Genomic DNA, 72089 nt, shown 5'->3' with positions numbered 1-72089 from the left:
TAATGCTTTGATTGCAAAAATTAGTGATTATTAACAACTAATAATATATAAACTCCTAAAATATTAGGCAAAGGCTGCCAGGAACAATGGGTGACACAAACCAAAATAATGACAATAAATAAAGATAAACCGGCGCCAAAAAGAAAGAAAATCTGACCAAATATAGTCCAATTAAAAGGGTTGGGATGAGTTCCATGGAAGTGTCCTCAATGCAATCTCAGACAAACACACATATAAGACCACAACATAAAAGAGAAGAAAAAAGAAAAAAGATCATAGTGCAACTAAATACAAAAAACAAATCACTGATAAAGTATACAGATATAGACAGTAATTTAATATATAATTAAAAATACACATAAAAAAACAACAAACAATTGCTTGTTGGGCAGGGAACACACTAATGAAGTGTTGGCATCCAGCGGGGCTAAAACTGAAACCCTACTTACAGCACTGCTGAATTGTATAAGCCTGTATATCAATCACACAGCCCTCCGTGGCCTGGGTAGAGAAGGAGGATACACCACAGCGTCCGTGTGCTGCTGCACCGCAGGGAAGCTCCTCTCCCTCTCCCTCTCCCTCTCCCTCTGCAGACGAGTGAGGCAGCTGGCGGTGTGATACCACGGGAGAGGAGCTTCCCTGCGGTGCAGCAGCACACGGACACTGTGGTGTATCCTCCTTCTCTACCCAGGCCACGGAGGGCTGTGTGATTGATATACAGGCTTATACAATTCAGCAGTGCTGTAAGTAGGGTTTCAGTTTTAGCCCCGCTGGACGCCATCACTTTATTAGTGTGTTCCCTGCCCAACAAGCAATTGTTTGTTGTTTTTTTATGTGTATTTTTAATTATATATTAAATTACTGTCTATATCTGTATACTTTATCAGTGATTTGTTTTTTGTATTTAGTTGCACTATGATCTTTTTTCTTTTTTCTTCTCTTTTATGTTGTGGTCTTATATGTTTGTTTGTCTGAGATTGCATTGAGGACACTTCCATGGAACTCATCCCAACCCTTTGAATTGGACTATATTTGGTCAGATTTTCTTTCTTTTTGGCGCCGGTTTATCTTTATTTATTACCTTGCTGTTTTTGTTACTATGCCTTTAAGAAGTCTGGACGTTCTCCAAGAAGCAATCCTTCCCTGTATGTTACCTTGTGCTCTGGACTCCATGCCCATGTTCTTGGTTTCCGTTTCCAGACTCCCGTGCTGAAGCGTTGGCTTCCCACAACCCCGCGTTGGTGCCTGAGAACGAACGCACTCCCGCTCTGCTGTCAGAGCATGCGCGCTCATGCAGCTGGATCACCCGTGTCTCTGAATAGGCACCGCACCTCCGGACGCGTCGCGCATTCTCATGCGCGGCGCGGTCACGTGACTACGTGCGCCGATCCCCAGCTGTGCGGCAACTTACTCCCTTCATATCCCCTGCGGCCTCCCCACCTCGCTACCGGGTCCTTCCCTTTCTCCCTGTGCTTGTGAGGAGAGCACAAGCGTGACACTGTGACTGGGGGAGGGATCTCTGTGATGGGAGAGGGATCTCTGACTGGGGTTGGTTCTCTGACACAGGGGGAAATCTCTGTGACGGGGGGAATCTTTGTGACTGGAGGGGATATGTGACTGGAGGGATATCTGTGACTGGGGCAGGGGAATCTCTGACTTGGGGAAATATCTGTGACTGGGGGGGATCTCTTTGGGGGAATCTTTGTGACTGGGGGGGGATCTCTGTGATTGGGGGAGGGGGATCTCTTTGACTGGGGAGGGATCTCTGTGACTGGGGGAGGGATCTCTGTGACTGGGGGGTGGTTCTCAGACACGGGGGAAATCTTTGTGACTGGGGGAGGGGATCTCTGTGACTGGGGGGTGTAACAGGGGACTTATCCCTGTTCAGTAATGTGCCTTTAATCTAGCAGTGTGGTAGTTAATTACTAAACACCACCTGCCTGATTAGATTGTTTACAAAAAGCCTGCCTTTGAGACAGGAAGTGACTCCTCCTTAGCTCTGACTGAGAGCTGACCTTTGGAGAGACAGAGCAGAGGTTCTTGAGTCCCAGGAGAGACTGACCAAAAGAAACCCAGATCTCTGGAGCTGACCGGTCTTGAGCTCTGCACAGCAGAGCTGATTTCAGGGAAAACTACTACACCTGAAGCTGAACCAGGACGTGAGAAGATTTTCCCTCCAAGAAACAGATAAGACTTTTATTCTTAAGAGACTGCTTATATCTGCTTATTTTCATGCTATATGTTTTGGGGCTGCGAGACATGCTTAACTAATGGAGATGTGAACTAATTGCATAGGATTTCACTAGAAATACTCCCAAGTGAATGGAAGCTTTGTTCTCCCCCCCCCCCCCCCCCGTGTTTGGATAATTTCCTGATGAAAAGGAACAGGCACAATAAAGCCTATTATAATTTCACATTATAAAGCCTCCTAATTGTGTACCTCTGTGAACGTCCGTCTACAGGGGGAATCTCTGTGAATGGGGGCAGGGAATCTGACGGGGGAATCTCTGACTGGGGGAGGGGATCTCTGTGAATGGGGGGGATTCCCTGACACTGGGGGAAATCTCTGTGACTGGGGAGGGGGAATCTCTGTGACTGGGGGCGATCTCTGTGATGGGGATCTCTGTGATCAGGGGTGGATCTCTGACTGGGGGAGGGATCTCTGACGGAGGATCTCTGTGACTGAGGGAGTGATCTCTGTGACTTGGGGGGATCTCTGTGACTGGGGGGGAATCTCTGACTTGGGGAAATCACTGTGACTTGGGGAGCGGATCTCTGACGGGGGAATCGCTGTGACTGAGGGGGGATCTCTGTGATGGGGAGGGATCTCTGTGATGGGGAGGGATCTCTGTGATGGGGGGGGGGGTTCTCTGTGACTGGTGGGTAATCTCTGACTTAGGGAAATCTCTGATTTAGGGAAATCTCTGTGACTGGGGGGGATCTCTGTGACTGGGGGAGGGGATTTCTGTGACGGGGGGATCTCTGTGACTGGGGGGGGATCTCTGACTTGGGGTTGGTTCTCTGACACAGGGGGAAATCTTTGTGACTGGAGGGGATATATGTGACTGGAGGGGATATATGTGACTGGAGGGGATATATGTGACTGGAGGGGATATATGTGACTGGAGGGGATATATGTGACTGGGGGGGAATCTCTGTGACTGGGGCGGGGGAATCTCTGACTTGGGGAAATATCTGACTGGGGGGGATCTCTGTGACGGGGGGATCTCTGTGACTGGTGGGGGAATCTTTGACTGGGGGGATCTCTGTAATTGGGGAGGGGAACTCTTTGACTGGGTGAGGGATCTCTGTGATGGGGAAGGGATATCTGACTGGGGAGGGATCTCTGTGATAGGGGGAGGGATCTCTGCGACTGGGGGGTGGTTCTCAGACACGGGGGAAATCTTTGTGACTGGGGGAGGGCATCTCTGTGATGGGGGAAATCTCTGTGACTGGGGGGGATTCTCTGACACTGGGGGGAATCTCTGTGACTGGGGGGGGGATTGCAAAGGTATATAGCTAGAACCAAAAGGCATACTAATGATAAAATGCGCGTGCTCGGTACACACACAATTTTTTTGAAAGTGAAACTTATTCGCCTTTGTCACTGTTCTGTCGCAGAAATTGTATATGTGATAGTAATTTTTTTTAATTAAGAGTCAAAACACAATTTCAGTGACAAAACGCAAAGACGTTTGACTTAGAACATGCGTGCTCGGCACACATATATTTAAACCCAGGGACAGAACATGAAACACAGACAGAGCTCAGTGCTACATCCATTAACACAAATACACGGTACAGTGCCTAAATATATATATAGATATAGATATAGACCGTGTTCGACAAACCTATAAATTTGCTCGCCCGGGGCGAGTGGATTTAACATCGTGGCGAGCTCCTATTGGCACAAGCAGCACACGTTTGGTACTAGGTGGCGAGTAGATTTTTTTGTGTGGCGAGTAGATTTTTTGGTGATTTGTCGACCACTGGATATAGATATAGATATATAGATATATCTATATAGATATATCTATATAGATATATCTATATAGATATCTTTTGAATAAAATGGTCTTTTAGTTTAACTCTTTGGCAAAAGTGTCGTACGCCCTTGAGCCCCTCCAAGGCAGACCACATCTCAAGGGTCCTAACACTAATATAAATTCTTAATAACCTGTACATTAGCAGGAAGAATGATTTATAATAAATCTGTCAATATTAGTTGCAAAGTTCTAAGTCTGATTGAAGCCTTTATTAACCTGTACATTACCAGGAAAAGCACTCTGTATTAGATTTGTCACAATCAGACTGCATCGGCACACATCCTGTTTTAGCTATTTCCACTTCTATATTTATATGAACTGGGTGGGGGAACTCTGTGACTGGGGGGGAAACTCTGTGACTGGGTGGGGGGACTCTGTGACTGCGGGGGGGGGACTCTGTGACTGGGGGGGATTCTTTGATACGGGGGAAATCTCTGTGACTGGGGGGGATTCTCTGACATGGGGGGATTTTTGTGACTGGTGAGAAATCTCTTTGACTGGGGTGATCTCTGTGACTGGGGGGGATTTCTGTGACTGGGGGAGGGATCTCTGGACAGGGGGATCTCTGTGACTGGAGGGGTACTCTGACATGGGGGAAATCTCTGTGACTGGAGGGGTACTCTGACATGGGGGAAATCTCTGTGACTGGGGGGAGTGGATCTCTGTGACTGGGGGAGTCTGTGACGGGGGGGGTCTTTGTGACTGGCGGGAATCTCTGTGACTGGGGGGGGTCTCAGTGACTGGGGGATCTCTGTGACTGGGGGAATCTCTGTGACTGGGGGGATCTCAGTGACTGGGGGGAATCTCTGTGAAGGGGGGGAATCTTTGTGACAGAGGGGAATCTCTGCGACTGGGGGGAAGGGATCTCTGTGACTGGGGGAGGGATGTCTGTGACGGGGGGAGGGATGTCTGTGACGTGGGGTATCACACCGCCAGCTGCCTCACTTGTCTGCAGGGGGAGAGGAGCTTCCCTGCGGTGCAGCAGCACACGGACGCTGTGGTGTATCCTCCTTCTCTACCCAGGCCACGGAGGGCTGTGTGATTGACAACAGGCTTTAATATTCAGCAGTGCTGTAAGTAGGGTTTCAGTTTTAGCCCCGCTGGACGCCAACACTTCATTAGTGTGTTCCCTGCCCAACAAGCAATTGTTTGTTGTTTTTTTATGTGTATTTTTAATTATATATTAAATTACTGTCTATATCTGTATACTTTATCAGTGATTTGTTTTTTGTATTTAGTTGCACTATGATCTTTTTTCTTTTTTCTTCTCTTTTATGTTGTGGTCTTATATGTTTGTTTGTCTGAGATTGCATTGAGGACACTTCCATGGAACTCATCCCAACCCTTTGAATTGGACTATATTTGGTCAGATTTTCTTTCTTTTTGGCGCCGGTTTATCTTTATTTATTACCTTGCTGTTTTTGTTACTATGCCTTTAAGAAGTCTGGACGTTCTCCAAGAAGCAATCCTTCCCTGTATGTTACCTTGTGCTCTGGACTCCATGCCATGCCCATGTTCTTGGTTTCCGTTTCCAGACTCCCGTGCTGAAGCGTTGGCTTCCCACAACCCCGCGTTGGTGCCTGAGAATGAACGCACTCCCGCTCTGCTGTCAGAGCATGCGCGCTCATGCAGCTGGATCACCCGTGTCTCTGAATAGGCACCGCACCTCCGGACGCGTCGCGCATTCTCATGCGCGCGGCGCGGTCACGTGACTACGTGCGCCGATCCCCAGCTGTGCGGCAACTTACTCCCTTCATATCCCCTGCGGCCTCCCCACCTCGCTACCGGGTCCTTCCCTTTCTCCCTGCGCTTGTGAGGAGAGCACAAGCGTGACACTGTGACTGGGGGAGGGATCTCTGTGATGGGAGAGGGATCTCTGACTGGGGTTGGTTCTCTGACACAGGGGGAAATCTCTGTGACGGGGGGAATCTTTGTGACTGGGGGGATATCTGTGACTGGGGCGGGGGAATCTCTGACTTGGGGAAATATCTGTGACTGGGGGGGATCTCTTTGGGGGAATCTTTGTGACTGGGGGGGGATCTCTGTGATTGGGGGAGGGGGATCTCTTTGACTGGGGAGGGATCTCTGTGACTGGGGGAGGGATCTCTGTTACTGGGGGGTGGTTCTCAGACACGGGGGAAATCTTTGTGACTGGGGGAGGGGATCTCTGTGACTGGGGGGTGTAACAGGGGACTTATCCCTGTTCAGTAATGTGCCTTTAATCTAGCAGTGTGGTAGTTAATTACTAAACACCACCTGCCTCATTAGATTGTTTACAAAAAGCCTGCCTTTGAGACAGGAAGTGACTCCTCCTTAGCTCTGACTGAGAGCTGACCTTTGGAGAGACAGAGCAGAGGTTCTTGAGTCCCAGGAGAGACTGACCAAAAGAAACCCAGATCTCTGGAGCTGACCGGTCTTGAGCTCTGCACAGCAGAGCTGATTTCAGGGAAAACTACTACACCTGAAGCTGAACCAGGACGTGAGAAGATTTTCCCTCCAAGAAACAGATAAGACTTTTATTCTTAAGAGACTGCTTATATCTGCTTATTTTCATGCTATATGTTTTGGGGCTGCGAGACATGCTTAACTAATGGAGATGTGAACTAATTGCATAGGATTTCACTAGAAATACTCCCAAGTGAATGGAAGCTTTGTTCCCCCCCCACCCCCCCCGTGTTTGGATAATTTCCTGATGAAAAGGAACAGGCACAATAAAGCCTATTATAATTTCACATTATAAAGCCTCCTAATTGTGTACCTCTGTGAACGTCCGTCTACAGGGGGAATCTCTGACTGGGGGAGGGGATCTCTGTGAATGGGGGGGATTCTCTGACACTGGGGGAAATCTCTGTGACTGGGGAGGGGGAATCTCTGTGACTGGGGGCGATCTCTGTGATCAGGGGTGGATCTCTATGACTGGGGGAGGGATCTCTGACGGAGGATCTCTGTGACTGAGGGAGTGATCTCTGTGACTTGGGGGGATCTCTGTGACTGGGGGGGAATCTCTGACTTGGGGAAATCACTGTGACTTGGGGAGCGGATCTCTGATGGGGGAATCGCTGTGACTGAGGGGGGATCTCTGTGACTGGGGGGAAATCTCTGTGATGGGGAGGGATCTCTGTGATGGGGGGGGGGGTTCTCTGACTGGTGGGTAATCTCTGACTTAGGGAAATCTCTGACTTAGGGAAATCTCTGTGACTGGGGGGGATCTCTGTGACTGGGGGAGGGGATTTCTGTGACGGGGGGGATCTCTGTGACTGGGGGGGGATCTCTGACTTGGGGTTGGTTCTCTGACACAGGGGGAAATCTTTGTGACTGGAGGGGATATATGTGACTGGAGGGGATATATGTGACTGGGGGGGATCTCTGTGACTGGTGGGGGAATCTTTGTGACTGGGGGGATCTCTGTAATTGGGGAGGGGAACTCTTTGACTGGGTGAGGGATCTCTATGATCGGGAAGGGATATCTGACTGGGGAGGGATCTCTGCGACTGGGGGGTGGTTCTCAGACACGGGGGAAATCTTTGTGACTGGGGGAGGGCATCTCTGTGATGGGGGAAATCTCTGTGACTGGGGGGGATTCTCTGACACTGGGGGGAATCTCTGTGACTGGGGGGGGGGGATTGCAAAGGTATATAGCTAGAACCAAAAGGCATACTAATGATAAAATGCGCGTGCTCGGTACACACACAATTTTTTTGAAAGTGAAACTTATTCGCCTTTGTCACTGTTCTGTCGCAGAAATTGTATATGTGATAGTAATTTTTTTAATTAAGAGTCAAAACACAATTTCAGTGACAAAACGCAAAGACGTTTGACTTAGAACATGCGTGCTCGGCACACATATATTTAAACCCAGGGACAGAACATGAAACACAGACAGAGCTCAGTGCTACATCCATTAACACAAATACACGGTACAGTGCCTAAATATATATATAGATATAGACAGTGTTCGACAAACCTATACATTTGCTCGCCCCGGGCGAGTGGATTTAACATCGTGGCGAGCTCCTATTGGCCCAAGCAGCACACGTTTGGTACTAGGTGGCGAGTAGATTTTTTTGTGTGGCGAGTAGATTTTTTGGTGATTTGTTGACCACTGGATATAGATATAGATATATCTATATAGATATATCTATATAGATATATCTGTAGAGGGAGAGAGGGGGTGGCCCGGTATTAAAGGGGTTGCACCCCATTTGGCCACCCCTGACCGCACCAGGGAGACAAGAGGTTAACTGGGCTGAGGTCCAGAAATGTGATGTAACCCTTGTTATGACATGTAAATGTATTTTCCCCTGTTCCATTGTAATGTCTGGTTACTCAGTGTTTGCATCACACACACACTAGAATCCATCCGGGAGCACAAGGGTTAATAATTCTTTAATGATTATAGCTCTTTGTGTAAGTTTCCCGCCTTTTCGGGCACCATTTTGCAGGTCCCCATTGGCCGCCATTAGGGCTCAATGCATTTCAATAGGAATTTGTGCTGTTTTCGTCCTGTTTCCTGTAGTGACCAGCAGGTGGCGTCCGAGAGGGAGAGCGGCGGTTTCCCATTGAAAGTCAATTGGCTCATTGACTTCAATGGAGATGCCTCGAGGTAACCTAGTTGGCTGCCGTCCAGACCGCAAACCGCAAAGCGGATACAATGTCCTTCAAAAGAGCTAAAATCACTGGGTCAAGTTCAACGTCAATTAGCGGGGAAATAAACTGTTCTAGGGCACCTAGGGATAAAATTCTTTTTGCCCCTAGTTCCTAAGCGTCCCCCCACTCGACCACCACCTGGTCCCCGAATCCTGGACCCCCGATAAGGGTCGAACCAGATAGAGCGGGTCGCGCCATAGGCTTTGCCGGCGGCGACAGAAACGGCTCAGAAAAATGACTAAGTGAGAAATGCTGAATTTTAGGAATCCATATCTCCGGTTCCGGAGGGTTCAGCGGATCAGGGTTTGGGGTATCTGTAGCCACTGCTCCGGCATCGCTGCAGAACCATCCTTGACCCGCTTGGACCAACCCGACGGAGTATGGACCCCCTTGACGTTCGGGACTTTTCCCATAGACTTCAATGGCAGAAAACCCCCATTGACTTCAATGGCGGCGATTTACCATTGAAAGTCTATGGCGGAGCTACCCGTTGTTTTCAATGGGGATTTAGTGAAAAGCTGAGATTTCTTTTTCAATGGAGATTTTTGTATTAAAATGATTTAATGTGCATTGGTGTAACTCCGGTTTCTTAGGTCGTAGCAAGTCGCTTTTTGGACCATATGGTGTCCCAGTTCTGGCAATGCGAACTGGGAAGTTTGGACCTGCTAAACCTAACGGAACCGGATATTTTAATACGTTTATGTTTTATGCTTAATAGTGTATCTTAAGGTATGGACAAAGACCCAGAAGAGATTCTTTTGGGCCATAAGGTAGCAGATGGCCCTGGGGACGCCGCTATGTCTAGGATTTAAGTGCTGTTCAAAGAGTTTTATCACCCTCACTGTTTATCCGAAGCCCAAACCAGGGCAGGTCTTAAGTGTTCCAGTTAACACCTTTCAACAAAGGTTTTCCTGCCAGAACTCCAAATGGTAGACTGTCTGGCATTCCTGACGTAAATGTGGGGCTTCAGAAATGAGACCCCCAGAGTTCTACTGCGCATGTGCCAACTAGCAGGGGGGCATGGGTCAGAATGCTTTCCCACGTTAGTGAGTGGCTGGAGGTAATTGTAAACCAATCCCCTGTGCTTAAGGTTAAGAATAGAAGGAGAATGGTTTATAAACTGCTGTCCACCCATATATCCTTTGTCTTCGTTTGCTGATATGGTTACCTGATATCACCTGAATGATTTCCTCACTGCTGAAAGAAATGCTACATCATACTTCTCATTCCCCAACCCTTAAGTAAGTGTACTTCTTGTTTGTTACTGTATTATCTGTTGTGTTCACCTTTATTCTAAGGAATAAATACAATTTATTATATCTTAAGCCTCGTTCAGTTCAAACCCAATTATTTTTGTGTAATATTAATAAGCCTGTGGAAGCTATCGTCACAGGCGTATTAATATAACTGGTGGCAGCGGTGGGATTGAACTGGACCTGGATTACAGTATTCTGCGGGGTACTGTGATCCAGTGGGAACTTGATAGTAATTGCAAGTTCCTGGGACTAAAGATATTGAACACACAGTAGTGCAACAAGTAACGCAAGTTGTCACACCACCTCACTGCTGTGACCCAGAACTCAGAGCCATGAGTGAAGCGGAGAACCTCTATTACCTGAGAACTAGAAATCCGCTAAAAGACAAGTGCCGTGCCTATGGACTGGAATATGTGGACCAGGAGGTCGAGGACATGGTTGCTGCAGTCACCGCATATGAAGCTGAGCATCCAGAGGTCCTGGAAGTAGCTCAGCTTGCCCTTTTACAGCCGCCCGCAGATCAGGGACTGAACCCAGTGCCGGGCTGGCAGGATCCCGGGGAGGGACCAAGTGCACCTCCCAGGACAAGTGCAGCAGGAGGGGCACGGGTAGCTGCGGCTACCAGTCCCTTTACCCCTGAAATGCTGGCACTGATAACAGCGTGGGGAGACCGAGGGACACCAGAGGAGCGGCTACAGTTTATCTCTATGGCAGTGAACAGACCCGCTTATTGCCCCCCGGTCCGACCCCCCAAAGATGAACTCCAACTGGACAAGCACAGTCTCACCAAGTATGTGGAGGGCACTGATCAGATTGACATGTTTCTAAGGAACTTTGAAACGCAGTGCCGGCGGTACGGGGTGCTTCCCCAGCATAGGGTTGCACGCCTGGACCCGCTACTCTCCGGCTTGGCTAAACAGACTTTAATGGCGCTTACAGAGGAGTTTGCTGATGACTATGACCACCTGAAAGAACTTTTGCTGTTTCAGCATGGTTTTACCCCTGAAGCTTACCGGGGTAAGTTCCGGCTGGAGGAGAGGCACCCTCAGGAGACCTATGTCACTTATGTGACCCGCATGGCTTTGTATGGGTTACACTGGGTGGAGGGCTCTGAGGCCAAGACTTACCAACGCCTGCTGGACCTCATCTTTCAGGAGCAGCTCATGCAGCAGTGCCCGCCGGCGGTGAGGGCTTTTGTGTATGATAAAAAGCCTAAGACCTACACCGAGGCGGCGAGGATGGCAGATGACTATGTGGTCAGCCGGTCCCAGATGACCGCCAAGGTACCAGCCAAAGTGGTAACCCCACCGGCGCCGGCCAAGAAAGCTGTGAGTACCCCCCAGTGGACCCAAAAGCCGCCTGCGGGCAGCGGGTCACAGAAGGCGGGAGAGCTCCGGCATGAGCGCCGGTGCTACAATTGCAACAGCACTGGTCACATCAGACCAGATTGCCCGGAACCCCTGCGTTCCAACGGACCCTATCGAGGGCAACGCACCCCAGCTGCAAAGCCGGTAGCCCGCGTGCGGGTGGCTTCCACCAAAGAACCAGGACCGGTCATGGAAACAACTCCCAGCGAGACGTCCCATGTCACCCCTACCCCGGTTTCTTCAGTGCCTACAGCCAGGAGCGGAGGACATCACAGCGCAGACCTGCAGCAGACGGACGGCAGGAACAAGCATCTCACCCCGGTCACAGTCGGTGACCGGCAAGCAGTTGGCTTACTTGATTCAGGAGCTGCAGTGACCCTGGTCCGACCTGATATGGTCCGGCCAGAGGAATTGATCCCAGGCCCTGGGATACAGATCACTGTGGCTGACGGAGAGCCACGTTTCCTGCAGGTGGCCCGCATTTTTTTGGATTGGGGGGTGGGCAAGGGTGTGCGGGAGGTGGGGGTTTTACCAGGTTTGGATGCTGAAATTCTTTTGGGCAATGACCTGGGACCGATGACCTGCACCTACGACCGTGCGCCCCAGCCCGCTGCAGTGGCGGCGGTTACCCGGAGCCAGACCGCGGCAATGCCGGCGGTGGCCACCCCAGTCCCCCAGCCTTTGGGACCAACGTTAGCGGAGGGCACAGAGGAGCCCAGGGAGGTTAGCCAGGATCAGTTGCAACCACAGGCTGACTTACTGTTCCCCCTTACCGTGTCCCCTTCCCCTGACAATGACATGACTGGGGGGGGGGCCAGATTTAGGAGCCCAGTTTAGGGAGGCAGTGAAGGTAGACCCTACCCTGGCCGGCGTGAGACTTCGGGCGTCCGAATCTCAGGCAGGGGAGGGCACTGAGCGCTGCCTATGGCATAAGGGACTCCTATACAGAGAAGAAGGGAACCCGGGACTAGAGAAGGGATTGACCCCCCAGGGGTACCGACAGCAATTGTTACGGGTAGCTCACTCTATTCCGTTAGCGGGACATCAGGGGGTCACCAGAACGCGAGCCCGGTTATTGCAGCGTTACTTTTGGCCGGGGGCATCCAGGGATGCGGCTGATTTCTGCCGCTCCTGTGATACCTGCCAGCGAGTAGGTAAGGCGGGCGACCGTGTGAAGGCACCCCTGAGACCCCTACCGATAATAGGGGAACCCTTCCAGAAGGTAGCGATGGACCTGATAGGACCCCTCATGATTCCTAGCAGGTCAGGGAAGCGCTACATCCTCACGGTGGTGGATTTTGCCACCCGGTACCCTGAGGCGGTAGCGCTGGGCACCATAAGTGCCAAGACAGTGGCAGCAGCTTTGCTGAACATTTTTGCTAGGGTAGGTTTCCCTAGTGAGATCCTAACTGATCAGGGGTCGCAGTTCATGAGTGAACTGTTACATTGTCTCTGGGATGCCTGCGGTGTACAGCACCAGCGCACTACCCCTTACCATCCCCAAACAAACGGATTATGTGAGAGGTTTAATGGTACCCTGAAGCAGATGCTTCGGACCTTTATAGAGGCGGAGGGGAAAGACTGGGAGATTCACCTGCAGCACTTGCTGTTTGCATACCGAGAGGTACCGCAAGAATCTACAGGCTTCTCCCCCTTCGAGCTACTATATGGCCGCAGGGTACGTGGACCTCTGGACCTCTTCCATGAGGGATGGGAGGGGGAGACTACTGCTACTGATGCTTCAGTGATCCAGTATGTAGTAGATCTCAGAGACCGGTTAGAGATGCTTATGGGGGTGGCCCAGGACCACCTCAGGGCTGCTCAGACCAAGCAGAAGCAATGGTATGACCAGCAGGCCCGTAGCCGAGAGTTCATCCCAGGACAGCAGGTGCTTGTTCTCAAACCCACTCGGGAGAACAAGTTAATGGCTGCCTGGTCGGGACCGTATTCGGTCATCCGAAAGGTGAATGAGTGCAAATATGTTGTACAGGTAGCGCCTGAGAGGCACAAGACATATCACATTAATATGTTAAAGGAATACCGAGCACCGAGTATGGGAGCAGTAATGGCCATTTGTAGCCCACTGCTGGAGGATCCGGCGAGCAATGCTCTGCCTGATCTCCTAGGGGAGGCAAAGCAAGGAAACACTGTTGAGCAGGTAGAGATCGGGGCACAGTTGAGTGCTAGGCAGAAGGGAGAAGCCAGGGACATGCTAGCTCAGTATAGCGCCCTCTTCACTGACATGCCAGGGACCACACATCTCACCAAACACCCAGTACACACAGGGGACCTGCAGCCTCTGCATAAGCACGCTTATAGAGTGTCAGCAGAGGTCAAGACAAGTATGGAGAGAGAGATTGAGGAGATGCTGACCCTAGGGGTAATTACTCCGTCCCAGAGCCCTTGGGCAAGTCCAGTAGTCCTAGTGCCTAAGAAGGACAAAACCACCCGGTTTTGTGTGGACTACCGGTTGCTCAACGCTGGGACGGTGTCAGATGCTTACCCCATGCCCCGCATGGATGAGTTACTAGATGAACTCGCGGGGGCAAAGTATCTGACCACCATGGATCTGAGCAAAGGCTACTGGCAGATTCCCCTGACCCTGGAGGCTAGGGAGAAGTCAGCATTCATCACTCCAAGTGGCCTCTATGAGTTTTTGGTGATGCCATTTGGGATGAAGAATGCCCCGGCTACCTTCCAACGCCTGGTCAATAGGTTACTGGAAGGGATGCAGAGCTATGCCAGGGCTTACTTAGATGACATTGCTGTCTTTAGTAATTCCTGGGAATCCCACATAGGACATGTAGCTGCGGTGCTGGATAGAATCAGGGAGGCTGGGCTTACCTTAAAACCCACTAAGTGTATGGTAGGTATGGCAGAAGTCCTGTACTTAGGGCACAGGGTGGGTGGAGGGCATCTCAAGCCAGAGCCAGCCAAGGTAGAAGCCATAGTTCAGTGGCCTGTTCCAAAAACCAAGAAACAGGTCATGGCCTTTTTGGGCACCGCAGGGTACTACAGGAAATTTGTCCCACAGTACAGCGCCGTGGCCAAACCCCTGACTGATCTGACTAAGAAGCAACTGCCTGTGCTTATTACCTGGTCTCATGCCTGTGAAACTGCTTTCCAGGCACTGAAAGCTGCGCTTGCTGAGGCCCCCATCCTGGCTGCCCCAGATTATACCAAGCATTTTCTTATTCAGACTGATGCCTCAGACTTTGGTGTGGGGGCTGTGTTGAGCCAGGTGGGGGACGACGGCAAAGAGCACCCTGTGGTGTATCTCAGTCGCAAACTGCTCCCCAGGGAGGTGGCATATGCCACCATTGAAAAGGAGTGCTTGGCCATTGTGTGGGCACTCAAAAAGCTCCAGCCCTATGTCTATGGGAGTGCTTTCACGGTCATTACCGACCACAATCCCCTGAGCTGGCTACAGAGGGTATCAGGGGAAAATGCCAAACTGCTGAGATGGAGCTTGGCTTTTCAAGAATTTGAATTCACCATTCAGCACAAAAAGGGTAGTGAAAACAGCAATGCTGATGGACTTTCACGCCAGGACTATCCCTCTGAGACTGAATTCATTAATGGTGCCAGCAGTGCCCCACTCCCCGTCAGGGCCAGTGGGCCACAGGACACGCATTAAGAAGGGGAGGTGTAGAGGGAGAGAGGGGGTGGCCCAGTATTAAAGGGGTTGCACCCCATTTGGCCACCCCTGACCGCACCAGGGAGACAAGGGGTTAACTGGGCTGAGGTCCAGAAATGTGATGTAACCCTTGTTATGACATGTAAATGTATTTTCCCCTGTTCCATTGTAATGTCTGGTTACTCAGTGTTTGCATCACACACACAATAGAATCCATCCGGGAGCACAAGGGTTAATAATTCTTTAATGATTATAGCTCTTTGTGTAAGTTTCCCGCCTTTTCGGGCACCATTTTGCAGGTCCCCATTGGCCGCCATTAGGGCTCAATGCATTTCAATAGGAATTTGTGCTGTTTTCGTCCTGTTTCCTGTAGTGACCAGCAGGTGGCGTCCGAGAGGGAGAGCGGCGGTTTCCCATTGAAAGTCAATGGGCTCATTGACTTCAATGGAGATGCCTCGAGGTAACCTAGTTGGCTGCCGTCCAGACCGCAAACCGCAAAGCGGATACAATGTCCTTCAAAAGAGCTAAAATCACTGGGTCAAGTTCAACGTCAATTAGCGGGGAAATAAACTGTTCTAGGGCACCTAGGGATAAAATTCTTTTTGCCCCTAGTTCCTAAGCGTCCCCCCACTCGACCACCACCGGGTCCCCGAATCCTGGACCCCCGATAAGGGTCGAACCAGATAGAGCGGGTCGCGCCATAGGCTTTGCCGGCGGCGGCAGAAACGGCTCAGAAAAATGACTAAGGGCCTCATGCAGAGAGCAGCGCTATGCAGAATTGGAGAGGGGGAAAAATTTTACCTTTTTTGGAGAGTTTTTATGTCCATATGCAGAAAGGGCAGAAAACTGCCTTTCTGCATATGGAGAGTTTCAACCAGCGCTATTAGCGCTGTTGAAACTACTGGGGAAAAATCGCGTTTTTTTTTTTTTCCCTCTCCACCGGCCGCGGAGCGCCAGCTGCTTGGTGGAGAGGGAAAATGTTGAAAATCGCGCCATTTTTTTTGCCGCGAACAGCCACTAGATGGCGATCGCGGCTCTCTGCATACGGCAGAGAAAAAAACTGGAGAGAATTTAAACTCTCCAGGCGCGCGGCGAATTTGAAGGGGAAAAAAAAAAATGGCGCTTTTTTTTAAACTTGCCGGTTTCTGCCTTTCTGAAGGCAGAATCCGCCAATTAATGCCGCTTTCACTTTTTGCGCTGCTCTCTGCATGAGGCCCTAAGTGAGAAATGCTGAATTTTAGGAATCCATATCTCCGGTTCCGGAGGGTTCAGCGGATCAGGGTTTGGGGTATCTGTAGCCACTGCTCCGGCATCGCTGCAGAACCATCCTTGACCCGGTTGGACCAACCCGACGGAGTATGGACCCCCTTGAAGTTCGGGACTTTTCCCATAGACTTCAATGGCAGAAAACCCCCATTGACTTCAATGGCGGCGATTTACCATTGAAAGTCTATGGCGGAGCTGCCCGTTGTTTTCAATGGGGATTTAGTGAAAAGCTGAGATTTCTTTTTCAATGGAGATTTTTGTATTAAAATGATATAATGTGCATTGGTGTAACTCCGGTTTCTTAGGTCGTAGCAAGTCGCTTTTTGGACCATATGGTGTCCCAGTTCTGGCAATGCGAACTGGGAAGTTTGGACCTGCTAAACCTAACGGAACCGGATATTTTAATACGTTTATGTTTTATGCTTAATAGTGTATCTTAAGGTATGGACAAAGACCCAGAAGAGATTCTTTTGGGCCATAAGGTAGCAGATGGCCCTGGGGACGCCGCTATGTCTAGGATTTAAGTGCTGTTCAAAGAGTTTTATCACCCTCACTGTTTATCCGAAGCCCAAACCAGGGCAGGTCTTAAGTGTTCCAGTTAACACCTTTCAACAAAGGTTTTCCTGCCAGAACTCCAAATGGTAGACTGTCTGGCATTCCTGACGTAAATGTGGGGCTTCAGAAATGAGACCCCCAGAGTTCTACTGCGCATGTGCCAACTAGCAGGGGGGCATGGGTCAGAATGCTTTCCCACGTTAGTGAGTGGCTGGAGGTAATTGTAAACCAATCCCCTGTGCTTAAGGTTAAGAATAGAAGGAGAATGGTTTATAAACTGCTGTCCACCCATATATCCTTTGTCTTCGTTTGCTGATATGGTTACCTGATATCACCTGAATGATTTCCTCACTGCTGAAAGAAATGCTACATCATACTTCTCATTCCCCAACCCTTAAGTAAGTGTACTTCTTGTTTGTTACTGTATTATCTGTTGTGTTCACCTTTATTCTAAGGAATAAATACAATTTATTATATCTTAAGCCTCGTTCAGTTCAAACCCAATTATTTTTGTGTAATATTAATAAGCCTGTGGAAGCTATCGTCACAATATCTATATAGATATCTTTTGAATAAAATGGTCTTTTAGTTTAACTCTTTGGCAAAAGTGTCGTAAGCCCTTGAGCCCCTCCGAGGCAGACCACATCTCAAGGGTCCTAACACTAATATAAATTCTTAATAACCTGTGCATTGCCAGGAAGAATGATTTATAATAAATCTGTCAATATTAGTTGCAAAGTTCTAAGTCTGATTGAAGCTTTTATTAACCTGTACATTACCAGGAAAAGCACTCTGTATTAGATTTGTCGCAATCAGACTGCATCGGCACACATCCTGTTTTAGCTATTTCCACTTCTATATTTATATGAACTGAATTCCTGTGTGTGTGTGTGTGTGTGTGTGTGTCTGTCTGTCTGTCTGTCTGTCTGTCTGTCTGTCTGTCTGTGGAAGAGCGAGAGAATCGCATGCAGTTTGGTGAACCCGGTGGTGACACCTGCCGCCTCTCACCCACCCGACACACACCTGCCGCACTCACACCCCTACGCACCGACATCACTGACCAGCCACCACCCCCACTCACCAGACACCCGCCGCCTCACACCCGCTCACAACCAAGCGGGACCCCCACCCACAGCCAGCACTCACTACCCACCCGCCACCTCACACCCACCTCACATTTTTACATCACTTATGTCACCAAAATATACATTTTACTGTGGTTTGTTTACAATAAACCATTTTTAAACAACATCGTATTACATTTTCTTCAATGTTTCTTTTCAACATCATTATACAACCTTTCCACCAAATTGTCATCCTATTGTTTCCCTATTTATACTACCTATTACGGATTTACATCCCGGGCAACGGCGGGTATATCAGCTAGTATTATATACATGCTCAGCACGTCTTCTTCTGCGCTGCCTGCAGGTTCTGCCCACGTATTATCACTTACTGTACATGGGACACTCAAGAAGGTCAATCACACAGTGACTTTTACAATGAATAAATGGTTGTATTTGATATTCTTTGCCCGTAACTTGGGACTTACATTTCTCTCCCTTAATGCTGTGTCGGAGCCTATACATTGTGAGCAAATAAAATATCCTTTCAGGTTAAGCCAATTGGTCCTAGTAACATTAAGATTCTGATTGTCCAGTGGAGAACTTGGTGCTAACATCTGCTTAACATTAGAGGCCTTTCTAATAATAATTTGTGGCTGTTTGGGTAAAATGTGACTTAAAAGATCATCTTTCTGTAAAAGGCGCCAATGTTTTTGACTAATCTTCTTAATATTGGAGCCCTGTTATTGGGATTTGGGATGAATGGCGTTGAGTCTGGAGACAGATTGTCTTTCTTTGCTCTCGTATTGCATTCACGTCACTGTTTCCTATCGACATTTATTACTTTTGCTAAAGCCGTCCTGCCACACCCACCCACATCCTCTCTCGTAATTCCTCTCTAGAAATGTCTCTCATTTCTTCTGCTCGTTCTATAAATGTGTGTGCTGCTGTGAGCGGTTCCTTTTAACTCTAAGGAAACTGTCCCTGCGGAATATGTTTAATCCACCTTGGATCGTGATGGCTGGGGGGGATCTCTGTGACTGGGGGGGGGATCTCTGTGACTGGGGGGGGGATCTCTGTGACTGGGGGGGGGGATCTCTGTGACTGGGGGGGGGGGGCGTGATGGCTGGAAGCCAGCAGATGGTTATTTGCAGACACATTTCTGTTGTGGGGTTTTGTGTGTATGTGGTTGTCCTCAATAAATAAGACTAAATGTAAAAACTCCATATGTTGGGTCTGGCTATTACATGTAAATGTAAGATTCCTGTCAGTATTACTTAGGTATGATTTGACTTCTTCCCATTCCTGTAAAAGGTGGGGGGATTTCTGGGAGTGAAGTGATGAGTGGGGTACAATTGGGAGACTCATTAACTGAATGACTAATCTGTAATAAAACACCTGTTTAATCTTCTATCATATCTGTGTACATGGATATCGAAGTTACAGCTGTTAGGGACACATACTGGGGGAGAGGAAAGACCCTTACTGAGCACTGCTTTCTCTATACTGTATCAGTAAGTGGATACAGGAGATTAGAGATGTATGTATGTACGTACGTTCTCTATATCAGTAAGTGGATACAGGAGATTAGAGATGTATGTATGTATGTACGTTCTCTATATCAGTAAGTGGATACAGGAGATTAGAGATGTATGTATGTACGTTCTCTATATCAGTAAGTGGATACAGGAGACTGATAGAGAAGATATTATAATATTGATCTGAATTTTAGTATGTATGTTTGTATGTATGTACTTCAGTATTAGGTGATACCTTTTTTATTTAGAGACTCACAGCTGTCTGTGAGTGGTTTGAGTGGCTTATCATGTAATACCATGCTGTGCTTGAAAACTATGTGTACAGCGAGCATTATTTTATAAGGGTTCTATGTAAAAATGTATTTCAGGCAAAAATGTGACACTATGTGATCATTTGCATGTCATTTCTCAGAATCCCTTGCTGCAGTGGGAGCACTGTATGCTAGGTGATAATGGTGAAAGGCAGGGCTGCAGACCTGTCGTATACATGTGAATGTGCTCACAAGTAATATTCTTTATTTGCTATAAGCGATACGGTGCAGAATATATGAGTACTTCAGTATTAGGTGATACCTTTTTTATTTGGACTAACAAGTGATATAATAAGACAAGCTTTCGAGAGTTTCTCTTCTTCAGGTCGGCAATACTGATTTACACGGGAATCTATGACTTAAACAGAGATTAGAAAAGGAAAAAAAATTGTACTGTAAATGGTGAGGAAGGGGTGTTTGAAGACACTTGAAGGGTAATAAAACAGTGACAAGGACTTGGGGAGGGGAATCTCTGTGACTGTGTGGGAAGGGGGGGATCTCTGTGACTGTGGGGGAAGGGGAGAATCTCTGTGACTGTGGGGGAAGGGGGGAATCTCTGTGATTGTGGGGGAAGGGGAGAATCTCTGTGACTGTGGGGGAAGGGGGGAATCTCTGTGACTGTGGGGGAAGGGGAGAATCTCTGTGACTGTGGGGGAAGGGGGGAATCTCTGTGACTGTGGGGGAAGGGGGGAATCTCTGTGACTGTGGGGGAAGGGGGGAATCTCTGTGACTGTGGGGGAAGGGGGGAATCTCTGTGACTGTGTGGGAAGGGGAGAATCTCTGTGACTGTGTGGGAAGGGGAGAATCTCTGACTGTGTGGGAAGGGGGGAATCTCTGTGACTGTGGGGGAAGGGGGGAATCTCTGTGACTGTGGGGGAAGGGGGGAATCTCTGTGACTGTGGGGGAAGGGGGGAATCTCTGACTGTGGGGGAAGGGGGGAATCTCTGTGACTGTGTGGGAAGGGGAGAATCTCTATGACTGTGGGGGAAGGGGGGAATCTCTGTGACTGTGGGGGAAGGGGGGAATCTCTGTGACTGTGGGGGAAGGGGGGAATCTCTGTGACTGTGGGGGAAGGGGGGAATCTCTGTGACTGTGGGGGAAGGGGGGAATCTCTGTGACTGTGGGGGAAGGGGGGAATCTCTGTGACTGTGGGGGAAGGGGGGAATCTCTGTGACTGTGGGGGAAGGGGGGAATCTCTGTGACTGTGGGGGAAGGGGGGAATCTCTGTGACTGTGGGGGAAGGGGGGAATCTCTGTGACTGTGGGGGAAGGGGGGAATCTCTGTGACTGTGGGGGAAGGGGGGAATCTCTGTGACTGTGGGGGAAGGGGGGAATCTCTGTGACTGTGTGGGAAGGGGGGAATCTCTGTGACCGTGGGGGAAGGGGGGAATCCCTGTGACCGTGTGGGAAGGGGGGAATCTCTGTGACTGTGGGGGAAGGGGGGAATCTCTGTGACCGTGGGGGAAGGGGGGAATCTCTGTGACTGTGGGGGAAGGGGGGAATCTCTGTGACTGTGGGGGAAGGGGGGAATCTCTGTGACTGTGGGGGAAGGGGGGAATCTCTGTGACTGTGGGGGAAGGGGGGAATCTCTGTGACTGTGGGGGAAGGGGGGAATCTCTGTGACTGTGGGGGAAGGGGGGAATCTCTGTGACTGTGGGGGAAGGGGGGAATCTCTGTGACTGTGGGGGAAGGGGGGAATCTCTGTGACTGTGGGGGAAGGGGGGAATCTCTGTGACTGTGGGGGAAGGGGGGAATCTCTGTGACTGTGTGGGAAGGGGGGAATCTCTGTGACTGTGTGGGAAGGGGGGAATCTCTGTGACTGTGGGGGAAGGGGGGAATCTCTGTGACTGTGGGGGAAGGGGGGAATCTCTGTGACTGTGGGGGAAGGGGGGAATCTCTGTGACTGTGGGGGAAGGGGGGAATCTCTGTGACTGTGGGGGAAGGGGGGAATCTCTGTGACTGTGGGGGAAGGGGGGAATCTCTGTGACTGTGGGGGAAGGGGGGAATCTCTGTGACTGTGGGGGAAGGGGGGAATCTTTGTGACTGTGGGGGAAGGGGGGAATCTCTGTGACTGTGGGGGAAGGGGGGAATCTCTGTGACTGTGGGGGAAGGGGGGAATCTCTGTGACCGTGGGGGAAGGGGGGGAATCTCTGTGACCGTGGGGGAAGGGGAGAATCTCTGTGACCGTGGGGGAAGGGGGGAATCTCTGTGACTGTGGGGGAAGGGGGGAATCTCTGTGACCGTGGGGGAAGGGGGGAATCTCTGTGACTGTGGGGGAAGGGGGGAATCTCTGTGACTGTGGGGGAAGGGGGGAATCTCTGTGACTGTGGGGGAAGGGGGGAATCTCTGTGACTGTGGGGGAAGGGGGGAATCTCTGTGACTGTGGGGGAAGGGGGGAATCTCTGTGACTGTGGGGGAAGGGGGGAATCTCTGTGACTGTGGGGGAAGGGGGGAATCTCTGTGACTGTGTGGGAAGGGGGGAATCTCTGTGACTGTGGGGGAAGGGGGGAATCTCTGTGACTGTGTGGGAAGGGGGGAATCTCTGTGACTGTGGGAGAAGGGGGGAAGGGGGGAATCTCTGTGACTGTGGGGGAAGGGGGGAAGGGGGGAATCTCTGTGACTGTGGGAGAAGGGGGGAAGGGGGGAATCTCTGTGACTGTGGGGGAAGGGGGGAATCTCTGTGACTGTGGGGGAAGGGGGGAATCTCTGTGACTGTGGGGGAAGGGGGGAATCTCTGTGACTGTGGGGGAAGGGGGGAATCTCTGTGACTGTGGGGGAAGGGGGGAATCTCTGTGACTGTGGGGGAAGGGGGGAATCTCTGTGACTGTGGGGGAAGGGGGGAAGGGGGGAATCTCTGACTGTGGGGGAAGGGGGGAATCTCTGTGACTGTGGGGGAAGGGGGGAATCTCTGTGACTGTGGGGGAAGGGGGGAATCTCTGTGACTGTGGGGGAAGGGGGGAATCTCTGTGACTGTGGGGGAAGGGGGGAATCTCTGTGACTGTGGGGGAAGGGGGGAATCTCTGTGACTGTGGGGGAAGGGGGGAATCTCTGTGACTGTGGGGGAAGGGGGGAATCTCTGTGACTGTGGGGGAAGGGGGGAATCTCTGTGACTGTGGGGGAAGGGGGGAATCTCTGTGACTGTGGGGGAAGGGGGGAATCTCTGTGACTGTGGGGGAAGGGGGGAATCTCTGTGACTGTGGGGGAAGGGGGGAATCTCTGTGACTGTGTGGGAAGGGGGGAATCTCTGTGACTGTGGGGGAAGGGGGGAATCTCTGTGACTGTAGGGGAAGGGGGGAATCTCTGTGACTGTGGGGGAAGGGGGAATCTCTGTGACTGTGTGGGAAGGGGGAAATCTCTGTGACTGTGTGGGAAGGGGGGAATCTCTGTGACTGTGGGGGAAGGGGGGAATCTCTGTGACTGTGTGGGAAGGGGGGAATCTCTGTGACTGTGTGGGAAGGGGGGAATCTCTGTGACTGTGGGGGAAGGGGGGAATCTCTGTGACTGTGTGGGAAGGGGGGAATCCCTGTGACTGTGGGGGAAGGGGGGAATCTCTGACTGTGGGGGAAGGGGGGAATCTCTGTGACTGTGGGGGAAGGGGGGAATCTCTGTGACTGTGGGGGAAGGGGGGAATCTCTGTGACTGTGGGGGAAGGGGGGAATCTCTGTGACTGTGGGGGAAGGGGGGAAGGGGGGAATCTCTGTGACTGTGGGGGAAGGGGGGAATCTCTGTGACTGTGGGGGAAGGGGGGAATCTCTGTGACTGTGGGGGAAGGGGGGAATCTCTGTGACTGTGGGGGAAGGGGGGAAGGGGGGAATCTCTGTGACTGTGGGGGAAGGGGGGAATCTCTGTGACTGTGAGGGAAGGGGGGAATCTCTGTGACTGTGGGGGAAGGGGGAATCTCTGTGACTGTGGGGGAAGGGGGGAATCTCTGTGACTGTGGGGGAAGGGGGGAATCTCTGTGACTGTGGGGGAAGGGGGGAATCTCTGTGACTGTGGGGGAAGGGGGGAATCTCTGTGACTGTGGGGGAAGGGGGGAATCTCTGTGACTGTGGGGGAAGGGGGAATCTCTGTGACTGTGGGGGAAGGGGGGAATCTCTGTGACTGTGGGGGAAGGGGGGAATCTCTGTGACTGTGGGGGAAGGGTGGAATCTCTGTGACTGTGGGGGAAGGGGGGAATCTCTGTGACTGTGGGGGAAGGGGGGAATCTCTGTGACTGTGGGGGAAGGGGGGAATCTCTGTGACTGTGGGGGAAGGGGGGAATCTCTGTGACTGTGTGGGAAGGGGGGAATCTCTGTGACTGTGGGGGAAGGGGGGAATCTCTGTGACTGTGGGGGAAGGGGGAATCTCTGTGACTGTGTGGGAAGGGGGAATCTCTGTGACTGTGTGGGAAGGGGGGAATCTCTGTGACTGTGGGGGAAGGGGGGAATCTCTGTGACTGTGGGGGAAGGGGGGAATCTCTGTGACTGTGGGGGAAGGGGGGAATCTCTGTAACTGTGGGGGAAGGGGGGAATCTCTGTGACTGTGGGGGAAGGGGGGAATCTCTGTGACTGTCTGGGAAGGGGGGAATCCCTGTGACTGTGGGGGAAGGGGGGAATCTCTGTGACTGTGTGGGAAGGGGGGAATCCCTGTGACTGTGGGGGAAGGGGGGAATCTCTGTGACTGTGGGGGAAGGGGGGAATCTCTGTGACTGTGTGGGAAGGGGGGAATCCCTGTGACTGTGGGGGAAGGGGGGAATCTCTGTGACTGAGGGGGAAGGGGGGAATCTCTGTGACTGTGGGGGAAGGGGGGAATCTCTGTGACTGTGGGGGAAGGGGGGAATCTCTGTGACTGTGAGGGAAGTGGGGAATCTCTGTGACTGTGGGGGAAGGGGGGAATCTCTGTGACTGTGGGGGAAGGGGGGAATCTCTGTGACTGTGGGGGAAGGGGGGAATCTCTGTGACTGTGGGGGAAGGGGGAATCTCTGTGACTGTGGGGGAAGGGGGGAATCTCTGTGACTGTGGGGGAAGGGGGGAATCTCTGTGACTGTGGGGGAAGGGGGGAATCTCTGTGACTGTGGGGGAAGGGGGGAATCTCTGTGACTGTGGGGGAAGGGGGGAATCTCTGTGACTGTGGGGGAAGGGGGGAATCTCTGTGACTGTGGGGGAAGGGGGGAATCTCTGTGACTGTGTGGGAAGGGGGGAATCTCTGTGACTGTGTGGGAAGGGGGGAATCTCTGTGACTGTGTGGGAAGGGGGGAATCTCTGTGACTGTGGGGGAAGGGGGAATCTCTGTGACTGTGGGGGAAGGGGGGAATCTCTGACTGTGGGGGAAGGGGGGAATCTCTGTGACTGTGTGGGAAGGGGGGAATCTCTGACTGTGGGGGAAGGGGGGAATCTCTGTGACTGGGGGAAGGGGGGAATCTCTGTGACTGTGTGGGAAGGGGGGAATCCCTGTGACTGTGGGGGAAGGGGGGAATCTCTGTGACTGTGGGGGAAGGGGGGAATCTCTGTGACTGTGGGGGAAGGGGGGAATCTCTGTGACTGTGGGGGAAGGGGGGAATCTCTGTGACTGTGGGGGAAGGGGGGAATCTCTGTGACTGTGTGGGAAGGGGGGAAGGGGGGAATCTCTGTGACTGTGGGGGAAGGGGGGAATCTCTGTGACTGTGGGGGAAGGGGGGAAGGGGGGAATCTCTGTGACTGTGGGGGACGGGGGGAATCCCTGTGACTGTGGGGGAAGGGGGGAAGGGGGGAATCTCTGTGACTGTGTGGGAAGGGGGGAATCTCTGTGACTGTGGGGGAAGGGGGGAATCTGTGTGACTGTGGGGGAAGGGGGGAATCTCTGTGACTGTGTGGGAAGGGGGGAATCTCTGTGACTGTGTGGGAAGGGGGGAATCTCTGTGACTGTGTGGGAAGGGGGGAATCTCTGTGACTGTGTGGGAAGGGGGGAATCTCTGTGACTGTGAGGGAAGGGGGGAATCTCTGTGACTGTGGTGGAAGGGGGGAATCTCTGTGACTGTGGGGGAAGGGGGGAATCTCTGTGACCGTGGGGGAAGGGGGGAATCTCTGTGACCGTGTGGGAAGGGGGGAATCTCTGTGACTGTGAGGGAAGGGGGGAATCTCTGTGACTGTGGGGGAAGGGGGAATCTCTGTGACTGTGGGGGAAGGGGGGGAATCTCTGTGACTGTGGGGGAAGGGGGGAATATCTGTGACCGTGGGGGAAGGGGGGAATCTCTGTGACTGTGGGGGAAGGGGGGAATCTCTGTGATTGTGGGGGAAGGGGGGAATCTCTGTGACTGTGGGGAAGGAGGGAATCTCTGTGACTGTGGGGGAAGGGGGGAATCTCTGTGACCGTGGGGGAAGGGGGGGAATCTCTGTGACTGTGGGGGAAGGGGGGAATCTCTGTGACTGTGGGGGAAGGGGGGAATCTCTGTGACTGTGGGGGAAGGGGGGAATCTCTGTGACTGTGGGGGAAGGGGGGAATCTCTGTGACTGTGGGGGAAGGGGGGAATCTTTGTGACTGTGGGGGAAGGGGGGAATCTCTGTGACTGTGGGGGAAGGGGGGAATCTCTGTGACTGTGGGGGAAGGGGGGAATCTCTGTGACCGTGGGGAAGGGGGGAATCTCTGTGACCGTGGGGGAAGGGGAGAATCTCTGTGACCGTGGGGAAGGGGGGAATCTCTGTGACCGTGGGGGAAGGGGGGAATCTCTGTGACCGTGGGGGAAGGGGGGAATCTCTGTGACCGTGGGGGAAGGGGGGAATCTCTGTGACCGTGGGGGAAGGGGGGAATCTCTGTGACTGTGGGGGAAGGGGGGAATCTCTGTGACTGTGGGGGAAGGGGGGAATCTCTGTGACTGTGGGGGAAGGGGGGAATCTCTGTGACTGTGGGGGAAGGGGGGAATCTCTGTGACTGTGGGGGAAGGGGGGAATCTCTGTGACTGTGTGGGAAGGGGGGAATCTCTGTGACTGTGGGGAAGGGGGGAATCTCTGTGACTGTGTGGGAAGGGGGGAATCTCTGTGACTGTGGGAGAAGGGGGAAGGGGGGAATCTCTGTGACTGTGGGGGAAGGGGGGAAGGGGGGAATCTCTGTGACTGTGGGAGAAGGGGGGAAGGGGGGAATCTCTGTGACTGTGGGGGGAAGGGGGAATCTCTGTGACTGTGGGGGAAGGGGGGAATCTCTGTGACTGTGGGGGAAGGGGGAATCTCTGTGACTGTGGGGGAAGGGGGGAATCTCTGTGACTGTGGGGGAAGGGGGGAATCTCTGTGACTGTGGGGGAAGGGGGGAATCTCTGTGACTGTGGGGGAAGGGGGGAAGGGGGGAATCTCTGACTGTGGGGGAAGGGGGGAATCTCTGTGACTGTGGGGGAAGGGGGGAATCTCTGTGACTGTGGGGGAAGGGGGGAATCTCTGTGACTGTGGGGGAAGGGGGGAATCTCTGTGACTGTGGGGGAAGGGGGGAATCTCTGTGACTGTGGGGGAAGGGGGGAATCTCTGTGACTGTGGGGGAAGGGGGGAATCTCTGTGACTGTGGGGGAAGGGGGGAATCTCTGTGACTGTGGGGGAAGGGGGGAATCTCTGTGACTGTGGGGGAAGGGGGGAATCTCTGTGACTGTGGGGGAAGGGGGGAATCTCTGTGACTGTGGGGGAAGGGGGGAATCTCTGTGACTGTGTGGGAAGGGGGGAATCTCTGTGACTGTGGGGGAAGGGGGGAATCTCTGTGACTGTAGGGGAAGGGGGGAATCTCTGTGACTGTAGGGGAAGGGGGGAATCTCTGTGACTGTGTGGGAAGGGGGAAATCTCTGTGACTGTGTGGGAAGGGGGGAATCTCTGTGACTGTGGGGGAAGGGGGGAATCTCTGTGACTGTGTGGGAAGGGGGGGAATCTCTGTGACTGTGTGGGAAGGGGGGAATCTCTGTGACTGTGGGGGAAGGGGGGAATCTCTGTGACTGTGTGGGAAGGGGGGAATCCCTGTGACTGTGGGGGAAGGGGGGAATCTCTGACTGTGGGGGAAGGGGGGAATCTCTGTGACTGTGGGGGAAGGGGGGAATCTCTGTGACTGTGGGGGAAGGGGGGAATCTCTGTGACTGTGGGGGAAGGGGGGAATCTCTGTGACTGTGGGGGAAGGGGGGAAGGGGGGAATCTCTGTGACTGTGGGGAAGGGGGGAATCTCTGTGACTGTGGGGGAAGGGGGGAATCTCTGTGACTGTGGGGGAAGGGGGGAATCTCTGTGACTGTGGGGGAAGGGGGGAAGGGGGGAATCTCTGTGACTGTGGGGGAAGGGGGGAATCTCTGTGACTGTGAGGGAAGGGGGGGAATCTCTGTGACTGTGGGGGAAGGGGGAATCTCTGTGACTGTGGGGGAAGGGGGGAATCTCTGTGACTGTGGGGGAAGGGGGGAATCTCTGTGACTGTGGGGGAAGGGGGGAATCTCTGTGACTGTGGGGGAAGGGGGGAAGGGGGGAATCTCTGTGACTGTGGGGGAAGGGGGGAATCTCTGTGACTGTGGGGGAAGGGGGAATCTCTGTGACTGTGGGGGAAGGGGGGAATCTCTGTGACTGTGGGGGAAGGGGGGAATCTCTGTGACTGTGGGGGAAGGGTGGAATCTCTGTGACTGTGGGGGAAGGGGGGAATCTCTGTGACTGTGGGGGAAGGGGGGAATCTCTGTGACTGTGGGGGAAGGGGGGAATCTCTGTGACTGTGGGGGAAGGGGGGAATCTCTGTGACTGTGTGGGAAGGGGGGAATCTCTGTGACTGTGGGGGAAGGGGGGAATCTCTGTGACTGTGGGGGAAGGGGGAATCTCTGTGACTGTGTGGGAAGGGGGAATCTCTGTGACTGTGTGGGAAGGGGGGAATCTCTGTGACTGTGGGGGAAGGGGGGAATCTCTGTGACTGTGGGGGAAGGGGGGAATCTCTGTGACTGTGGGGGAAGGGGGGAATCTCTGTGACTGTGGGGGAAGGGGGGAATCTCTGTGACTGTGGGGGAAGGGGGGAATCTCTGTGACTGTGGGGGAAGGGGGGAATCTCTGTGACTGTCTGGGAAGGGGGGAATCCCTGTGACTGTGGGGGAAGGGGGGAATCTCTGTGACTGTGGGGGAAGGGGGGAATCTCTGTGACTGTGTGGGAAGGGGGGAATCCCTGTGACTGTGGGGGAAGGGGGGAATCTCTGTGACTGAGGGGGAAGGGGGGAATCTCTGTGACTGTGGGGGAAGGGGGGAATCTCTGTGACTGTGGGGGAAGGGGGGAATCTCTGTGACTGTGGGGGAAGTGGGGAATCTCTGTGACTGTGGGGGAAGGGGGGAATCTCTGTGACTGTGGGGGAAGGGGGGAATCTCTGTGACTGTGGGGGAAGGGGGGAATCTCTGTGACTGTGGGGGAAGGGGGAATCTCTGTGACTGTGGGGGAAGGGGGGAATCTCTGTGACTGTGGGGGAAGGGGGGAATCTCTGTGACTGTGGGGGAAGGGGGGAATCTCTGTGACTGTGGGGGAAGGGGGGAATCTCTGTGACTGTGGGGGAAGGGGGGAATCTCTGTGACTGTGGGGGAAGGGGGGAATCTCTGTGACTGTGGGGGAAGGGGGGAATCTCTGTGACTGTGGGGGAAGGGGGGAATCTCTGTGACTGTGTGGGAAGGGGGGAATCACTGTGACTGTGTGGGAAGGGGGGAATCTCTGTGACTGTGTGGGAAGGGGGGAATCTCTGTGACTGTGGGGGAAGGGGGAATCTCTGTGACTGTGGGGGAAGGGGGGAATCTCTGACTGTGGGGGAAGGGGGGAATCTCTGTGACTGTGTGGGAAGGGGGGAATCTCTGACTGTGGGGGAAGGGGGGAATCTCTGTGACTGGGGGAAGGGGGGAATCTCTGTGACTGTGTGGGAAGGGGGGAATCCCTGTGACTGTGGGGGAAGGGGGAATCTCTGTGACTGTGGGGGAAGGGGGGAATCTCTGTGACTGTGTGGGAAGGGGGGAATCCCTGTGACTGTGGGGGAAGGGGGGAATCTCTGTGACTGTGGGGGAAGGGGGAATCTCTGTGACTGTGGGGGAAGGGGGGAATCTCTGTGACTGTGGGGGAAGGGGGGAATCTCTGTGACTGTGGGGGAAGGGGGGAATCTCTGTGACTGTGTGGGAAGGGGGGAAGGGGGGAATCTCTGTGACTGTGGGGGAAGGGGGGGAATCTCTGTGACTGTGGGGGAAGGGGGGAAGGGGGGAATCTCTGTGACTGTGGGGGACGGGGGGAATCCCTGTGACTGTGGGGGAAGGGGGGAAGGGGGGAATCTCTGTGACTGTGTGGGAAGGGGGGAATCTCTGTGACTGTGGGGGAAGGGGGGAATCTGTGTGACTGTGGGGGAAGGGGGGAATCTCTGTGACTGTGTGGGAAGGGGGGAATCTCTGTGACTGTGTGGGAAGGGGGGAATCTCTGTGACTGTGTGGGAAGGGGGGAATCTCTGTGACTGTGTGGGAAGGGGGGAATCTCTGTGACTGTGAGGGAAGGGGGGAATCTCTGTGACTGTGGTGGAAGGGGGGAATCTCTGTGACTGTGGGGGAAGGGGGGAATCTCTGTGACTGTGGGGGAAGGGGGGAATCTCTGTGACTGTGGGGGAAGGGGGGAATCTCTGTGACTGTGGGGGAAGGGGGGAATCTCTGTGACTGTGGGGGAAGGGGGGAATCTCTGTGACTGTGGGGGAAGGGGGGAATCTCTGTGACTGTGGGGGAAGGGGGGAATCTCTGTGACTGTGGGGGAAGGGGGGAATCTCTGTGACTGTGGGGGAAGGGGGGAATCTCTGTGACTGTGGGGGAAGGGGGGAATCTCTGTGACTGTGGGGGAAGGGGGGAATCCCTGTGACTGTGGGGGAAGGGGAGAATCTCTGTGACTGTGGGGGAAGGGGAGAATCTCTGTGACTGTGGGGGAAGGGGGGAATCTCTGTGACTGTGGGGGAAGGGGGGAATCTCTGTGACCGTGGGGGAAGGGGGGAATCTCTGTGACTGTGGGGGAAGGGGGGAATCTCTGTGACTGTGGGGGAAGGGGGGAATCTCTGTGACCGTGGGGGAAGGGGGGAATCTCTGTGACCGTGTGGGAAGGGGGGAATCTCTGTGACTGTGAGGGAAGGGGGGAATCTCTGTGACTGTGGGGGAAGGGGGAATCTCTGTGACTGTGGGGGAAGGGGGGAATCTCTGTGACTGTGGGGGAAGGGGGGAATCTCTGTGACTGTGGGGGAAGGGGGGAATATCTGTGACCGTGGGGGAAGGGGGGAATCTCTGTGACTGTGGGGGAAGGGGGGAATCTCTGTGACTGTGGGGGAAGGGGGGAATCTCTGTGACTGTGGGGGAAGGGGGGAATCTCTGTGACTGTGGGGGAAGGGGGGAATCTCTGTGACTGTGGGGGAAGGGGGGAATCTCTGTGACTGTGGGGGAAGGGGGGAATCTCTGTGACTGTGGGGGAAGGGGGGAATCTCTGTGACTGTGGGGGAAGGGGGGAATCTCTGTGACTGTGGGGGAAGGGGGGAATCCCTGTGACTGTGGGGGAAGGGGAGAATCTCTGTGACTGTGGGGGAAGGGGGGAATCTCTGTGACTGTGGGGGAAGGGGGGAATCTCTGTGACCGTGGGGGAAGGGGGGAATCTCTGTGACTGTGGGGGAAGGGGGGAATCTCTGTGACTGTGGCGGAAGGGGGGAATCTCTGTGACTGTGGGGGAAGGGGGGAATCTCTGTGACTGTGGGGGAAGGGGGGAATCCCTGTGACTGTGGGGGAAGGGGAGAATCTCTGTGACTGTGGGGGAAGGGGGGAATCTCTGTGACTGTGGGGGAAGGGGGGAATCTCTGTGACCGTGGGGGAAGGGGGGAATCTCTGTGACTGTGGGGGAAGGGGGGAATCTCTGTGACTGTGGGGGAAGGGGGGAATCTCTGTGACCGTGGGGGAAGGGGGGAATCTCTGTGACCGTGTGGGAAGGGGGGAATCTCTGTGACTGTGAGGGAAGGGGGGAATCTCTGTGACTGTGGGGGAAGGGGGAATCTCTGTGACTGTGGGGGAAGGGGGGAATCTCTGTGACTGTGGGGGAAGGGGGGAATATCTGTGACCGTGGGGGAAGGGGGGAATCTCTGTGACTGTGGGGGGAGGGGGGAATCTCTGTGACTGTGGGTGAAGGGGGGAATCTCTGTGACTGTGGGGGAAGGGGGGAATCTCTGTGACTGTGGGGGAAGGGGGGAATCTCTGTGATTGTGGGGGAAGGGGGAATCTCTGTGACTGTGGGGGAAGGAGGGAATCTCTGTGACTGTGGGGGAAGGGGGGAATCTCTGTGACCGTGGGGGAAGGGGGGGAATCTCTGTGACTGTGGGGGAAGGGGGGAATCTCTGTGACTGTGGAGGAAGGGGGGAATCTCTGTGACTGTGGGGGAAGGGGGAATCTCTGTGACTGTGTGGGAAGGGGGGAATCTCTGTGACTGTGGGGGAAGGGGGAATCTCTGTGACTGGGGGAAGGGGGGAATCTCTGTGACTGTGTGGGAAGGGGGGAATCCCTGTGACTGTGGGGGAAGGGGGGAATCTCTGTGACTGTGGGGGAAGGGGGGAATCTCTGTGACTGTGGGGGAAGGGGGGAATCTCTGTGACCGTGGGGGAAGGGGGGAATCTCTGTGACTGTGGGGGAAGGGGGAATCTCTGTGACTGTGGGGGAAGGGGGGAATCTCTGTTACTGTGGGGGAAGGGGGAATCTCTGTGACTGTGGGGGAAGGGGGGAATCTCTGTGACTGTGGGGGAAGGGGGGAATCTCTGTGACTGTGGGGGAAGGGGGGAATCTCTGTGACTGTGGGGGAAGGGGGGAATCTCTGTGACTGTGGGGGAAAGGGGGAATCTCTGTGACTGTGGGGGAAGGGGGAATCCCTGTGACTGTGGGGGAAGGGGGGAAGGGGGAATCTCTGTGACTGTGGGGGAAGGGGGGAATCTCTGTGACTGTGGGGGAAGGGGGGAAGGGGGAATCTCTGTGACTGTGGGGGAAGGGGGGAATCTCTGTGACTGTGGGGGAAGGGGGGAATCTCTGTGACTGTGGGGGAAGGGGGAAATCTCTGTGACTGTGGGGGAAGGGGGGAATCTCTGTGACTGTGGGGGAAGGGGGGAATCTCTGTGACTGTGGGGGAAGGGGGGAATCTCTGTGACTGTGTGGGAAGGGGGGAATCTCTGTGACTGTGGGGGAAGGGGGGAATCTCTGTGACTGTGGGGGAAGGGGGGAATCTCTGTGACCGTGGGGGAAGGGGGGAATCTCTGTGACTGTGGGGGAAGGGGGGAATCTCTGTGACTGTGGGGGAAGGGGGAATCTCTGTGACTGTGGGGGAAGGGGGGAATCTCTGTGACTGTGGGGGAAGGGGGGAATCTCTGTGACTGTGGGGGAAGGGGGGAATCCCTGTGACTGTGTGGGAAGGGGGGAATCCCTGTGACTGTGGGGGAAGGGGGGAATCTCTGTGACTGTGGGGGAAGGGGGGAATCTCTGTGACTGTGGGGGAAGGGGGAATCTCTGTGACTGTGGGGGAAGGGGGGAATCTCTGTGACTGTGGGGGAAGGGGGGAATCTCTGTGACTGTGGGGGAAGGGGGGAATCTCTGTGACTGTGGGGGAAAGGGGGAATCTCTGTGACTGTGGGGGAAGGGGGGAATCCCTGTGACTGTGGGGGAAGGGGGGAAGGGGGAATCTCTGTGACTGTGGGGGAAGGGGGGAATCTCTGTGACTGTGGGGGAAGGGGGGAATCTCTGTGACTGTGGGGGAAGGGGGGAATCTCTGTGACTGTGGGGGAAGGGGGGAATCTCTGTGACTGTGGGGGAAGGGGGGAAGGGGGGAATCTCTGTGACTGTGGGGGAAGGGGGGAATCTCTGTGACTGTGTGGGAAGGGGGGAATCTCTGTGACTGTGGGGGAAGGGGGGAATCTCTGTGACTGTGGGGGAAGGGGGGAATCTCTGTGACCGTGGGGGAAGGGGGGAATCTCTGTGACTGTGGGGGGAAGGGGGGAATCTCTGTGACTGTGGGGGAAGGGGGAATCTCTGTGACTGTGGGGAAAGGGGGAATCTCTGTGACTGTGGGGGAAGGGGGGAATCTCTGTGACTGTGGGGGAAGTGGGGAATCCCTGTGACTGTGTGGGAAGGGGGAATCCCTGTGACTGTGGGGGAAGGGGGGAATCTCTGTGACTGTGGGGGAAGGGGGGAATCTCTGTGACTGTGGGGGAAGGGGGGAATCTCTGTGACTGTGGGGGAAGGGGGGAATCTCTGTGACTGTGGGGGAAGGGGGGAATCTCTGTGACTGTGGGGGAAGGGGGGAATCTCTGTGACTGTGGGGGAAGGGGGGAATCTCTTTGACTGTGGGGGAAGGGGGGAATCTCTGTGACTGTGGGGGAAGGGGGGAAGGGGGAATCTCTGTGACTGTGGGGGAAGGGGGGAATCTCTGTGACTGTGGGGGAAGGGGGGAATCTCTGTGACTGTGGGGGAAGGGGGGAATCTCTGTGACTGTGGGGGAAGGGGGGAATCTCTGTGACTGTGGGGGAAGGGGGGAAGGGGGAATCTCTGTGACTGTGGGGGAAGGGGGGAATCTCTGTGACTGTGGGGGGAAGGGGGGAATCTCTGTGACTGTGGGGGAAGGGGGGAATCTCTGTGACTGTGGGGGAAGGGGGGAATCTCTGTGACTGTGGGGGAAGGGGGGAAGGGGGGAATCTCTGTGACTGTGGGGGAAGGGGGGAATCTCTGTGACTGTGTGGGAAGGGGGGAATCTCTGTGACTGTGGGGGAAGGGGGGAATCTCTGTGACTGTGGGGGAAGGGGGGAATCTCTGTGACCGTGGGGGAAGGGGGGAATCTCTGTGACTGTGGGGGAAGGGGGGAATCTCTGTGACTGTGGGGGAAGGGGGAATCTCTGTGACTGTGGGGGAAGGGGGGAATCTCTGTGACTGTGGGGGAAGGGGGGAATCTCTGTGACTGTGGGGGAAGGGGGGAATCCCTGTGACTGTGTGGGAAGGGGGGAATCCCTGTGACTGTGGGGGAAGGGGGGAATCTCTGTGACTGTGGGGGAAGGGGGGAATCTCTGTGACTGTGGGGGAAGGGGGGAATCTCTGTGACTGTGGGGGAAGGGGGGAATCTCTGTGACTGTGGGGGGAAGGGGGGAATCTCTGTGACTGTGGGGGAAGGGGGGAATCTCTGTGACTGTGGGGGAAGGGGGGAATCTTTTTGACTGTGGGGGAAGGGGGGAATCTCTGTGACTGTGGGGGAAGGGGGAATCTCTGTGACTGTGGGGGAAGGGGGGAATCTCTGTGACTGTGGGGGAAGGGGGGAATCTCTGTGACTGTGGGGGAAGGGGGGAATCTCTGTGACTGTGGGGGAAGGGGGGAATCTCTGTGACTGTGGGGGAAGGGGGGAAGGGGGGAATCTCTGTGACTGTGGGGGAAGGGGGGGAATCTCTGTGACTGTGTGGGATGGGGGGAATCTCTGTGACTGTGGGGGAAGGGGGGAATCTCTGTGACTGTGGGGGAAGGGGGGAATCTCTGTGACCGTGGGGGAAGGGGGAATCTCTGTGACTGTGGGGGAAGGGGGGAATCTCTGTGACTGTGGGGGAAGGGGGAATCTCTGTGACTGTGGGGGAAGGGGGGAAGGGGGGAATCTCTGTGACCGTGGGGGAAGGGGGGAATCTCTGTGACTGTGGGGGAAGGGGGGAATCTCTGTGACTGTGGGGGAAGGGGGAATCTCTGTGACTGTGGGGGAAGGGGGGAATCTCTGTGACTGTGGGGGAAGGGGGGAATCTCTGTGACTGTGGGGGATGGGGGGAAGGGGGGAATCTCTGTGACTGTGGGGGAAGGGGGGAATCTCTGTGACTGTGGGGGAAGGGGGGAATCTCTGTGACTGTGGGGGAAGGGGGGAATCTCTGTGACTGTGTGGGAAGGGGGGAATCTCTGTGACTGTGGGGGAAGGAGGGAATCTCTGTGACTGTGGGGGAAGGGGGGAATCTCTGTGACTGTGGGGGATGGGGGGAAGGGGTGAATCTCTGTGACTGTGGGGGAAGGGGGGAATCTCTGTGACTGTGTGGGAAGGGGGGAATCTCTGTGACTGTGTGGGAAGGGGGGAATCTCTGTGACTGTGGGGGAAGTGTGGAATCTCTGTGACTGTGGGGGAAGGGGGGAATCTCTGTGACTGTGGGGAAGGGGGGAATCTCTGTGACTGTGGGGGAAGGGGGGAATCTCTGTGACTGTGGGGGAAGGGGGGAATCTCTTTGACTGTGGGGGAAGGGGGGAATCTCTGTGACTGTGGGGGAAGGGGGGAATCTCTGTGACTGTGGGGGAAGGGGGGAATCTCTTTGACTGTGGGGGAAGGGGGGAATCTCTGTGACTGTGGGGGAAGGGGGAAGGGGTGAATCTCTGTGACTGTGGGGGAAGGGGGGAATCTCTGTGAATGTGGGGGAAGGGGGGAATCTCTGTGACTGTGGGGGAAGGGGGAATCTCTGTGACTGTGGGGGAAGGGGGAATCTCTGTGACTGTGGGGGAAGGGGGGAATCTCTGTGACTGTGGGGGAAGGGGGGGAATCTCTGTGACCGTGGGGGAAGGGGGGAATCTCTGTGACCGTGTGGGAAGGGGGGAATCTCTGTGACTGTGGGGGAAGGGGGGAATCTCTGTGACTGTGTGGGAAGGGGGGAATCTCTGTGACTGTGGGGGAAGGGGGGAATCTCTGTGACCGTGTGGGAAGGGGGGAATCTCTGTGACTGTGGGGGAAGGGGGGAATCTCTGTGACTGTGGGGGAAGGGGGGAATCTCTGTGACTGTGGGGGAAGGGGGGAATCTCTGTGACTGTGGGGGAAGGGGGGAATCTCTGTGACTGTGGGGGAAGGGGGGAATCTCTGTGACTGTGGGGGAAGGGGGGGATCTCTGTGACTGTGGGGGAAGGGGGGAATCTCTGTGACTGTGGGGGAAGGGGGGAATCTCTGTGACTGTGGGGGAAGGGGGAATCTCTGTGACTGTGGGGGAAGGGGGGAATCTCTGTGAGTGGGGGGGAAGCAGGGTTGCCACCTTTGACTGAAGGCCAACCCGGAGATTTTTTTTTTAAATAGAGCACTTACCTCACGGCATCTCCCCCTGCAACTCACTTCAATATGGCTGCGCGCGTCACAACATCGCGCGGCATCGTGTTGCCATGACAATAGTGCCGCATGACTGTGACGTAAAGTAGCATCTTGTTACATTACAATGTGCGTCACGTGATTCTGTTACGTCACGTGCCGTTCCTGTTGTCATGGCAACGCGGTATCATTTGCCGCAGTGGTTGCAGGGGAAGATGTTGCCACCACACGGAGGGTATAAATAATAAAGACCTCCCGCTCACTCTTAGTCTTACATATTAGTCTGGGTGCCCTAGGGTAGTGGCAATAGCATAAAAAGAGGTCTCTCTCCCCAAAGACAGGAAATGTATGGAATGTATGTATTATGCGTTGAATGTATGAATGTATGTATTATGTATGTATAATGAAATGTATGCGCTCTCAGGTCTCATTTGTTCAGAATTGGTATCAGTTTTGAGAAGCAGAAATGCACTGGAAATACTGTTGTGAACAGTGTAATAAAAAACCTCGAGGTAACCCCTATGATATTGTATTAGTGATATGGTTCAAACTATTTTTTTATTTCTAACAAGATAAAAATAATGGGGCACAAAAATTGTTAAAAACACATGGGGCATATAACAATGGAGGTATAGTCTAATGTAGTATAGATCACTCAAAGTGGAACAATATTAGTGCTGTTATTAGCAGCAATCAATACAATATAGCTCACATTGCCCTGTAAATTAAATTGGACACTCAACAAGGTATTGTTCAGACTGCCCTGTAATTTAACTACAACAATGTACATGTGAATATTAGGTCTCTTAAGTGTCCCAGCATCTAGATAAAGAGGGGGCTTTTTGGAGACATATATAAATGCCAGACAGTCTTTATAGATTGAAGTGAGCAAGGGCTGAATGTAAATACCCTTTTAGACCCAGTCTGAGTATTGTCAGGCTGATGCCGTTGCAGAGTTAGATACTGTATCAAAGCCCTGTGACTATGGGATAAACAGTGGACGGCCAGGATAGGGAGGGGAGGTATTCCCTGATAGAATGGAGGTTAGTAACTCTGCAGCAGCACAGTCCTGGTAGTATACTTGCCTCAGACTCTGCTTAGGAACCTAGAGGTCAGACAGGTAGGGGGAGAGAGTATCTCTCAGCTCTCCCTGCACTAGTAGCTGACCCTCCAGGAAAGGAGAAGCACAGGTAGGGGATTTCCCCAGCTTACAGCTGAGTGCGAGCAGGAGAAGCACAGGTAGGGGATTTCCCTGCCAACAGCTGAGTGCGAGCAGGGAGAAGCACAGGTAGGGGATTTCCCTGCCAACAGCTGAGTGCGAGCAGGGAGAAGCACAGGTAGGGGATTTCCTGCTTACAGCTGAGTGCGAGCAGGGAGAAGCACCGGGGTAGGGGATTTCCCCTGCTTACAGCTGAGTGAGAGCAGGGAGAAGCACAGGTAGGGGATTTCCTGCTTACAGCTGAGTGCGAGCAGGGAGAAGGATTTCCCTGCCAACAGCTGAGTGAGAGCAGGGAGAAGCACAGGTAGGGGATTTCCCTGCTTACAGCTGAGTGCAAGCAGGGAGAAGACCGGGTAGGGGATTTCCCTGCTTACAGCTGAGTGCGAGCAGGGAGAAGCACAGGTAGGGGATTTCCCCTGCTTACAGCTGAGTGGGAGCAGGGAGAAGCACCGGGTAGGGGATTTCCCTGCTTACAGCTGAGTGCGAGATTTCCCTGCTTACAGCTGAGTGCGAGCAGGGAGAAGCACAGGTAGGGGATTTCCCCTGCTTACAGCTGAGTGCGAGCAGGGAGAAGCACAGGTAGGGGATTTCCCCTGCTTACAGCTGAGTGCAAGCAGGGAGAAGCACCGGGGTAGGGGATTTCCCCTGCTTACAGCTGAGTGCGAGCAGGGAGAAGCACCGGTGTAGGGGATTTCCTGCTTACAGCTGAGTGCGAGCAGGGAGAAGCACCGGGGTAGGGGATTTCCCCTGCTTACAGCTGAGTGAGAGCAGGGAGAAGCACAGGTAGGGGATTTCCTGCTTACAGCTGAGTGCGAGCAGGGAGAAGCACTGGGTAGGGGATTTCCCTGCCAACAGCTGAGTGAGAGCAGGGAGAAGCACAGGTAGGGGATTTCCCTGCTTACAGCTGAGTGCAAGCAGGGAGAAGACCGGGTAGGGGATTTCCCTGCTTACAGCTGAGTGCGAGCAGGGAGAAGCACAGGTAGGGGATTTCCCCTGCTTACAGCTGAGTGCGAGCAGTGAGAAGCACCGGGTAAGGGATTTCCCCTGCTTACAGCTGAGTGCGAGCAGGGAGAAGCACCGGGTAGGGGATTTCCCTGCTTACAGCCGAGTGCGAGCAGGAGAAGCACCGGGTAAGGGATTTCCCCAGCTTACAGCTGAGTGCGAGCAGGGAGAAGACCGGGTAGGGGATTTCCCTGCTTACAGCTGAGTGTGAGCAGGGAGAAGCACCGGGTAAGGGATTTCCCCAGCTTACAGCTGAGTGCGAGCAGGGAGAAGACCGGGTAGGGGATTTCCCTGCTTACAGCTGAGTGTGAGCAGGGAGAAGCCCCGGGTAGGGGATTTCCCTGCTTACAGCTGAGTGCGAGCAGGGAGAAGCACCGGGTAGGGGATTTCCCCTGCTTACAGCTGAGTGCGAGCAGGGAGAAGCACCGGGTAGGGGATTTCCCTGCTTACAGCTGAGTGAGAGCAGGGAGAAGCACCGGGTAGGGGATTTCCCTGCTTACAGCTGAGTGTGAGCAGGGAGAAGCCCCGGGTAGGGGATTTCCCCAGCTTACAGCTGAGTGCGAGCAGGGAGAAGACCGGGATTTCCCTGCTTACAGCTGAGTGCTGCACTCGTAGCTAGCCATCAGAGGCTCCGGGTTCCCTTAATAACAGCTGAGTGCTTGTGTGGCGGATCGCCAGACTGTCCGCGTATGTAGGCAGTACACAGCATGTCATGAGTAGTGACGTCAGCGGACTGCCCTCACCACCCGGAGGTTTACTAGGTAAACCCGTAGCCCGGAGACACCTCGTCAAATCCCGAAGTCTCCGGGTGAAACCCGGAGTGGTGGCAACCCCGTCTGTGACTGGGGGGGGGGGAAATCTGCGTGATGGGGGAGGGGGAAGTCTATGTTACTGGGGGTGAAGGGGGGAAATCTGCGTGATGGGGAGGGGGAAATCTCTGTAACTGGAGGGGGGGGGGATCTGTGTGATGGGGGAAGGGGAAATCTGTGACTGGGGGGGCAGGGGGAAATCTCTGAATTTCTGTGACAGGGGGGGAAATCTCTGTGACGGAGGTAGGAAAGGGGGAAACGCGCGTTCAGCTCCTGCAGGCATCTCAGCTGCTGCTGCCAGTGTTCCTGCTTCTCTGAGGTCACAGCGCTGCCCACCAGCTTCACCGAGAACGTCAGCTGCATCTTGTGCATGTTCCGCTCGTAGTAATTCGGGCGCCAAGCAGAGAGTCATGGAGACGGCGGGGAGGGGGGGGGGGAGGTGTTTGGGAATTCGATGCACTTCAACCAATCCGGGGGGGGGGGGGAGGGAATTTGAACTTTAGGCGCACAACAGCTACTCCGCCAAGCAGGGGAGGATTAGAATTGCAGGGAAAGAGGCTTAAAGAGCCGTGTGTTGTTTAGGTGCCATGACGGCTCGCCTGCAGCCAAAATCCACTCTCCCCAGGATAGTGGGCGAGTGCATTTGTCGAGCCCTACTAATATTATTCCACATCGGATTGGTAAAATCTCTCTATCAGGACTGTCCCTGGAGAAAGGTTTGGCCGATCTGGGTCACTGGGAATTATTACTAACCAGAAGGACATAAAACATATAACGTCTTTATTCCTGTGTAACGCCCGTGTGGAGTTGGCAATATTCTATCTGCTCTGATTCCTGAGATGTATTAATACTCTCCTCACCCAGGTTAGAGAGTCCCCTATCCTGAGACTAATAAGGAGGCAATTATCCGTTATACTCTAAAGATATACACAGCATCTGCTTCCAAACAGGACAAACCATGAGAGAGCCAGAAACCGGTCCTGTTTCTAACCTGTAGGCAAACCTACCTCTCAATATACACCCTGATATGAGCAACCAATATCTATGGAGCCTTGAGATAGTGATGTCCTGTCTCATCTTCATTAAAAAACAACTACTATTAAAGCTGTTCACGTGTATGTGTTTGTGTACTGTATGTATGTATACATATACATATATACATGTATGCTATTATATTCCCCGTGTTGCAGGGTATTGTTCTGTGGTAAAACAATGTGCTGCTCCCTGATTGGAGGATGCAGACAGATGAGGTAAGCAGTTGCCGGGCAGAATGGGAACTATGCATGTTATAGATATATTGGTATGCAGGAAGATATTGTTTCTGGAAGAAATGAAGGTTAAGCCTCTCTTGGTGTAACCCCATAGTGACTAATGGGGATTGTGGGAAGGAAACAGCCTTAACGGCTGCATCAGACAATATACAATAAGGCCCTAAGTTACGGAACAAAATCATTCAAAACGGTCTCTGCCAAAGCCCCTAAAACCTCAGTAAGTTTCCAGTTTCAGTGGAAGAAGTCCGCATAGCCGCCATAGTGTGAGGGACACTCTCCTTGCGCGTGATAACTGGCCCCCGCGGGTAGAGGCGTATACGTGGGGGACATCGGGGAGCATGGTCACAGTCCCCAAAACCCCAAAATATTACCAGAGGCCACAGTACTCAAATACCAGAAAAGCAGCAGCAGACAGTGTCCTATTCAGGGACGAATCCGTCCCAAATACAGAGCACTGGTATCTGGGAATATTTGTTTTATTTGTGGACTGTCACTATCACACAGGCAATCCTTTTGGGGGGGGGGATTCATCCCCCCCCTTTCTTCCTCCCTTCCCTCCATTTTTCCTTATCCCATTTGCCTCCTTTTCCTTGCGCGTGATAACTGACTCCCGTGGGGAGAAGCGTGGGGGACCTGGGGGTGCAAGCCAGCCATTTGCTGAGGCCGGACACTTCCCTGTGGAGTGCAAGTCACTGCTGCTGGAGAGGCCGGGTGGCTCCCTTTGAAGGCCTCAGGTGGAGCAGCGGGGTCTCCTGCTCCCTCCTCTCTGCTGCTGGAGAGGCTGGGCAGCTCCCAGTGGGGGCCTCAGGTTGAGAAGCCCCGATCTCCTGCTCCCTCCTCTCTGCTGCTGGAGAGGCTGGGCGGCTCCCTGTGGAGGCCTCAGGTGGAGCAGCGCAGTCTCCTGCCCCCTACTCTCTGCTGCTGAGGCCGGGCGGTGGGTCAGCAGGGACACGGCAGGGAGAGAATCTGCACTGCGTCCGGGTTTGTGCCTCTATCTGACAGAGGCAGAGGACACAGAAGCACTTCCTGGGACTCGGGTGCAGTGGCGTAGCTAGACATGCGCGGGCCCCTGGGCAAGAATAATGTCAGTACCCCATTATATTAACACTGCAATTTTTTCTCCCTCCCCAATCCTCTATATCATCATCTCTCCCCATCCCTCCACCTCATCTCTTCCCTTCCTCCTCCTACTCATCATCTCTCCCCCATCTTATCATATCTCCCCATCTTATCACCTCTCCCCATCCTTATTTCCTCATCATCATCATCATCATCAGCTATCTCCCCCTCATCATCAGCTCTCTGCCTCCATCATCATCAGCTCTCTCCCCCTCCTACTCATCATCATCAGATCTCCCCCTCCTTAGGATGTGATGAAGTAATATTGCTGAAATGAAGCTACTGTTGATATATTACTGAAATGGACTGGGGGGTCTCTGGAGAAGGGTTGAAAGCGATGTTCAGTTTCCATTTTGTAAAATCTGTTGTCTTTAGTATCCATTTTGTGTGTGTGTGTGTGTGTGTGTGTGTGTGTGGTTTCACTTCTAAGTAGATTTTCAACTGTGACTGTAGTTTACGCCCACATTCCTAGTGAAAGTGTGTATCAAGTACCTATTCAGAGATGTTCTAACCAGGTTTTAATGAGCTGTAAGATGATTGGTTTAAGAATTAAGGAATGGTTAGTATAATCTGCCTAGTAACACATTTTAGACAAAGGAAATTAAATGTATAAAAAGCCTGCTTGGACACTCCCTGGCAGAGAGTCTTATAGACTTTTGAATGAGTATGATCATACTTTGCAATAAACTACTTATTATCAAATGAACCCCGTTTGTCAGTTTGGAACATTGACAGGTGACATTTTCAAAAGTAAAAAATGCCCCCCCCCCCCCCCCCCCACTTTTTTTTTGCTTTCCTCCCTCTCCCCCATCTTTACTCTCTCCCTCCCCCATCCCAGCTCCCTCCCTCCCCCATCCTAACTCTCTCCCCCCAATCCTCTATCCTCCCTCTCTGCCCAATCCTCTCTCTTCCCTCGTCCCATCCTCTCTCTTCCCTCTGCCCCTATCCCCTCTCTTCCCTCTCCCCCTCAGCTTTCCCCCCCATCCTGGTGAAACAGAAAACCCAAGCGCTAACCTCAACCTCTAAGTGCAACAAAAGAGCGAATAAAGAGTTACCAACAAATAATGAAAAGGTCTCTCTCTGCAATGAGAAATGACCTAGGAAATCCCTTCTGCTGCAACCCCAGGAGGGACCATCCAAGGCCCTTAGAAGGAGATAAAAACAGGAAACAGGGGGAGCAAGGGGTTAACACAATCAAATCCCAAACTCTAAAAAGAATTGGGCTTCCAAAAGGAGGATGAAGCCTCCTAAAGGGAATGGGGTGAATGGGGATCTAAAAAATGAAGTCCACAATACTTACACGGCCTAGTATAAGTACGGGGACAAAGAGTGGTATCTGTGGCAGTCTCCCCCATCCTCTCAGCTCCCTCCCCCCATCCTCCTCCCTCTTCTATTCCCTCTCCTCCCCCCCATCCTCTCCCTCCCAACCTCTCTCCTCCTTCCCTCCCAACCTCTCTCCTCCTTACCTCCCAACCTCTCCCTTCTGTCCCCCCATCCCCTCTCTTCCGTCCCCCCATCCTCTCTCTTCCCTCCCATCCTCTCTCCTCCCTCCCCCCAATCCTCTCTTCAATCCCCCCCATCCTGCCTTCCATCCCACCCATCCTCTCTTCCCTCCCTGCATCCTCTCTCCTAATTCCCCTCCACCATCCTCTCCTCCCTCCCCTCCCCATCCTCTCTCCCCTCCCCATCCTCTCTCCTCCCTCCCCTCCCCATCCACTCTTCCCCCAATCCTCTCCCCTCCCTCCCCATCCTCCCCATCCTCTCTCCTACCCCCTCCCATATATACACACAAACACTACACCATATACACACATACCAAACATTCAACATTAGTGTATCACACACACACACACACCATATACAAATACACATTTATATTCAACATATAAAAAACCCTCTAAATATACAACATATACATGCACATAATGCATGAAACACACATATGCATTACAAATACACACACACACACGAGATGTAGAGAGAAGCTATGGAGAGCTCAGCATCGCCACCTGCTGCCCGGAAGTGGTTAAGCAGCCAGACAGCCCTGCTCTCCTCCTCCCTCCTACTGGCTACAGCTGTTCTGTGATCAGCTCCACACTCTGCAGTGGCGGCTGCATCCTCCTACCCGCCCAAACCTGTGTCTATCTGAAGAGAAAAAACAAACGCATAAAAGAAGCGCATGAAGGGACACTATCAGTAACATATGTTACTTTGTGTAACAAACATACACTTAACAACACTTACATAAAAATGCCTTCCGATCATCCTAGTAGGACTCAGTTGTTTAACTTGAACCTCGGTTCCAGCCTATATCTCATCGGCGCAATGGGGAAGGAGAGAGAGGGGAACACAGGGTCCAGAGAGAGTCCTATTTCCTTGCAGGGAACCCGCAGATCAGCTGTAGAAGCCGGTTGCCGCGTTCTCGCTAGGGGGGTGTTGACTCCAGACGTCCATCGTCACGTCATTCTCTCCCGTCTTGATTACTGTAACCTCCTGCTGTCCGGCCTTCCTGCCTCTCACCTGTCTCCCCTACAATCTATCCTAAATGCTGCTGCCAGAATCACTCTACTCTTTCCTAAATCTGTCTCCGCATCTCCCCTCCTGAAATCCCTCTCCTGGCTTCCGATCAAATCCCGCATCTCACACTCGATTCTCCTCCTCACGTTTAAAGCTTTACACTCTTCTGCCCCTCCTTACATCTCAGCCCTAATTTCTCGTTATGCACCATCCCGACTCTTGCGTTCTTCTCAAGGATGTCGTCTTTCTACCCCCTTTGTATCTAAAGCTCTCTCCCACCTCAAACCTTTCTCACTGACTGCCCCGCACCTCTGGAATGCCCTTCCCCTCAATGCCCGACTAGCACCCACTCTATCCACCTTTAAGACCCACCTTAAGACACTTGCTTAAACAAGCATATGAATAGCACTGTGGATAATACTGGACACATGATATAAAGCTTAGCCCCCTGCAGACGCACTTACCAGAACTCCCTCCTACTGTCTCTGTACGTTCTCCCTACCTACCAATTAGACTGTAAGCTCCTCGGAGCAGTTACTTTTATGTCTGAAGCACTTATTCCCATGCTCTGTTATTTATATTATCTGTTATTTATTTGATTACCCTGTCTATTACTACTGTGAAGCGCTATGTACATTAATGGCGCTATATAAATAAAGACATATAAATACAATATGGCGTCTTACATCATTGAACTCCAACTCAATACCTCAACGCATTTCACGTCGATAACGCTTCATCAGTAGGTGAGTCATTGTCTCCCGGAGAGAAGGATTACCAGATGAGTTAAGGAACTCTGCTAAAGGCTAATGTTTGCGGGCGGCCGCACAAGGAAGCAGCACCAGCCGGCATCTATCAGCCGTTCTGATCAGAGTCAGAGAGGTGGTGAGACTGCCACAGCTCCAAACTGTGTTTTATTGTTATTGCCTTTAAAGAACGGACACCATGTAAATGTGCATTCTGGAGGGGTGTTTTTATGTATATACATTTCAGTACAGCTATTTGCGCATTGGTATCTCCTTCTTTTTTCTAAGATCATCCATAACATCACATATCACTGGATGTTGCCTCAGCCTGTGTTGGAGATACATACCACATTGAACCACTGCGTGTGACATGCTTATTTATGCTCACCTATATGTGAGTATAATTGAAGGTTTTTACATTTTTGAGATTTGTACCTTTTCATTAACCCCAACAATACTGTTTTATGGTCATATTTTTGCTTTTTCACATTATGATGACGATGCACCCCGCTCCCTCATCTCGTTGGATCTGCTATTTGTGAGAAACTGGAGGGCTGTTTCTTTTGAAGGTTGAGTGCGAGGAAGAGTATCTAATTTTAGATTATCACTTAGTTTATATATGTATTTGGATGTATAGACATTTAACTTAGTTTCTATTGAGGAAAAATTCTCACTCATCACCAGTGTGGCAGTAGAAGATTAAATATTGTATTAGGTGAGTTTGCTTACACACATTCACTTTTGTATAATGTATAGAGATATATTCACTTTAATACTGTTTAGGAGTGCCATTCCTATCTTTTTGCACCTGGCAGTATATTATAGTCAGGTCGTGGCAGAGGTCGGCAGCGAGGAGGCAGGAATATGACGAGCCAAAGGAAACACCAACAAGGGAACAGGATTAACAGCAACAGCAGGAAAGCAAGCAGGTGCTGGTAGAACCAGTATAACCAGGCACTGAGACAGGAAGGGGATGGTTATATAGGGCAGGCTGAGAGACAGAAGACAGATGCAGGGTATCAGGTTTCAGAGTGAGAGGAACCACAGAACTGGACCTCAGCAAGGACAGGATTCAGCAGCACTCCCGGTGGTTGTGCATGGTTACTGCAGACCAGGGCGTTGGGAAGAACCTGACGACTCCCATTTTCAAACTCGTGGAAATAAATTAGAGCCGTATATTATAAACGAGTTATAAAAATCTAATCTATAAGGAATTTCTAATTAATAGTATATTTTTTTTAAAAATCCACACTTTTCTTAAAATTTTCTAAGTTAAATAAAAAGCAAAATATTCCCCACAATTACAGTACAAGAAATGTATTATGTTTTTATAAGTTTAAAGATTTTTTTTACAAAAATAAAATCAATAATTTTCAGAGTGCTATATTACAAAGTAAACTTGTGTGAGCAAAACATTGACGACATTTAGAGCAAACATCATTTTTCTCCTGTGTGACATCTCTGATGTTTAACAAGACATGACTTATAAGTAAAACATTTCCCACATTCAGAACATACAAATGGCTTTTCTCCTGTGTGTATTCTGATGTGTAACAAGATTAGATTTCTGGGTAAAACATTTCCCACATTCAGAACATACAAATGGTTTTTCTCCTGTGTGAATTCTCTGATGTGCAAGAATATGAAATTTCTGGGTAAAACATTTCCCACATTCAGAACATACAAATGGTTTTTCACCTGTATGAAATCTCTGATGTGTAACAAGAGTACAGTTATTTGTGAAACATTTCCCACATTCAGAACATACAAATGGTTTTTCTCCTGTATGAATTTTCTGATGTGTAACAAGAGTAGAATTAATGGTAAAACATTTCCCACATTCAGAACATACAAATGGTCTTTCTCCTGTATGAATTTTCTGATGTATAACAAGACTAGAGTTATATGTGAAACATTTCCCACATTCAGAACATACAAATGGCTTTTCTGCTGTGTGTATTTTCTGATGTGTAACAAGATTAGATTTCTGGGTAAAACATTTCCCACATTCAGAACATACAAATGTTTTTTCTCCTGTGTGAATTCTCTGATGTGCAAGAATATGAAATTTCCGGGTAAAACATTTCCCACATTCAGAACATACAAAAGGTCTTTCTCCTGTGTGACTTCTCTGATGTATCACAAGACTAGAGTTATACGTGAAACATTTCCAACATTCAGAACATACAAATGTTTTTTCTTTTACTGACAAGTTCTTGTGAACGTTCCCTGCATTCATGTTTCCTTTGTTACACTTTGTAATAGGAGTAGATGCATATTCTGTCCCTGTATGTTCTCTGATGGTATAAATGTGGGAGTCTGGGAGATCTCCTTCTTCCTGTGAGGTTGATTCCTTAGCCATAATGCTCACAGTTTCTCTCAGACTCTGGTTTGCTGTATCTTGACTAATGTGATTTGCTCTGTGATACATTTGGGTAACACTGGAATCTTCCATTACACAATTTGGTGAACAGAGCAAAATGTGATATCCTTCAGGGGAATTCCTGCTCATGAATCCATAATCTGTAGAAAGAAATTTGAGTAAAGAAATGCATTAATATCATACACAAAAATGATTTTCAAACGTCAGATTTAATTTAAGATTGTAAAGAGACAGGATACACATGGTAAGATGTAATAAATCTGGTATTCAGTAAATGTTTCCAATTAGAAGTGCAGAAAAGCATTCAAACTTACAATAAACTTAATTTGTAAGAATATTGCCACCCAGATATATATATATATATATATATATATATATATATATATATATATATATATATATATATATATATATATATATCTCACAGAAAGAAATCAGCACCAGGACTAACACAAATTAAATATTATAAGTGAGTAAATGGGTGACTAATAAATTTACGAGCATTTATTAGTTAAGCAAGGAAGGCTAGGTGACTGAACAGATTAAAACAAACACAATGATGTCAATACACACAATAAACACAATACTGTATATGACAATAAAAAACAAGAGTACTCTTGAAAACAAACACAATGATGCCAATAGACACAATAAACACAATATATGACAAAAAACAAGAGTACTCTTGAAAATAAAAAAGAAGGGAAATGTGGCCAAAAAATGTCCAATAGCGCAAATGTAGGAGGCAGTGAGATGTGGGAGGAATTGTCACTCGATAGGTAGCAAATGACTGGAGCAACAAATGGGGAGAGGTAATTGACCCGTCAGATGATAGATTGCGGATGCAAACGTGGAAAAATCAGGCTGATATTGACCTCTATAGATGGAGATGGGGGGTAAGCAAATAGCATAGGCAAAGGATTAAGCAATGGTCTCACCAAAGGATGTAGCCGCGATGACCACAGGGGTCTCAGCGTCCCTCGTCAGCACACCAACGAAATCACGCTCGAGATGAACATGTGATGCTGATCCGGGTAACACTGGAGACGCTGTTCCACTTCCACTTCCTAGATTACCCCCTCACACAAGACAGCTGTATTCGTTCAAATTGAATATTCAGTCGTGTCTCTGCTTGATGTCAGACTCCTCACTGCCTCCTACATTTGCGCTATTGGACATTTTTTGGTCATATTTCCCTTCTTTTTTATTTTCAAGAGTACTCTTGTTTTTTATTGTCATATATTGTGTTTATTGTGTCTATTGGCATCATTGTGTTTGTTTTAATCTGTTCAGTCACCTAGCCTTCCTTGCTTAACTAATACATTTTCCTGTTTTTTATTGCTATACAGGATTGTGCCTTTTTTCTTTCATTATATACAGTATATGTATCCCCCTGAGGAAGGTCCCATTCTGTAGGACCGAAACGTTGGGTTTCTGGATGTATTTTTGCTATCACTAATACACTTTGATTTTCAACATTGAGTGCTGTCTCTTGTTTATCAATCCTTGGAACGGTAACGTATAACTACATTCTCAATATGGGACGTGCACCTGTGACTTACCAGCACCTATTGGAGTGCCAACTGCCTTATATATGTAGCCCTGTGTAATTTTGGGGTTACATGCCTCTCTCATTCTGTGCAGTAATTCCTGTTAAGAGGGCAGGTTTGCCAGAAGTCATCATGGAGGTTTGCCCTCATCCCCTGTGATGTGTAGTGTGAAGCAAAGGAAGTGACAGCATGCTCTGTATCCACTGAAAGTGACACAGGGGTGGGTCTTTCTGGAGCTATATAATACGCATCACATCCTAAAGTTAGGAGTTCAAGCTGTGTTATGTCTGGGTCAAGTGTCTGGTGCAAGAGCTGTGAGTCTGTGCAGCTCAGTATCCAGTAGTTGCAGAGTGACAAGCTGACCCCACACTTTGTCCAGGGCTCTGGCACAGATGGTAGCCCTCCCTTAGGGGAGAGGTGGCAAAGATATCCCTGTCTCTATTACAGAGTCAGGAGGGAACTTCCTTGAGGTGTGCAACTATGCTGATGTGCGGCTAAGTACCGGCCACTATGATGGGCAGTCAGCCATGTATGATGACAATAAAGATGCCCTTGATTCAAAGACCCTTCTTGCCTGAGACTGGAGTTAATCAGGAAGAAGATGCACCCAGGAGTTCTCTTCCAGAGACTCCTCCCTGCTATCGTGGGGATCTGGAAGGGATGGAAGCGCTGTACCAACTGTGAGTAGAACTCAGCACTACCTCACACGCCTGTCATGGTGAAATCCCCACTACCAACGAGCGGGAGACTCAGGAGTCCTGTGAGCCAGCAGGTGCACTACACACACTGACATGTAACTGGGGGCAGATTCTGCACATAGGGGCCCATATGAGATTGGGTAGGGGTCTAACCGTTACATATATATATATATATATATATATATATATATATATATATACAGTGTTCGACAAACCTATACATTTGCTCGCCCCGGGCGAGTGGATTTAACCCCCGGGCGAGTAAATATTGGCCCAAGCAGCACACGTTTGGTACTAGGTGGCGAGTAGATTTTTTTGTGTGGCGAGTAGATTTTTTGGTGATTTGTCAACCACTGTATATATATATATATATATATATATTTATAAAATCAGGAAGCGCGTGTACCACATACATTTCCACTTTATTATGGGAATGGTAAAGTTACAAAAGGACATTAGAAATTATTGCTAGATATACTAATTTGTGATCAAATTTCCTTTTTTTATGAAATATGTTATATAATGATTGTTCCTAGAGCACCCACCACTAAAGTGTTTATTACTCACCAGTGCTGTTATCTGTAGGACTTTCCTTCTCCTTATACTGCTGGTGACCCCTTAAATATGGCTCTTCTCCACGCTCAATCATTGATACAATCTCAGGCGTCACATTGACAAATCCTGTATATGTCAGGGGAGACACATATATATTTAATATGTTTGCACCATAGAAAATTCTTATTCCCATTATCTGCTGTGTTGTTATGTCACATGTATTACTGCTGTGCAGTGCCATGTACACGGATATCGCTAAATAGAGATATACATTAAATTCCTATAGTTTTGGAAGTCAAATGACTTTTTTATACAGTATATATATCATCTTATTTGGCATAATTAGGGTAATATTTTCTGACCTAGAGACCTGAGAAACTGGTAATTCTCCATCATCACATCCTTGTAAAGTTCCTTCTGTTCTTCTGTTAAATAATCCCACTCGTCCTTGGAAAAGTAAATTGCAACTTTATCAAACTCAACTGGTTCCTGAAACAGAGAATTCTCCAATTATTGTTTGTTTGTTTGTCAGGAGGAACAAAATCATCAGAGCAGCTGCTGGCATTTCTGAGAGCCTCTTAGGCTAAGGCCCCGCTCCCAGAGTCAGCGCGCCCGCACTGCATACAGGCGGTGCGCTGACATACACAGACCGCGATATGCGGTCTGTAGGGAGCGGGAGGTGGGCGGGAGTGGGAGGTTTGACAGGGAGGGGGGGCGTGGCTTGAGCGGGGGGACCCGCTACTCTCCCCCCCCCCCTCCCTCCACGGCTCGGGCTGGAGCTGCTGATTTAAGGTAAGTAAGCAACACACATACGCAGGCACACACGCAGGCACACACACACACACGCAGGCACTCATACACACGCACACACACACACACACAGGCACAGACAGACAGACAGAGGCAGGCACTCACGCACTCAGGCACACTCATACACTCCTCCCCACTCCCCGAAGCCTCTCCTCCTCCCGAAGCCTCCCCTCCCCATTGGCTCACAGCCACACCATGTGACGCGTCAACGCTAGGAAACACCATTCTCTTGTGTCTCATAGCGGCTGACGCGCCACAGCGTGTAGTGCGTTGTGCCGCCAGGGGGAACCGGGACCGGCTCGGTGGGGATTCCCCTGCTGGTGGGGAACTCGCGTGTGGCCGCCCGCGCCAACGAGCGCAGCGGGACCGAGGCCTTACTGTTCAATAAAGTGTCTTGTGGCATCGTTCAGACTCTGTAATCAATATACTAGTGTATTCCCTGCTATATTACATTATCTGTCCTACTGTTAGGGGAGTATTTTCTACAGTATGTTATTAAAAAGTAGGGGTGTATCGAGTACCCGGAATTACCTGGTACCTGGCGTTACCCGGCACATTTCCAGCTACCCGGACCCGGCAACTGAGAAGTGGGCCCGACGCCGGGTAATGTCAGGGTAACTGGAAATAATCTGATTACTTACCTTTCTTTCCCCTCATACAGAGGTAAAAGGGAGGGTTCACAGTGTAGGACCTGCATTTTTGGTTATACCTTGACGTTTGGTATGCAGGCTTACGACGCTTTGGCCAAAGGGTTTAACTAAATAACCAAGTAATTATTATTATTGAAGTATTTAAACTTTATACTTATTACCATATATGTTTTGTCAATTGGATGTAGCATTGGGCAACCCCTGTCTTTTCTTGTATACATTTGCCACGCTCAGTAGCACTCTTTTTTGACAAATATATATTCATGATGTGGTGGGTGTAGGAGTTTGAGCTAGCTGTGACTGTGTGTTACTTACCTTTCTGACGACATCTAGGCACAACAGCAGTGTTCCTGTGGCGGTGGCAGCATCAGAGGTGTCTTCAGCCGGCGGGGGACAGCAGGAATCCATTCCATAGTGCCGCAGAAGGTAAGCAGTGTGTGTGTGTGTGTGAGTCGCCGGGGACCCACGTGACTGGAGCATGAGATGCAGCGTTCCTATTGGACAGCCGTCTGTCCAATAGGAACGCTCCTGCTCTGGTCACGTGGGTGTCCGGCGGCTGACACACACACACACACACACACACACTGCTGCAGCGCTATGGAATGGATTCCTGCTGTCCCCCGCCGGCTGAAGACACCTCTGATGCTGTTCCTAGATGTCGCCGCCACCTTGCAGGTAAGTACCAACCTGGGTAACCGGGTACCCGGTCGGGTAGAACCATTGATTTTGGCCGGGTACCTGTTACCCGTTTATTTTTTTTATTTTTTTACTAACCGGTACAATACTACTAAAAAGTTATAATGTGAGACTAAAATATAAAAGTAGTATCAACAACAGAATCAGTCTATATAAAAGCTTATAATTACTACATAATGATTCGTTGTAAGTTGTACATAAAAATATGAAGAAACAGTTTACAGAGAAAAATGAATAGAAATATAACAAATATAAAACGGCACCATTTCTGTGCACTTTTGTCTTCTCGTTTTGCATTTTTGATGCTAATTTGTACACTGCTGATAAAATTATCCCGTTCATTGATTTATGTGAAACACCCATCATTTTGTACTTGCTGGAAGATTATAGTAGGAAAGTATTGTCAATTATTGGTTATCTGAAGGCCATTCAAATTGACTGAAATCATTATCCAGCAACCTAGTTTTTTTTTATCTGTTGATTCTTCTACTTATTAAGTCAATATGTTTGGAAGTTTCAAATGTTTCTCCAAAATCATGTTATTATATGCTGTACAAATCAGATCTCCGAGTTAACACTGACTAATAATCCCTCTTCTTCTTGGGTGCTCATCTTACACTCTAGCGTTAGAGTGTCAGCTCTTGGGAATATCGTGGTCACCTTCTCAGGGACTACAAGGCATGGAACCGGGGTGGAACCATCCTCAGCTAGCAATGTGGCTTTCAGGGAATCAAGATTCCCGACACTCACTTCTTGTTGGATGAACTGTGACATAGAGAGCAATTCGACTAGCGTGGTAGGCACGGCTCCGGGGGCCACCATAGGAGGATTGAGGTCCCCCTCCAAGACACTATTGAGGGGCTCACTCTCCGGGCTCATGGTCCCGCTGGTAGTGCCCACGACCACTACCTCAGGAGTGCATTCAGTCAATGCCGGCTTCATGCCACTTCAAATCCTCGCGCATGTCACTCTGGGACCTGCCGCGCGTTGGCAGCCCATAATCCGCACACCAGCAACCACAGACTTCCTATCCCAGTAACAGTCCTCTGGGTAACCCATCTTCACCCTGTGGCACTAAACTAAGTGACAAGAACCAGTGTGATTCCGGATTTTGTAAAAACTGGTTTTCTGACACAACTTGTTTTGAGAGCTTGCAATCTACAAGCTCACTTTGTCCTATAATTCCCCTAGTGCAAAGCCCTATGATCCCACACGCTGCCACCAGAAAAAAAGCCTGTCACGGTAGACCAGGTCTTTTAACACCATTTATATTTAAAGAATCAGTCACAAGGCAAAATAAGGCAGTGAAATAAAATGAGGTTTATTCAGATAAGACCTCAGAAACACACAGAAACAGAAAATACAGACTTACTTTGGGTCTGGGGGTAAAACTAGACTTTCCTAGGTGCAAGGCGCCAGCTTCAGCAAAGGCTCACCTTCTTCACTCCACGTCAATGGAATAAGCCTAGAACAGGTAACTTTACTCCTCAGAACCAGTCCTCAGCTTTGGCTAGGCGACCCTAGCACCGCAATGCCACTGGGAAACATTACCGGCACTTCACTGGAATAGTCCCAAGACTATCTATGTCTGAATAGACAGAGAGAGACTGAGACACCCTTAGCTCTGAGTGAGGTAGCCCCCTTTATAGACTACTGTGTCCTATCTTTCAACATGGACTCAAAGCGTGTGAAACTTTCCCACCAGCCAATCAGAGCAGGGCCCATCTGGCTGATGTCAGGGAAACGGGCGTGGCTATCTGCGGGGAAGGCTCCGTAGAGTCTGAGAGAACCAAAATGGCTGTTGGGGCCTTTTCCTCTGCCACTCCTTGCCTACCAAATGGCCCGACACCTCTGACATCCTGGGTCTCCTTTGAGTCCAGAAAGCTATACAGACATCCAAGCTCCTATGCAAATGCTTAGGCTGACTGCATGGATTTTTATACATACAGACCAAGGATTACTCCTACGGAAGGCATATGAATCACATTGAATTGGATTTCCTCCAGGTGATTGATTGCCTGTCTTGAGGTGAAGCGGAAACAAAAAGAAAACAGCGCACAACGCCAAATAGTGAAGCAAGTAATAAAAATGTATTACAATAATATTGGGGTATAAAATCTGCGTACATCAAATAAAGAATACATAAGCATTTAGTGTATATAACACTTGTTACCACTCCAGGATTGTAGACAGGGGAATCAGCTTTCTCTGCAGGAGCCTCTGTGGTGGTTGTGGGGCACAGGATCCCTCATACACTCTTTGTCCAGCTGGAAGCTGCTTTCAAGGGAGTTCCTTAGCAGCAGTCTGGCTCAACTGCAGGTTCAAGCACTCACTGAAACAAAGTCTCAGGCGGCAGTATGCCTCTTCCAGGGGTTTTTCTTCTTTTCTTACAATCCTCCGTTTGCAGCAGTGACAGGGCAGTTCAGAGCCGATGGAGAGGCTCAGCAGACACTTCCGCAATTGCATGCACCTGCACGGCGTGCCACGATGTCGCTCCGTCACGTGATGTAGCGGGGTGACGTCACAGTTCCCGTGGCAATAAGGAAGGAGCAGAAGAAAGTCCTTCAGAGTCTCTACAGCGGCGCAATAACCGCTTCAATCAGCAAAAAAAAAACAAATGGTATTGAATACGATGCAGATACAGGGGATAATAAAAAACAATAAATTGGCATAAACTAAATACATTTGGGTTTTTTTTGCTGATTGAAGCGGTTATTGCGCCGCTGTAGAGACTCTGAAGGACTTTCTTCTGCTCCTTCCTTATTGCCACGGGAACTATGACGTCACCCCGCTACAGCACGTGACGGAGCGACATCGTGGCACGCCGTGCAGGTGCATGCAATTGCGGAAGTGTCTGCTGAGCCTCTCCATCGGCTCTGAACTGCCCTGTCACTGCTGCAAACGGAGGATTGTAAGAAAAGAAGAAAAACCCCTGGAAGAGGCATACTGCCGCCTGAGACTTTGTTTCAGTGAGTGCTTGAACCTGCAGTTGAGCCAGACTGCTGCTAAGGAACTCCCTTGAAAGCAGCTTCCAGCTGGACAAAGAGTGTATGAGGGATCCTGTGCCCCACAACCACCACAGAGGCTCCTGCAGAGAAAGCTGATTCCCCTGTCTACAATCCTGGAGTGGTAACAAGTGTTATATACACTAAATGCTTATGTATTCTTTATTTGATGTACGCAGATTTTATACCCCAATATTATTGTAATACATTTTTATTACTTGCTTCACTATTTGGCGTTGTGCGCTGTTTTCTTTTTGTTTCCATTTCCTAGAGTGTGTGGGGTGCTGAGCCACCCCCAATGTTTATAGCAGCAGACGCCCTTATCAACCACACGGTTATGATATAATTTATTATATAATCACTTATTCACTTGGTATTGTGGTTTATATAGTCTATATATGGTTTAGTCACTGCACTTTAATTAGTTATAAGTAGGAGTTAGATAGTAGCGCACAGTTTATTTTTGCTTGAGGTGAAGCACCTGGGTCTCCAAGGAAATAAAGGCTGGTTGAAGTGGTCTTCCATCAATGGCCTCAAGACCTATAGGGTTCTTCCTACGTCTGAGGGGAATGTGGTGACGTTCAGCAAAGCCTTGATCTATTAAGTTGCCCCCAGAGCCTGGATCGAGAAAGGCATGAGTGGAAACAAGAAACCCGTTCCCAGAAAGGGTGATAGGAATGAGAATTCTAGGAAGGTTATCGACAGAGATAGTGGAGAGAGAAAGTGTTCCCAATGAGACTCCCCTGGTTTTTTGGGAACTTTGCATTTCCCGACTTATTGGGACAAGTGTAGGCTAGATGTCCAGGATGTCCACAATAAAGACAAAGACTCGCATTCAGGCGACGTTGCTTCTCAAATTTAGAGAGACTAGTACCTCCCAGTTGCATGGGTTCAGAAGTATCCAATGGCGGTAATTCAGTCGTGCTCACCTGAACCGGAGTGATTCTGGACGTACAGACTCTGTGATGCGCTCTCTCGTTTTTCCTTTCCTGAAGACGGTGGTCCACTTTGATGCAGATGGCGATAAGATTCTCCAGATCATTGGGACGGTCATAAGTAGCCAATTTGTCTTTTAAGGTTTCGGAGAGGCCCCGCCAGGATGCGGCCGACGAGGATTCATTATTCCAATCAGTTTCTGCGGCAATGGTCCTAAACTCGAGTGCATATTTTGCCACTGGACGATTACCTTGGGAAATATAGAAAAGGGTAGAAGCAGCAGATACCTTACGGCCAGGTGTGTCGAACTCCCTACGGAACTCCCTGGTAAAGGCTCCGATGTATTGAGTGAGATCAGACCTCCATTCCTAGATGGGAGAAGCCCAGGCAAGTGTGTTATCTGTGAGGAGAGAGATAATGTACGTCACCTTTACCCGTGCAGAGGTGAAGCGGGAGGAATTGATCTCAAATTGAATAAAGCATTGATTCAGGAACCGAAATTTGAAATCACAATTAGCACCCAGCTGCCCTAAGAAAAGTTCAGGATCAGGTCAAACTATGTGGCTGGGAGATCTTAAAGGCTACTATCCATGTAAAAAATGTATTGGTTGCCGTTTTGGATATAAATACAAAGGGTTTAAATCCAATGTTACGGGCAAAAGTTTTGACATTCAAACATTTATCACATGTAAATCCAATTTTTGTTGTTACCTCTTAGAATGCCCATGCGGGTTACAGTATGTAGGTAGAACGGGTAGGCCTCTGAAGAGAAGGTTTGCGGAACATGTGTATAACATTAAAAAGGGTTTGGAGACACATAATGTTTCAAACCACTTTAAGATTCATTATAACATGTCACCTGAAGGGCTCACCTGTATTGGTATTGATTGCCCAAAGGTTGGTATCAGAGGAGGAGATAGATTACAGAGGGTCTCTCAACAAGAGACCTTCTGGATCTATACTTTAAAGACTCTCTCCCCCAAAGGACTCAACATAGATTTTGACCTGGCATCCTTCCTATAGAGACCCCCTGTTCTATCTGTATAAGAAGGTTCACATGCTTCTAGGTTGTTCAATTTATGTCTCTAGTCTTTCATTTATGTATTCATTTATTCATGCATTTATATTGTATGTCTGATTGAATTATTCTTCCATCCAGAGGTTTTTAACCTATTGCTGCTATCACAAAGATCGCCCAATGAATATGTTTTCAGTTTTAATTGTTAATCATCTGATAACATGTAATCAGTTCATTCAGAGGTGTTTTTAACCCCACTGCTGCCATCACAAAGCCGCAGTAAATATTCACCTTTGTTACTTTTGTTATCTTTTATGGTGCTCCATCCCAACACGGGTTAATATGGGGCTATTTAAACACATGGGATTGCAGAGGCTCCACAAGCCCCTGATGAAGTTACGTTCCCCGTCACGAAACGCGTAGCGAGTAACCTAAGGAGACGCCGGCCTGGACATTCAATCAATCACCCGTTTAGGAACGGAGGTGGTGACATCATCACGCTCACGCCGGAACAACGCGAGATACACGCGGTTACTGGCAAGGACTACCTGGGACTGTGTGGTGCTGTTGGGTAGCCGGGTCGGGCGCTTCTATTTTGATTTTAAAACTCACGACACTTGTGAGTATATTTCTGTTTGAGCTCTGGAGGCCTTATTAAAGTTTTTTTTAGATATTGCGCAATCCTCTGTTTCTTTTTAATCCTCCTTGCTGGAGAATATATACAGGAGATCGAGAACAGAGTAAGAAGAAATTTCCCTGAGAAGGAGGTTCTTGTAGTGCCCATCGGGATCAGGCACACCATGTGGGGTTCGTGCTAACCTGAAAACGTCTGGACCTGGAAGAACATATACACAGATTCTCTCCACTGCATGCTGCCTACTTTAAATCTAGTAAGTGGGCATTTGTTTTGAGTCAGAAATGGGAGGACTTCATTGCTGAAATTACAATACTGCGCAATGTTTTGTCCCTGGTTTTTGTCTCACAATACAGGATAACAATCTGCTGCAAAGGAGAAACTTTTGTAGTCCATTGTCTATTCACTCACCATTCAGTATCTGAAAGAAAGGACACCGCTCAATCTAATCACTTATATCCTTTATTCACATTGATTTTGTCACATTAACATTTGTTTTTCACATTATCTTTGTACACATGTGCCAGGTAAATTTCTATGTTTGTATTTGTATTGATTCAGGAACCCCCTGACATTCATGGGGGCCCCCTCCATAGCGGTTGGGCGTAGGTAACTGGGGTTCATGGAAAAAATGAGGAACAGCCATGACTACCCCAAGTGTGACAGGGTTAGGAACAGGCCGAGACTCATGTATAGAGAGAGTGAGAGTTTTGAAATTCTCCTGGATAGTGCGCATATGTTGGTCATTAGATATTCATTTTTCCTCAATGCTAGACAGGACGTTGGCGTGCATGCTCAGGACTCTTCCTACCTCAGCAGGGTCAAAGTTTGTGTGTCTGAGCATACTGTTACGCGTAGCTCACCACAAAACCAGACGCGACCGCGAGGCTGAGGTAGGGAATTGAATAAACGCCAACCCATAACCGCGAGGGCGCGCCTAGAGTGTAGATTGGTCTTGCAAGTTGGATCAGGAGTATAGAAGGTAGAGTAGTCATTTATACTTGCCAAGTCAGGATTGGAGAGTAGCGGATCGTTGGGGTACTTTGCCACGGTCAGGATTGGAGAGTAGCAGATCGTTGGAGTACTTTGCCAAGGTCAGGAGTTGAGAGTGGAGAATGGTCGTGCGTAAGCCAGGTTAGGAGTAGAGAGATGCGGAGTCCAATACGTAGCAGGGGTCAGGCAACAAGGAGGCAAGGCAGGAAGCAACAGGCACAAGGCAGGATGCAACAAGGAACAAGGCAGGATGCAGCAAGGTACAGCATCACATAGAATTATGCTCAGCAATGTGTGAGTGAGCAAGGCAGCTATTTAAGAAACCATCAAATAATGTAGAGGCTGGGCGGAACCAGAAGAGGAAATCCAATGTGCTGCTGGTCACACAGGTGTGCCCTATTACACAGCCAAATTGGAAGCGGCGGCAGAGCTACGAGTCGCCCGCGTCACAGAGGAGGAGGGCTGACGACTTGCTCGCGCGTCACCTGCATACCGCGCATGCTCCTGAGTAGAATGTGATGGATTGGAGGCAGTACCAAGCGCGCGCTGATCCGCGCATGTCGCAGGATTCAGGGGGCGGAATCTGGGCCGCGCGTCACTCCCACGCTGAGCCTGCCTGACCCAGGAGCGGAGACTGGGAAGGCTGGAGTAACGCCTACGTATTACGCCTTTGTGGAGGCAGGGCCTGGAGACGGGGGGCGTGGGCGAGCATATAGACTGTGTGCAGTCCGCGAGCGCACGTGTAACCAGGCCATGAGATCGCGCATCCTTGGCGTCTGTCGTGGCAGGGGCTCTTAGGTGAGAGGAAGGTCTCCAGCCGCCAGAATGGCGAATCCTCACCACCTCCAGATTATACACTAATATTCCCCATGATATGGGGCAGTCGGTTATCAGGCCAGAAATATTGGTCAATGACACATATTCGGGATCACCTATTGACTACCTTATGTTGTTGATTGTTATCGTCAAATAGAATTACTTTAAATTCAAACATAATTCTTACTTACAGCTGATTAGTACAACGATGGGATTCAACACGGCCCCCATCCAATGCCAATCTTTACATGGATGAGTACGGAAAGTTACATATACTTTTCAGACATGGATTATTTCACATACATCACTTACTACAAGCGGTATATTGACGATGTATTCTTGATACGGAGGGGTTCAGAATTCCTATTAATCCATAATATAAATGAATATTAATTGCTTGATTATCTCAATATTCTTGCATCCACTATACGCTTTACACTAGCCTATAGTGCTATACCGATCAGTTTCCTTCACACCATAGTTTACAAACATAACGATGCTTTACTTACTAGCATTTTTCATAAAGATACGAACAGACATACTGTACACTTCTGTTAGCTACCAGTCACCACCCTTTGGCACTATAGCGTGGGTTACCTTATTCCCAATTGTTACGTGTAGTAAGCATATTAAACCTACTGACCTAACACTATTTTATTAGCTTCGAGATTTCATCCTGCCCCGCTTAAGAAGGGTCTTCCCTATTCTCAATTTATTAGAGATGCAAGAATGACAGTTTATTCAAATCTGCCTTTTTAAAGTTTACGGTATTTGTTGAACCCAAGTAATTAGGTTGGCTCATCCCAGGGATGAGTCTGAGAAACTAGTTGCTAAGTACTTTAGTGATGAGCTTCCCTTCGTTATATGATTATTGAGCATGTGGACATTTCACCAAGAGGAGACGATGTTAAGAAACTATAATAAAATAGTGTTTAAAATATTAATTCATATTATGGATTAATAGGAATTCATAATCCTTCCAAAACAAGAATACATCGTCAATATACCACTTGTAGTAAGTGATATATGTGAAATAATCCTTATCTGAAAAGTATATGTAACTGTCCGTACTCATCCATGTAAAGATTGGCATTGGATGGGGGCCGTGTTGGACCCCATCGTTGTACTAATCGGCTGTAAGTAAAAATTATGTTTGAATTTAAAGTAATTCTATTTGACGATAACAATCAACAACATAAGGTAGTCAATAGGTGGTCCTGAATATGTGTCATCGAGCAAAATGTGCAGCCTGTTCGCCAACTGCCCCATATCGTACAACACATATTCGGGACCATATATTGACTATTCGTTGCTCTAACAATTGCCCTGTCTCCCTCCTGCATCTAGACTCCTTTAACACCTTGTATTCTCTCGCTTGCTCTATTCTTTCACCTCCGATTCTCTCCGAGATCCTCTATGACAGGGGTGGGGAAATTTTTTTCTGCCAAGATCCATTTGGATATTTATAACATCATTCGCGGGTCATATAAAATTATCAACTTAAAAATTAGCCTGCTATATTTGGTCAAACATTTAATTAACTCACCCCTAATGTGACTGACACTTTTGTGGTGGGTGACTATGACTGACTGTGGGTTGGTGTCTGTATTCACTCTCACACTTTCACACACACCACGCACACAGAGAAATCGGAGCGGGGGGGGGGGGGGGGAAATCTCACACACACACACACTCTCTCAGGTGGAAGAGGAGGAGAGTCGGTAGTCAGGTGTCTCTCCCTCCACACTCGCTCTTCCATCCCCCAAGCCCCCCTCCTCTTATACGCTCTCCCCCCCCCCCCGGAGCGCTGCTTACCCGCGTCGCCCTGGTGAAACTCAGGTCCTTCATCACCTCCTCGAAGGCCGCCGTCTCCTCCGCCTGCTTTTGGTTGTGCAGGGCGATTTTCTCGCTGAATTTCCGCAGATTGTTCGACGTTGCCATCTTCCCCTCCTACTACTCCGCCTCCTCCTCCTACTCAGACGGCGGCTGCTGCTGCTCTGGATGTGGGGGGGGGGGGAGGAGGCAGCCAATCAGGAGAGGGGGAGTTTTTTTTCCCCTTACTTGCAGGCGCATCGCGAGCGCTGTAAATCCTGTCACCCAGTGGTAACCGGGCGACGGGATTTATCGAGGGGCATGGCTGGGCCCCCTGATTCACAGGGGCTGGACCAAATGATTTTCCGCAGGCCGGATGTTCCCCACCCCTGCTCTACAATCTGGCTTCTGCACTGCTCCCGCCACCAAAACAGCCCTCACTAAAATAACGAATCGCCTCCATGCTACCAAAGACAGAGGTCATTACACCCATTACACCGTTCTTATAGAACTGGACCTCTTTAGCTTTTGATACTGTGGACCAACCTGTCTTCTCCTTCCCACAAAGATAGACACACTGGATAGAACTGGTAGCATTAACTTCCTACTTCGTTTCTAACATGTAGTTATTGACACGTAATTTTACGGCCACCGTTTAAAACAGTTTTTTTGCTGGGGGGTGGTAAGAGCGGATGGATTTACATGAGTGTAATGTTTGGCTAGGTTGCAGTAATACTCACAATTTTAGCCGCAACTCAACAACGCCCTTTAGCGTAATTCCTCTCTAGCCTGTACTGCAACATACAACAGGAAATACAACAGGATACAGCTGGCGGAGCAGAGTCAGGACCCGAGTGAGAACTATTATCAGTCACATGAACGATCAAGAACAGTTTCTCCCTTTATTAGGTTATAATCTGGGACAAAAATGTAATTACGCAAAAAGTAAAACAGTGTGAGAGAATTATTGCCCCGCAGAGCTTACACTCTATATATGTATGAGAGTTACTGTCCCACAGAGCTTACTCTATATATACATGCACTACTTCTATATATAACAATGTAATCAGTGTGAGAGTTACTGTCCCGCAGAGCTTATACTCTATATATATATATATATATATATATATATATATATATATATATATATATATATATATATATATATATATATATATATATATATATACATACATACTCACACTACTTCTATATATAACAATGTAATCAGTGTGAGAGAGTTACTGTCCCGCAGAGCTTACACTCTATATATATACACACACTACTTCTATATATAACATTGTAATCAGTGTGAGAGAGTTACTGTCCCGCAGAGCTTACTCTATATATACACACACACTACTTCTATATATAACATTGTAATCAGTGTGAGAGTTACTGTCCCGCAGAGCTTACTCTATATATACATGCACTACTTCTATATATAACATTGTAATCAGTGTGAGAGTTACTGTCCCGCAGAGCTTACTCTATATATACATGCACTACTTCTATATATAACAATGTAATCAGTGTGAGAGAGTTACTGTCCCGCAGAGCTTACACTCTATATATATATATACACACACACACTACTTCTATATATAACAATGTAATCAGTGTGAGAGAGTTACTGTCCCGCAGAGCTTACACTCTATATATACACACACACACACACACACACACACACACTACTTCTATATATAACATTGTAATCAGTGTGAGAGAGTTACTGTCCCGCAGAGCTTACACTCTATATATACACACACACACACACACACTACTTCTATATATAACATTGTAATCAGTATTAGAGAGTTACTGTCCCGCAGAGCTTACACTATATACACACTCACATTACTTCTATGGGTGGTGTTGTATATGAAGGGGATGAGTGGGAGTATATGAGAGGGTGGTGTTGTATATGAGGGGGGTGAGTGGGAGTATATGAGAGGGTGGTGTTGTATATGAAGAGGGTGAGTGGGAGTATATGAGCACATGGTGTTGTATATGAGGGGGATGAGTGGGAGTATATGAGAGGGTGGTGCTGTATATGAAGGGGGGTGAGTGAGAGTATATGAGAGGGTGGTGTTGTATATGAAGGGGGTAGAGTGAGAGTATATGAGAGGGTGGTGTTGTATATGAAGAGGGGTGAGTGGGAGTGTATGAGAGGGTGGTATTGTATATGAAGGGGTGTGAGTGGAAGTATATGAGCACATGGTGTTGTATACGAGAGGGGATGAGTGGGAGTATATGAGAGGCTGGTGTTGTATATGGGGGGGTGAGTGGGACTATATGAGAGGGTGGTGCTGTATATGAGGGGGGGGTGAGTGGGAGTATATGAGAGGGTGGTGCTGTATATGAGGGGGGGTGAGTGGGAGTATATGAGAGGGTGGTATTGTATATGAGGGGGGGGTGAGTAGGAGTATGAGAGGCTGGTGTTGTATATGATGGGCTAGGATGTAACTAATACAAGAAATGGGATTAAAAGGGGGGAAAGGTTTTTTTGTCTTATTACCCAGGCCCCGAACTAAATATACTCACAAGAATATACTCCGGACACCCGAAAAGCGATAATCGGAGATGACAACGAACGCCTCATCCTTCTATACTTTGCACAAATTGCAGAGATAGGAAGTGATTCTGTTACAAATACTTTGTCTCAGTACGGTATAAACACATTGCACAATAATACCCACAGCCTGAGTCTTCATCCAATGAGAAATATCCACCCAGGGTGGGGGAGAGAGAGGTGTGTGTACAGTATGTATGTATATATGTATATAATAAAAAATGAATAAATGATACCGTTCTGTGGCTAACGAAATGCTTTATTTGTGCGAGCTTTCCGGTGGTGTTACAATGAATGAAGCAAGCAAGGTTAAACTTAAAAACAGTTGTAGCCATGGCTAGTTTTTGGCTAGCAGTCTGCCCTTCTCCTGGCAGTAATACCTAGTAAGGGCAGGTTTACCAGGAACAATTATGGGTTTTCCCCACTCACTGCAGTTTGGTGAGTCAGAGAAGGTAGGCACTCAGGCCTTGTGTCCAATCAGAGGCACACAGGTGGGTCTTACTGGATCTGTATTTAGTGAACTGCATTTCCTGATACAGGCAGTCTGCCTCTACCGTGAGAGGCAAGGTTTACCCTAACCAAGCTGTCAGGGCTCTGGCAGGCTTGAGGCTCTCCCTTACGGGAGTGGAAGGGAAGCCAATTCCTCTTACCCTAAAAGAAGGTAAGGGAAGAGCTAGGACGGCTTTCAGTGCATGTTGGCTGGGAGTGTGCGTCCAGGGACATCCTACGGGTGAAAGCCTGCTGATATGCTGCTAAGCACTGTGCTGTAATGATGGGCAGGCTGCCACAAGAAGGAGAAATAAAGCACTCTTTTGATTCACTATACTTCTTGCCTGAGAGTGGAATCTATCAGGGGGAAGATGAAAGGAGTTCTCGGCAGAGATTCCTCCCCACATCTCTGAAGACTGCACGAGATAGAGGCGCTGCACCAGTGAGTAGAATTTGGTGTTCATCCCAAAAGCCTGTCCTGTTATCCCCTACCATCATGCGGGAGACTCAGGAGTTCTGTTCACCAGCAGGTTGGCACCACATACAGTTAGGTAACCACTGTAGCATATTCCCTAGGAGACCCTACATGAGATTGAAGGGGGGGGGGGGGGGAGAAACAGGGTTACACAGTGCATCTTGGAATGTTATCTGTGACTGAAACCTATCCCTCCCCCTGTGTATTATGCGATTTATGACTTGAGGCGTTAAACAGGACTGTCTATTGTTCCCCGTGTGATGCTGTGGCGATGCAGATTCATGCTCTTGTTTAGCCCCTGTCCCGTCTCACTAGGGCAGTGATTCCCAACCAGGGTTCTGTGGAACCCTGGGGCTCCTTGAAGCAGTCTCAGGGGTTCCTCCTATGGATCCCAGCCCCCCCCCCCCCCCCTGGGGGTGGGTTTTTTTGTATGTATTTTGTACGGTGGATTGAGTGAGAGTGGGGTAATTGACGGAAGGTAGGGGCGAGTGAGAGAAAGGAGGTGGGAGGGAGGGAGTGAGGAAAAGAGGGAGTAAGAGTGAGACGCAAGGGATAAATACATGCAAGGCAGGAGGGGGGGGGAGTTAGTGAGATGGATAGGAGAGAAATACATGGGTAGATTGTGGGAAATAGAGGTGGCTCGTGAGGTGCGAAATTTTGTGACTAACCTCTGTCGAACCTTTTTGAAATACTTCAAGGGTTCCTCCAAACACAAAAGGTTGGGAATCACTGCACTAGGGTGACCAGATTTTGAAAATGAAAAACCGGGACACATAAAAATGATTAATACAACAAACTACATTAAAAAATTAATATTATGATATTTATCTAATAGTATCACCATTGATGCTGTATTATTCATTCTACCTCTTCTCATTCTCTCTCTACCTTCTCCCCCATTCCCTCCCCTCCCCCATTTTCTCTCACCCCCATCGGTCTCTCTCCTTTCCCTCCCCCCCGTTTCACTCCCTTCCTCCCCCCATTCTCTCTCCTTTCCGTCCCCATTCTCTCCCTTCACTCCCCTCATTCTCTCCAAATCTCCCCATTTTCTCCCCATCCCCCCATTCTTTCTCTCTTCCTCCGCTCCTCCATTTTCTCTCTCTCAATCCCCTCCTCTATTCTCTCCCCACCCTCCTCCATTCTCTCTACGCCCATTCTCTCTCTGACCTGCACAGACACAGACCCTGCACAGACACTAACCCTGCACAGACCCTGACACACTGACCCTGCACATACACTGACCCTGCACAGACACACAATGATAGGGTGACCATTCGTACCGGTTTTACCGGTACAGTCCCGTTTTTTTGTGGCCTGTCCCGGTTTTTGTCCCTGGTCCCGGTATTGCGGGGCAGCGGCGGTGAGGAGAACGCGGCGGCTGGTAAGTATTGTCTATGTACAATGTGTGTGTGAATACTGCCGGGGGGACTGAATGATGGAGAATGCCGGGGGCGGGACTTAGAATGCCGGCCGGCCCGTAGGGGATTGGATGAATGATGATGACGGGGGCGGGACTTAGAATGCCGGCCGGCCCGCAGGGGATTGGTCGCAGGCATGTCAAAGGAAGCCGGGGGCGGGGCTTCCGCTTTGTGAAGCGCACACGTGACTGACTGCCTTCCCGCTCCCGGCTTCCCTGTGTGCGGTGAGTGTCCCCCTTCTGTCCCGGGTCCCAGCCAAGGATGGGGGGGGGGGGTGCGCAATAAAAGGTGGTAGCGGGGGTGCGCCTGCCCTTGCCCCCCGGCGCGCGCGCCTGCCTTTACCCCCCGGTGCTCACTTCCCCCCCCCCGTCCACTTGGTGTGGGCTCGGGGGCGGGCAGTGGTGGTTGCGCGTTGTGCGGGCGGTGCAGGGGCTGGCGGGGTGTGTGTGTATCAGTGTGTGTGTGTGTATCAGTGGGTGTGTGTATGTGTGTGTGTGTATCAGTGGGTGTGTGTGTGTGTATCAGTGGGTGTGTGTGTGTATATCAGTGGGTGTGTGTGTGTATATCAGTGGGTGGGTGGGTGTATCAGTGGGTTGGGTGTGTATCAGTGTGTGTGTGTGTGTGTGTGTGTGTATATCAGTGGGTGTGTGGGTGTGTATCAGTGGGTGTGGGTGTGTATCAGGGGGTGTGTGTATCAGGGGGTGTGTGTATCAGGGTGTGTGTGTGTATCAGGGTGTGTGGGTGTGTGTATCAGTGGGTGGGTGTGTGTATCAGTGGGTGGGTGTGTGTATCAGTGGGGGGGTGTGTGTGTGTGTGTGTATCAGTGTGTGTGTGTGTGTATCAGTGGGTGTGTGTGTATGTATCAGTGGGTGGGTGTGTGTGTATCAGTGGGTTGGGTGTGTGTGTATCAGTGGGTGTGTGGGTGTGTATCAGTGGGTGTCAGTGGGTGGGTGTGAGTATGAGTGGGTGGGTGTGAGTATGAGTGGGTGGGTTTGTGTATCAGTGGGTGTCAGTGGGTGGGTGTGAGTATGAGTGGGTGGGTGTGGGTATCAGTGGGTGGGGGTGGGGGTGTGTATCAGTGGGTTGGGTGGGTGTGTCAGTGTGTGTGTGTGTGTGTGTGTGTGTATCAGTGGGTTTGTGTCTCCCTCACCCTCCCTGTCTCTCCCTCTCTGTCTCTCCCGCTCCCTTTCTCTCTCCCTCTCTGTCTCTCCCGCTCCCTTTCTCTCCCCTCCCTGTCTCTCCCTCCCTGTCACTCCCCGTCTCTCCCTCCCTGTCACTCCCTCCCTCCCTGTCTCTCCCTCCCACCCTCTCCCTCCCTCCCTGTCTCTCCCTCTCCCTCCCTCCCTGTCTCTCCCTCCCTCCCTCCCTGTCTCTCCCCCCGTCTCCCCCTCCCTGTCTCTCTCCCCCTGTCTCTCTCTCCCCCTGTCTCTCTCTCCCCCTGTCTCTCTCTCTCTCCCCGTCTCCCTCTCTCCCCGTCTCCCTCTCTCTCTCTCCTCCTGTCTCCCTCTCTCCCCCTGTCTCCCTTTCTCTCCCCCTGTCTCCCTTTCTCTCCCCCTGTCTCCCTCTCTCCCCCTGTCTCCCTCTCTCCCCCTGTCTCCCTCCCTGTCTCCCTCACCCTCTATGTCTTATCTTAACTGTCGTATACCTACATTGAAGTAACTACCCTTCTTTCTTCCAGATCTGACTCAAGTTTCACGCGGGAGACATCGGAAGACAGGTAGGGAACACCTCCCCTCCAGTATAATACCTTGAGGGACTGCGGATCAGGTAAGATCCCAGACGGGATTGCTGCTTTAGAAATTGTGAAGAGGGGGCATCCTGACACTGGTTAATGGGTTCAGAATCATTCACATCTGTTTGTTTTTTTGTTTTTTTTCCGATTAGTGAGGTCATCCGACGCACGCGCACACACGCACGTAACAAGGACTAATGGTAGTAAAGTATAAGTGTACTACAATAAATAAACTGTTATGTAAAAAAAAAATGTCCTGGTTTTTCATTTTCAAAATCTGGTCACCCTACACAATGACCATACACAGACACACACTGACTCTGCCCAGACACACACTGACCCTGCCCATACACACACTGACCCTGACACACTGACCCTGCCCAGACACACACTGACACACTGACCCTGCACTGAGACACTGACTCTGTACTGAGACACTGACACACTGACCCTGTACTGAGACACTGACCCTGTACTGAGACATTGACACACTGACCCTGCACTGAGACACTGACCCTGTACTGAGACACTGACCCTGTACTGAGACACTGACCCTGTACTGAGACACTGACCCTGTACTGACACACTGACCCTGTACTGAGACATTGACCCTGCACAGAGACTCTGACACAGACCCTGCACTGAGACATTGACACACTGACCCTACACTGACACCAGCTGAGGAGCAGCTGCAGGGAGGGGGGGGGGTTTGTCCTAACTTTCACTGTGGAGCTTGGTTGTGGGGGGGGGCATCTTGGTTGGGGGGAGGGAAGCCACCTCACTTTCGGTTCTCACTGCTGAGGCTCCGCTGTCACTAACCCCGCCCCCACCCTCTGCAGCTGCAGTCAGACTGGCCTCTGCTCTCCTCCATGCATTCTTGCTCTCTGCTGACCCCACCTTCTCTGGTCAAAGCCGGGACAGCCACAAAGAACCGGGACATTTTTAAGAATGTCGGGCAGCCGGGACAGACCTTAAAAAAACGGGACTGTCCCGGCTAAACCGGGGCATCTGGTCACCCTACATCTCACCTATGTAGTAGCAGCCCCCTGGGCATTTCATGCATATGATGAGGTCAGGGCCGCTTTATACATTAAGTCGACTACGCACAGTGCCTAGGGCCTACAATATTCAATGTTAAGATAATAATTTAACTACTCATTAAAAGAAATTTAATAACTACACGTTTTTAAATGTTTTTAATCGGAATAACATATATTAAGAAAGAAACAGTGAAATAAACATGAAAAATTAGTTGAAATTAGTACAAAAATGTAGTGAGTAAATACGCACTATTTGAGAATAAATGATGACATCTTACCTAATCGATGACGTTTATGTTACCCTAAGTCAGTAAGCACTCAACATGCAGCTCGCTGCGAGACCAGTCAGGGAAATGATTCTCTGAACATATTATATGTCACTGTATCTTGTCACTGTCTGCCTCACGAGAGCGTTAATGCAAAAAGGCTGTCTGATGAACAGAAATTCAAAGTACACCCAATGAAATCCTGAAGTTAACTGTGACGCCAACGAATTCTCACGCGGTAAAACAGAGACAGCTGGCATATCGCCAAGATAACCGGGTTTCCTCCTGGGAACCAACGCCCACAGAAGATCCATGCTCGATGAGCGTCGTCATCGAAGCGGTTTCAGCCGAGGGCACTATTGAGCATAATAATGCCTCTTCTTCGCTGTCAAACATCCGCGCAGTCGTTGAAGATTGACGTTTCCTGCGGAGCCCAAGCCACCGGCTCCGGGAGCTGCGGACGCCGAGTCATGCGCAGTTGAGGTGTCGTAGGACCTGCCGGTTTAAGGCGCCCCGTGTGAAGAACATCCATATTGCTCCCGACGCACGTGGAGCCTCGCTTGTCAAACTAAGAAGCAATAAGCTTGTGTGGCGCTTTAACGCAATGTTTTCCACACCCAGGGCTCTGACACACTAATATAGAAAAATAACTCTATGGAAGTTATCAAGGAAAAAATGATAATTTTACCTTCCTTCCGAGTACCGATACTGAAACGCCGATACTGCCTTCGAAGTATCAATACCTTTAAATATCAAAACAAAAGTATCAATGCCAAATATCGCTAGTGTAGAAAGAAACAAGTAAACGATAAAATTAGCATAAAAATTAGTAAAAATATCGGGCACACAGGCCTCTAGAAATAAAAGTGCCTACGAAGGTCTTAAAGGATTACACTATATTGTGTTTTATCATCTTTTTTTGCATACAGTGTATCCCGCTCCCTCATCCTGTTTGTCCAGAGATACACTCTCTCCCCCGTCAGAATAATGAAGGTATACTGTATACGTGCACCACCAATGCTTAAAGATAAAAACGTTTTTAAAGATATAAATATTAATAAATAATTTAATAAATATTAAACCGTTTTTTCCTCCTCGGTGCTCGCCCTCTGCTGACCCTGGCGTCCCGAGGCTGGATCCACATACATGTAGTAAAGATAGAGGTAGCACACAGGGGACATTAAATGGAGTTCAAAAAACTCCTGCTGTATTTAGTACTTCAGAGCAATAAGAAAGCAGTAACGTTTCAGGACATTCCTGTCCCTTCCTCAGACCTTACACATGATCATCACAAACACCTATAAATACCCCTAACCTTACCCCCAACACCTGTGAGACAAGCGGAGCAGACCCCGCCGCCTGATTAGTTCCTGATACAGCGTCTGACGTCATCACGTCACGTTGCTAGGCAACGCACCGTCTATGTCAGCTGCAGAAAAAAGATTAATAAACAACAGTGATTATCACGAACTAATCAGGCGGCGGGGGCTGCTCAGCTTGTCTCACAGGTGTTGGGGGTAAGGTTAGGGGTATTTATAGGTGTTTGTGATGATCATGTGTAAGGTCTGAGGAAGGGACAGGAATGTCCTGAAACGTTACTGCTTTCTTATTGCTCTGATGTACTAAATACAGCAGAAGGTTTTTGAACTCCATTTAAAGTCCCCTGTGTGCTACCTCTATCTCCAATTTCTACCCCCCAGTCAGAGATTCCCCCCCTTGTGTCACAGAGATGCCTTCCCCCCAGCCACAGAGATATCCACCCCAGCCACAGAGATCCCCCCCAGCCAGAGATCCCCCCACAGCCACAGCGACCCCCCCCCCACAGCCAGAGATCCCCACTCCCACAGCCACAGAGATCCCCCCCACAGCCACAGAGATCACAGCCACAGAGATCCCCCCACAGCCACGGAGATCCCCCCACAGCCACGGAGATCCCCACTCCCACAGCCACAGAGATCCCCCCACAGCCACAGAGATTCCCCCCCCTACAGCCACAGAGATCACAGCCACAGAGATCCCCCCACAGCCACAGAGATTCCCCCCCACAGCCACAGAGATTCCCCCCCACAGCCACAGAGATTCCCCCCCACAGCCACAGAGATTCCCCCCACAGCCACAGAGATTCCCCCCCCCACAGCCA

The 72089-nt window shown here is 50.4% G+C and overlaps 1 protein-coding gene across 1 annotated transcript; it reads right to left on the bottom strand.

Moving 5' to 3' along the window:
• Positions 1-46701: 46701 nt before the first annotated feature.
• On the bottom strand, positions 46702-64668 carry LOC142466898 (uncharacterized). The gene is given in 7 exon segments (XM_075572493.1): positions 46702-46947; positions 46949-47924; positions 50600-50713; positions 50950-51076; positions 61961-62142; positions 62698-62874; positions 64502-64668. Coding segments are annotated over 5 exon segments (1452 nt in total). The 5' UTR covers positions 62087-62142; positions 62698-62874; positions 64502-64668; the 3' UTR covers positions 46702-46838.
• Between the last annotated feature and the right edge of the window lie 7421 nt (positions 64669-72089).

The sequence above is a fragment of the Ascaphus truei genome, chromosome 15 (genome assembly GCF_040206685.1).
Source record: "Ascaphus truei isolate aAscTru1 chromosome 15, aAscTru1.hap1, whole genome shotgun sequence".
NCBI lineage: Eukaryota > Metazoa > Chordata > Amphibia > Anura > Ascaphidae > Ascaphus > Ascaphus truei.
Note: the sequence above shows the minus strand (reverse complement) of the source record. Positions and strands in the feature narration are given on the sequence as shown.